The sequence below is a fragment of the Hippoglossus hippoglossus genome, chromosome 20, assembly GCF_009819705.1.
Source record: "Hippoglossus hippoglossus isolate fHipHip1 chromosome 20, fHipHip1.pri, whole genome shotgun sequence".
In the NCBI taxonomy this organism is placed as follows: Eukaryota; Metazoa; Chordata; class Actinopteri; order Pleuronectiformes; family Pleuronectidae; genus Hippoglossus; species Hippoglossus hippoglossus.
Window position 1 is genome coordinate 17,574,557 of NC_047170.1, and position 72,089 is coordinate 17,646,645.

General features: G+C 44.0%; 2 protein-coding genes across 3 annotated transcripts; both read right to left on the reverse strand.

Moving 5' to 3' along the window:
* Positions 1-625: 625 nt before the first annotated feature.
* epc1a (enhancer of polycomb homolog 1 (Drosophila) a) lies at positions 626-26,841 on the reverse strand. Of its 2 annotated transcripts, XM_034572952.1 has the most exons (15): positions 26,593-26,841; positions 25,737-25,857; positions 15,630-15,789; positions 13,858-14,003; positions 13,163-13,369; positions 12,896-13,044; positions 11,334-11,487; positions 10,022-10,180; positions 9,737-9,826; positions 9,357-9,505; positions 7,693-8,126; positions 4,575-4,696; positions 3,733-3,874; positions 2,810-3,221; positions 626-2,257 (listed from the first exon to the last, which is right to left on the reverse strand). In XM_034572952.1, the coding sequence occupies exons 3-15, from the start codon at positions 15,727-15,729 to the stop codon at positions 2,185-2,187; spliced, it is 2,337 nt and encodes a 778-aa protein (XP_034428843.1). In that variant the 5' UTR covers positions 15,730-15,789; positions 25,737-25,857; positions 26,593-26,841; the 3' UTR covers positions 626-2,184. The 2 variants fall into 2 exon arrangements, with proteins under 2 accessions (XP_034428843.1, XP_034428842.1); XM_034572951.1 differs by lacking the exons at positions 25,737-25,857; positions 26,593-26,841 and adding an exon at positions 22,922-23,427.
* A 13,796-nt stretch (positions 26,842-40,637) lies between these two features.
* On the reverse strand, positions 40,638-49,140 carry LOC117754267 (serine/threonine-protein kinase H1-like). Its single transcript, XM_034573094.1, has 3 exons — positions 48,872-49,140; positions 47,286-48,006; positions 40,638-40,910 (listed from the first exon to the last, which is right to left on the reverse strand). The coding sequence occupies exons 1-3, from the start codon at positions 49,138-49,140 to the stop codon at positions 40,638-40,640; spliced, it is 1,263 nt and encodes a 420-aa protein (XP_034428985.1).
* Between the last annotated feature and the right edge of the window lie 22,949 nt (positions 49,141-72,089).

Genomic DNA, 72,089 nt, shown 5'->3' on the forward strand with positions numbered 1-72,089 from the left:
GCCACTTGTCGTCCTGCTGACTGATCTCTTCTCCACAACATAAACAATGTGTGTGTCAGTGGAGCTGGCAGCGGCCCAGCACGGCCAGATTGAAAAACTCGGGAGTAATTTGGCCACTGATGAGAAAGTGATATCTACACAACTGAGTTGCTACAGGGAATGTGTGTTGTTTTGCTTTCTGTTGGAACACTGACGCAGGGCAAAGTGTGTGTGTGTCTGTGTGTGAGGCACGCAGCTCCAGAGTCAACCGAGCGAGAACTTATTACTCCTTCCTGTTCTCCCTGAGCTGTGAAAAAGTAACCAACATTTAATTTGTTGTCATAAGTTTCTTCGGTACAGAAAAGTTTTGGAGTGAAGGGACTTTCGAGTCTTAATAAAATCACAAATTCAACATGTTTTCGAACGGGCAGAAAAGAATTTGTTTCCCTCTGCTTCGCCTTTTTTGCAAAAAAATTCTGAGGATCACTCATGTGTTTATGCTGAATGTGTAGCTGGAGGCAGCAGCTTCACATTAACTCTATTTAAAGTTCCTGATGCTTCTGAGAGAACACACACACACAGTCACAGACACACACACACTCACAAACACACACACTTTGATAAGGAGACACCAGAGTCCAAACAATTCACATTTAATGCCCTGGGCTTTATTGTCTTATTTTAGTGAGAGTTCTGTCACATTTTTTTTAGTCTTTTCAGCCTCCAGGTGGGACAAGTAAACCTCAAGGATATATCCTGCCATTGGACTGGGCATTCAGATTCTGACAAAGACGAGAAGCACTACTAAGTAATGCTGCCTTTGTGCCTAACTCTTCACAGAAGAGAGAACATTAAATTCCCCAAAGGAAGGCACCCAATACTTGTGGTTTTTGGCCTTGCAGCCGTCTGGAGATTCTTTTTTCAAAGAAAAAAAAAAAAAAAAAAAAAGAATAAAGAAAAAGGGGAAAGAGAGGAGAGAAAATGTGTCGTTCTCTCACAGCCCCTCCGTCCCCAGTCATTAGCATTTTTTGTTTTTAAAAACTGGAATGATGAAACACGTACAGCGATCACTGCCCATTCACCTCCCTTATCACCTATGCATGAACAAGTAACAAATCAACAAATGAATGAAGTCTTTCAATAAACGAATAGCTTACAATCAAGTTTACCACAAGAACGAGAAAAAAAAAATTACAAAAATAACTCATTTTTTTGTTTTACAAAAACGTTTGTGGGATAAAACAAATAGAAAAAGGGGGAGACTCCGCTTGCATGAAAAGGACGACCCCTTTGAAAACAAAATACAAAAGCAGCATTAGGATATTTATCAAAAACCATGAACAAAAACATCACGACAAAAAAAATAGTGCTTTAATCAGAAGCAGCAAAGGCTTCTGGGAAGAGACTTCATCCCTGTTTTGTTACTTGTGGTTGGGACAATGCTGATGAAAACTCCCACAGTCACACCACCTCCTCTTCTTCTTCCTCCTGGCTCTCCTGGTCTGTATGTACGTCACCATTGATTTTCACATGATTGACAGAGAGAAGCACAGGGACCCAAAATAAGTGTGTGTGTGTGTGTGTTTGTGTGTGTGTGAAGGGGGAGGGACCTGCTTTGTGTTCACAATATACAAAAATACCCAGGAGTCCGTAGCTACCTAACATTTACTACAGCACATGAACCAACAAAGGTACAGTGTACAAATAAAAAAAACAAAAACAAACCAAAAAACAAAAAAACTGTAAACACAGCACAATAAATAGATAAAAACAGCAGGCTCCGCACCATGCACATGATGTGATAAAACTCCTCTCTATACAACTCCCACATCTCTCACACTCGCCACAAGTTACTTGGCTCGTATTTTTTTTTCCTTTAAGTTTGACTCCCAAGTGCAAAACATCACAAATGGACAGTTCTGTATTCAAGTAATATATATACAGGGGATATTACAAATATGTAGTTACTGTACAGATACTAATTTTGCCATATTCATAATTTACAGATGTCAATCTTTTACTTTTAACAGTAACAAAAAAACCAAAACAAAAAAAGGTTAAAAAGTATGAGAGATGAGAATTGCAAGCGAGCGGCCGCAGTCGCCCGTCGTCCTGTCAGTCTGCATCAGAGTCCTGCTGTCCCTTTTGCATTCCCGATGCTACGATGCACAGCACCTAAAGAGTGGACTCTTCACTGCACCGCTACTACGTCACCTCCATGGCCACTGTGTTGTCTGCTATACTGTTCAGTGCTGGCTTGTCTTCGTCGTGATTATCCCTGCGGAGGACAGGAAAAGATGGAGAGATCAACCACTTGTTTCTTCCACTGTCACAGATCTGTTCTGTGTGTAGCCACTGAAGAGCTCTGATGTCTCGATTTCAGCGTCTCTCGTGTGGATTCTCAGTCTCTGGCAGACGCTGCGTTTTAGACGAGATCCACCGGCTCCAGCTTATACTTAAACCAGGGATTGTTTTATTAATGCAACGGGGCTTTATATCTTCTGATTATCCTGACACATATTTGATATAAAAGCTAATCTGATACTGCTGCAACAACAGAAACATACAAAATGTTCCTTTCTGGGTTTGCACATTTATGTATAAACAACATTCTTGTTTTTTTTGTGTCTGAAACATCATCTGATCGCCGGAGGCTTTGAGGCTCTGCAGCTTTAGTTCTGTAGCAACATTATTTGCATTATTTCCCTGTGTTTCTTATCTTGATGCTAAGCTAATGGGATTTTGACTGTAGCGATGCAAACTAACTCTTGTAAATAAAGAAAAAGATTCCTTTAAATAACTGTAATGTGCTGCTGCAGTAGAGTCTCACCTTGAGCCCATGTCCATGGACGATGCTCCGGAGACTTTGGGCATCTGCAGGTTGGTGGCGGCGGACAGCTTTAAGGCAGAGGGCGGCACGTTGCCGAGGGTCCGGGGGATGTGGCGTCCGGCCAGGCTGGCGGCCGACGGCACGCTCAGACAGATGTTGTTCCCGATGAGGACCTGAGTGGTGGCGGGGGTGGCGTTGGCAGCGCTGCATCCCAGGAGCCCGAGCGCCGCCGCTGCGTGGGCGCTGGGGGTGGAGGTGAGGGAGGTGGGGACGGCGTTGGCTGGCGAGGGCGTGGCCGAGTTAGCAGAGGGCTGGAGGAAAGTCGGGGCTGCGGAGGTGGCGCTGTGTGTCGACTGGTTGGTCTGGTGAAGGGCTGCAGTTGTGCTGGAGAGGTGCAAGCCTTTGAAAACGCCTGTTTGAACAGAGAAAAGAGCTTTTGAGTGCAAATGGAAAAACAGACGGGACGCCACAGGAATCTGAATGAAGCACAACAGATTTCACGAGACACCGCTGCACAGTCTAATGCAATCTATCACAACATGCTGCAACAAACGCTGCCTCTGTGAAACTGATAATGATCCGTTTTTGTTGACATTGCTTGAGTGATGATGATGATGAAACTCTCTGGTAATTTTCCGAGCTGTTGTAATGGGCTGCATTATATTGTTAAGTGCTTTCAATGGTTTTCCCACCTTGGTTCACACACAAGGGGAAGAGACAAGTGATCTCGGGGCAATAACTGCTTCAAAAAGTCAAGTTTTTACATTAACCACTTAAATACAGTTTTCACCAATTATTCCCTTTGAGGTTGTAATGGTTCCCAACCTTTAAGGTTTCAATCAATCAAGTTTTATTAAATTTTTTGTATTTAAAGTCTCCGGTATAAGTTAAATGAAATCAATAATAGAATAAGCGTCTCTCACCTGCGCCTGCCAGGACACCGTTGACTCCACTCGCCAGCACCAGCTCCTCTTTGGACTTGAAGGCCAGCAGCTGGTCCGTGGTGACGAGGGCTGAAGCAGCGAACTGGGCGCTGGCCTGGTCTAACGTCTTGGACACAAGTGCCTGGATGGAAACCGGGGAGGGAGAAAAACATGTGGGTCTGTGCCAGAGACTTTGGCCGCTCTGTTTAAAATGTATCAAACTGCTGAGCTCTGCATTTCTGCTGGCAAACAGGAACCACCAGTGGTATGAATACTGCTCGTGGGAATGAGGATGTCTCCTGTTTCCTTAAGGATGGGTGAACTGACCTTCAACTCTAAAATTATTTCCATATCTGGGAGAACTCTGGCTTGTGAGCCACTATTCAGGACTCAGGAAACGACCCGGTCAATAAACGTAGGTACATAAAAATCAGATGCTGACCCGTGTAAAGATATCGACACCTGGGAGTTTTATCTTTTTGCTTCCTCCCCTTACAACCCTTTCACGCCTGTAATGGCTGCTTCCTTTTGTTTTTAAAGGAGAAATATGATGCTTTTTCAGTGTTTGTTTTCTCTAGTCTGTTATATAGGGTTTTTGTGAATGTACTGTGAAAGTTCTGCACAGTTAGAAAGCAGAAAGTCTGTGGTAAATAAAGCTCCTCTCCCCCACAGAAAATGTGGCAAACCTTCACCTCCTGTTCTATTCCAACCTGTGCAGGCAATCGCAGCAAATCGTGACTTTGCATGAACCTGAACATGAGCAGAATCTCTCCTTTAATTAAAAGATGTTTTACTTCAGATGTGCAGCACAGGCTCTGGGCTGCGTGTGAATCCTCACTAACCTGTGTCTTGGTGGCTGTTGCAGGGTTGTTGGCTTGTTGCTGCTTTTGACTCTGCTCCAGCTGCTGTTTCTGCATGAGGGCCAGCTGCTCCTGGTGCTGCTGGTACTGCTCAGCCGTGAACACTGTGGACAGGAAGGAGAAGACGCTCCAGTCTGAGGCAGGATTTGGGAAAGTTGTGCATGTTGTGGCTTTCAACTGAAACTTTAGTCCAGATTTTCAGACACATTTACAAACTTGACGGGTCTGTTTGGACTTGCATGCTTTTGAAGGCCAGTTCAAGAAGCTGTTATACATGAGCTTGCTTTGATTTACATATCATCACGTTTAACACTCTTTCTCGGGTCAGGATGGAAAAGCACAGGTCAATAAAACATTGACTGAACTGATGAAAACTACATATTTTAAAGCTACACAAGGGGACCTTTCCCTTTTATTCAGTGATGTGGAACAATGAGCATTTAGCCTTTAAAACATAAAGTAAAAATGATTATTCACATTCTAAAGCAACATCATCCAACAGTGCTTTTAAATGGAAATAGCAGACATTGGCACATACTGATTTACAGTAAGTCTGTACAAAAGCAAAGCTCCTCTGGGAGCGTTCAGAGAGCAGGAGCATTGTGGCATGACAACACACTGATCTATTGGGTGTGGGAGTGTTGCTCCGGGGTTCAAGGCAAGAAAGTCCGGTTTAACGGCAACAACAAAGTCAGTTAAAATGGTTTATACTCCTGAGACCTGACTCTCCCGCTTTAATACAAGGTATTCAACCTGCGGTGCACGTACTAGAGCGGTCAAGAGATTTCTATTCATTGTGTCAGAAGAAGAATCAAGCCGGAACCAAACAGGGCTGCAAATATAGATTATTCTTCCTTTATCTGCTCCGTCAATTTGCCTATAAACAAACAGTTTCTGACAGTTCAAATCTTTACATTTAGTTGTTTTATTTTACAAGCCAGACGCTCAGTTTACTGTCACACATGAAAAAAGACACGGATCAAACACTCATGAGAAACCGGAGCCAGAGAATGTTTGGGATTTTTTGCTGAAAATCTATTCAGGTATCAAAGCAGCCGGTTTTAACAGTTTTCTATCAATAGACTCATCGACTTATTGTTGCAGCACTACAGACTGTAAGGTGCACACGTCTTCATATGACGATGGTAAAACTGAACGGCTTAGAATAAACAATAAGAAACTGATTAAATGTTCACATCTGCACTAAATGAGATTCGAGTTGTTTCAAAACTGTCAAGAGCACTGTGGTATTCAAATATCTTGTCAGATTAATGGTGAGGTTTATTCTTTATAAAAATACTGAGCTCATGAATCTGAGATATTTTTAATTTTCTAGAAAAGCAGCCAAACAAAGCAACACTCACTACATCACTCAAAGCTTTGGTGAAACTCAACAAATTATCACATTTCATATATGTTCCTTCAATTTCATGTTTAATGAATGAATGAACCCTCAGGGTGGAATGTATTTATTCTTTTTTTTCAAATTAAAGCATTCATCACAAAGATTAAAAACCTCAGGCCTTTGCAAATCATTTCTCGATTCCACAGGCACAAATTCCAAAACCAGAAACCTTCACCAAGATTGGTCAGTATCTACTGTCACACAGCGGTGACCACAAAGTAAAACAGTAGGTTCGAAGCAACACAAACAAATGTTTATTTAATTCAAATTACGTTTTCATAGAGTCAGACTCCTAAGATTAGTGTAGAATATCCAGAGTAACGGCCTAATGCTGACATCCACACTTTTTTCATCCTTAGAGTATCCACACTCGGGACGTTTGGAGAACAGATATATGACCAAACCTAAATCCAGCATAATTTGCTTGGCATTTCACCAAATAGCTTATTTTCAAATATCCCCCACCTTGTGCTCTCTCTAGCTCTGTCACACCTCTCTCTCATCTATTTATACAACAGCATTTCTGATCGACTCCCCCAAGTCACAGGAGCAGTAACTCGTTTAACATGATGTGGAACGAGGGTCTGAAAGCAGAGAGTTCCTGTGATTCCGCAGCAGCAGCACGGAGCGGAGCAATCTACCTTTGAGCCACCTCATCAAAAAGTGTTGCCCGAGAGAAGCAGCAAGCCTCGAACCAAACGCCACTCAGCTCAGTCGTGTGGCTTTAAAACCAAAACTTTCCCTTTTTCTCCTCATCACTCGAGATGTACATCCACAGTATTAGTGTTAGTTTAGAAACACATCACTCTGGCTACAAGTACGCTTCATGTCCATGCTCAGAGTTTTCAAGCATCTACAAATTCCAGGGCAGTGAAGGCAACACGTTGTGAACACTTCTAGCCCCACCTCAGTGTTTCTCCGAGAAAAGTAATTAATTGTCTTTTTAATACTATTGTTGTTTCTCATTTGTAGTTTTTTCTACAAGTGAACAACCAGCTGCGAAGTACACAATCTACTTCCTGTTTACACCAGCACACACATCCCCAGACGTCTGTTATTAATGATAAATAAAAATTACATATACCAAAACAATGGTCAGGAATCTTTCAGGAGTAATGGGATCTGTATTGGCGGCAATAACGCATTAATACCGAGCAGCAGAAAATAGATGATACAGAATGCAGTGTTACCAGATCAGAATGTGAATTACTGGCCAGGATTGTGAATTAAAACATTAATAAAAACAACAAGATAACCTGAGAGCAGGCTGAAACCAAAAAGTGACACTGAAGACTTCAGACAACACTCCCACAAAAAGAAAAAGGTCTTCAGTTCGTTGAAGACGGATGTTGACTTCAGATAACAGTTGCGAAATGAACTGAAGGAAAATTGTTTTTCTGACTGATGTTCGGCCTGAATTCAGATCCTTCTTTAATTACAGCAGCGAGCGCACAAAGGACAATTGGGCTTTTGTTGAATTTACTCCAAGAAATTACTGCCAGAAACGCTAACCTCGTAGAATGACATCTCAACTATATTAAATGAGCTCCTTGTGATTCCAAGAAATGCAATAAAGCAATAAAATGAACTGTTCTGGACCAATAAAAATATTTAGCTGTGAAACTTTTACACGTACAAAACCAAAGACGTATAAGAAAACACCAAGCTGCACAAAAGAGGAAACTACTGACTCACCATTGACTGGGGTAGGGGCAGAGCCGGTGCGGTTCTGGGAGCTGGATCCTCCAGACAAGGTCCTGGTTAGTCCTGACACTGTCCGGCTACAATCCCTAAATCCTCTGCGAGACAAGTCTCCTCCACCCAAGGGGTGATGGGATAGCGTCCGTGGTCTGAAGTGCCTCCAGCGGCTAGATTTAATGTTCAAAAGAATCTGGCTGAGGTCCATTGGTGTTGATGATGATGATGATAACGGAGACGTCCGGGACGATGAAGAGGTGGGAAGGTGGGAGGAGCTGGCTGGGTCCGAGGTATTGGTTTCTGAGGTACTGGCGTTAGAGTTGCGGAGCGGAGAGCTTGGAAGTGGTGAGGTGAGTGGTTCTGGCTCCGGGTCAGAGTCCAGGCTCTGACAGATGTTGTCTAGATCTGTGTGCGCTCTGTCCAACAAAACCCTGAAACACAAACCAGCAATAAGCACAACACATCCTCAACAGTGACCACAAGTCATTTGAGGTCTGATGAAATGTAAAACATTTTGTAGCCTTCATCAGTGCGTTACAACATCAACATCCTTCAGTTATGTCTGGCCCAACGCACAAGTCTGGCTATTCCACGCATACCCGCCGTGTAATTAAAACGCCCAGTGGGCCAGTACCAAATATAGCATGGTATGACAAACGCATGCAATTTTATCAAGAGCAGAGAACTTCTGTAATGGAACATGACTCTAAGTTCACAGCCACGTGACGCTGTAATGTTTGTTAAAACCCAGAAAAGACTCTAGACTTTCCATTAGTAGGGCAATCTATTTTAGTTTGGTCTAAGGCTGGTGCTAGCAGAAAGGCCACGTTATAACCAGAGCCTGATCAACTTATACTGATCTTATTTCATTGGGCGACAAAAAATCTGCCAATCTGAAACATTTCATTGTTATTTCCTTCATTCAAGTTCTATATATTTGGTTGTATTTGCATTCACTTTACATTTATAGTCATTTAAAGTTTATGGTTAAAGTGTAAAAATTGGCCCTGTGGAAGCCTCTGGCCGACTCCTCCAGTCACTGTGCTTTGCTCAATCGTCTGTGTAATTACTGAGGAGATAGCAGACAAAGCTGCGGGACACGCCGCTGTTTAAACTCAGCGGAGGCTAAGTTTTCTAAATTGTCTACAGGCCATTGTGGCAGGTGAATCCCAAACTGAAAGAGCCGTGTTCATCACTTTACCAGCCAGCTTGGTTATTTATCATAGAATGTGCCCGCCAAATGATCTCTGGGAAACTGCCAAAGAGCTGCTATGGTAAACAACCTCGGCAGCTACAGCCAACACTTGGCTGACTTTCCCCGGCTCAGTATTGATATTGGCAGCATTTCTACACATTTAATTTCATACTTCTAGTTTTTCTCAGACCTCCATTTCTTGACTTAATTTATAGACTTAGGTATAACACAGATAATTAATGTAAATAGCACATGAGCAGCTACTTAGTCTTTTACCTATCAAATGTCAGAAGATGTGAAATTATGTTTTAAAAGCTTCACAAAACATGTTCACTGGTTTTTAAATTTAGTTTGTTTAGGACCTGGAAACAATCCACTTTCATTTCGCCTGTGTACTTTCAGAAGGATCCAAGTTTCACTGATCATATCAAGTATGAGGTAAACCATTCAGCCAGACTGAACTCACCTGCCCCCTCTGCCCACGCGGCGCCGCGCCGCACCTATGCAGCGCCGCGGCGTGTTCAGCGACGTCAGACAGAAGCGGAAGCGTGGGTCGCCGATCCCGCCCTCTGACGGGCTTACCCAGGGCCAGTTGCCGCTCTGGGTTGGACGAGACTGGAGGAAGATGGAGAGGAGAGGCAGAGAAAGAAAAAAAGAGGGAAACAGACATCAGATATTAAAGTTAACCGAGCAGATAAAAAAAAAAGAAAAAGAAAAAGGGGAGCCTTTATTATTGGATTGTGTTGTCCAGCAGAGAGTGGAAGACTAACAGCCAGGGCAGCCAGACTGGTCAGCCTGCTGTTGGCACTATAAATAGAAGCATGGGAGTCACAGGAGGGCACTCACAGCGTAGTACTGACAGCCGGCCTTCCTCCTGAACGCGTAGCAGCCATCTGGGTCATTCTCCTCTTCTGCCTCCGAGGAACCTGAATGGATCTGCACAATAAAAACAACTTCAGTAAATCAAGAGCATAACGTTCTTTGAAACACTAGATATGATCAGAACAGTCAATATTGTCTGGGTGATAAACAGCTTATTTCCTTTTGTTTTGAATCTATATAAATATTGTAATAACCACATCACAAGCATAGATGAATCATTCACATACGTCTGAAACGAAATCGCGTTACCTGTGAGAATGGTTCTTCGTCTGAGCTGGGGAAATCGTACTGATTGAGGTCCTTGGGATTGAACACAGAGGGCCCTGAATGTTGCGGTGTTGAAAGAGGAGGGATCTTGGGTTTCTTTTCATATTTCCTTTTGGTTCGCACGGCCTCTGTCTTCTCCGGCTGTGAAGATGGGAGGGAGACAGTGATGAAATGTTTGCGCTGCAGACTGCATAATTAAAAAGGCATTTCAAGTTGCTACGACATTCTGTTGGTGGTGGTCCAGTGTTGGTGGTCTACGCACGGCTGCGGAGTGTGTAGAAACAACAGCGAGTAAAAGAGGCATTGATATGCAGATGGCAGCACGTGCCAGATGCCGCCGCCTAGCCAGATGGCTGCCCCCCCCCCCTCAATCCACCGTTGACCCTAACTTCCCCAGTGGGACGACCCCTCCCTGCCTGAACAGACTCCAACTCCACTAGGATTAGTCTGATTCTATTCAGTCCCTAGACGCAGGGGACAAAGCAAACAGAGAGGCAAGGGACTGCGGTGTCAAATCAATGGAAGAAATGAGGGCTAGAGTAATGAAGGGGGGGCAGAGTTAAACTAAAAATGAGCGTCTGTAAACAAAAGGGAAAAGTCAACCAGCTGGTAGAGGGGAAAATGTAAAGAGGAAAGGGGGTGGGGGAATAGTTGCCTCCTGGCCGGGCAGGGGGAGGGTTGTTGGACATTGAAGCTAATGAAGTTATAATGAGAGGAGGTGACACAGAGTTCACTGTAGTGCTGTGTAATGAAGTAGGATAAGGTGGAAGCATGTGACAAAGCAGCCGTACATTAAATGTGTTTGAGTTTGATGGAGTCAGCACATTAACTGGGTACCCTACCCCCTAAATGACATAACCCTGATTAACAGACATGAACAGCGTGGTAGACAAATGAACAACCAGAGCATGGTAGAAGTACTTCCTCTGATACGCATGTACAATCACAGGATTTAAAAAAAAAAACCATTAAGCATTGTTTTTCCTTACTTGAAAAATAGATCATCAGTAACTCAACCACAAAATCAACCACTTTTTCCAACAGTAAAACAGCCAAGAATCATTGAGTCTGAGCTCAATGTGAGATACACACTGCATAATACAGCTCATCATTTCAGCCAATGTCAGTACAGCAGTGTGTGAATTGACTCAGGAGAAGGACAAATGCAAAGTCAATAACATCTCCCATACTTGTGTAGACATTCTGTTCCAACACCCACAACGAGAGGCTGGATTCATTCTCCATACTGTTCCTCGCAGTAGGACAGTGTGTTATGGACAACGTGTGACCTTACCTTCTTGTAGTCCTTCATGTCCAAGTGGTCCTGATGTCTGTACTGGTTACTGTTGGACAGAGGAATGATGGGGATGGTGTAGACAGGCTTCACGAGAGCCCGCTGCGCCAGAGCCTCTGCCATCACCTCACTGCCATAGTCTGGCATGACATTCCTGACAGACAGAGAGAAGGAGGTGAGTATTTTAGTAGCTGCACGACAGTGAAAAATATTCACTTCATAGTCGAGCCCGACTGATTGTATTTTTAATCTTTATTATAAATCACTATATATTAAAACGACAACCAAATACATAAAACTTGTAATAAGAAAGTACATTATAAATTAAATGTCAACATAAATGCTATTTCTTCTGCATTGTTTACTCTGTAATGTTATCATTTTCACATCTGAGCACATCGCCAAACAATAGCGCAGACACTGATGTCTGTGAAAGGCAATTTTTAAATCAGATAACTGATAAATCCGTCAGGCTCTACTGTAAAGTCTGAAATATGGAGAAACCTGTTTATATTATATTGTAATTTAAACTTGAATATTCAGCTGTATGACTGCACAGCTGTGGCCAACAGAACCACAACGTCTGTGCATCACACAGGCCAAAACACACAATTGTGGGACGCGTGGCAATTGTGACCTGGATCACTCTACACCCGCATGAGATCATGTAGTGGTCTAGAGAAGCTATCTACCGAGAATAGAATGGACCAATCTGCGAGTGAACACTGGCAGTGATGCGCAGGCAAAAACCAGGCTGGGGATAACAAGAGGAAATTGAAATGTCACTACAAATCAAAAGCACTTCAAGGAGAAGGGTCCAATTTAAGCTCGCACTGACAGCTACTTTCAGAGGAAATTCATTCCATTCGGATGTCATGTTTAGATGGATCACTAAGGCTCCACGGAGGAGGAAAAACAGGAACAATTCAAAGTGGAAGTCGGTAGAGGAAAAAAAATCCATCCAATACACAAAATAAGACAAACATATAGTTCACTGTAGTGCCTAACAGACTGCGGGGGGAAATGAAAAGACTATAACAGCAACAGGAGTCCATGAGCTAATTTGTTTCTGACACCACTGAATAAATAGGGTGAGTTTTAAATTAATTATATATGCAAAACGGTGTAATAACTGTGGCCCCAATTAACACGAGCAGCGAAGCTTGACTTATCAGAAAATGTGGTCGACCCTTTACACGATCAATCTTGAGGACACAAGCTTGGGGTTTCAACTTGATGAGTAAACAAAAATCTTATCAAACATGGAAGTTAACCACATAATCCATCCACAACACCACGTGTAGCAAAGGCCTGACACCGTGACGATCTCATTTTCAAGAGGACAAACATGTTGAGTTGTTCAAACCTATCAAAAATTATTCCTTACACAACTTTGGAAGAAGAGAACGAGGGCACAGCTGCACAATTTCCTCATATTCCAAATCCACATGAAAAAATAATAGCATCCAGTTGCCTAACATGGTAGTTGATGTAATGCAGACAACTTTAACAACCGCTGCCAAACTCTCTCCCGGCCAGTTTCACACGCTGCTCTTTCTTACCTCTTCTCCACAATCTCCAGCGTGAGGTGCAGCAGTTCCCTCTTGCTCTTCTCTCGCCTCTTGATCATCTCCAGGATGGTGACAGCTCGGCTCAGGTCCCGGCGCAGCTTCAGCATCTTCTCGTACGACGCCTCGTCATTCTTTCGGTTCTAAAAATGCAACCAAACGGCAACATATCCAATTACTAGTGCGCAGAGACACCAAAATTTGCGTGCAACAAGTACAACAGCATTTGTCTTCTTCATTATCCGGGCCACAGGCTCGTACCTTTCGGGTCTGCATCTTCTCCGTGCGTCGGCGGAAGGCCACATAGGGGTCGCTGGTGCTAGAGCCATCCCTCTTCTCCTGTTTGACATTGGGGATAAGGGAGCCACCCTTGCAGACTTTCCTCTTGCGGCTCCAGTAGTCAAAAACCTCCTTGATCAGCTCGTCATCCTCTTTCAGCAGTAGTTTGGCTTCCTGCAGGGTTACGAGCTGCGGAGCAACGCAGGAGTGACCAAGTTAGTGCAGGGTTACGCATCTCGGCAACCTAACAAGTATTCAGGTGCCCCGAGTATAATAAAAAAGTAATAAAATAGAGAAACCTGGTGTTTTAAACAAGCCATTTAAATTCTGGAAAAGAAAACAGAAGTTGCGCCCCAGGCATACCCCATAAACTCATACCTACTAAGGTTTACAGGTGTATTAATTTAAGAAAATTTATTTAAATCAAATATTACAATAGCTCGTGAAAACCATTAGCTTTCAGTAACTATTAAAGAAACTAAGGTCTTAAGCGATAACCTGCCTATTGAATTACTAAAATACAGTGTAAGAGAACCAGGATTTATTCAGTACAGAGGCAAGCACAGTGTGAAACCTTGGGTTCATGTATTCTGTGTAAAACAAAGCCATTAAGGTGTTTGTGCAACTACCATGCAAACTAGTGAACTTGCACACAAAGCACACATTGGACAAAGTACCTGTTGTCCACTGCCTTTCTCTAGCCGGTCAATCATTTCTTCAAACTGCAGGGCGGTGATTTCCATCTTCTTCTTCAGCTTATTCACAAACGTCTCATCCTCTGAATCTAGGTCGTAGTCTGGCTGCTCTGTATCCAAACTGAAAGCTGCGAGAGGGAGAAGAGTTGGTCACCGGAGAGCCAGACATAGGAAAAGGACTGTCTCAGCTAAACACAGCTCCACTTGTGTAAACACGACTACAGGAGGCTGCACCATGCAGAATACTACCATACCAAATGACTGAATAATCATTTCACATTTAATTTTATCTTCCACAGGCAAACTCACATTTTGAATAAATTATGTGGCTACTGTTGAACCAAGATAAAAATGTCATAAATGCCATGTCATGATTTTATGATGCAGTCATTTGTATTTAGCAGCGGTACATTTCAATCAGAGTCAATAAACGCAGTTTAACCATAAATAATAGAAAACACACACAAAACAAATAAGAAAAAAAAATTTGGGAACAAATGCATTTCTGCACAGTGAAAATCTTCATATCAGACAAACACTGAAATGTCTATGAAAGAATATTGATGGATTTTTATTGAGCAACCTAACTCCTGCCAACTGTGAAAAAAACCCGAAATTAAACCATTTTATCATGACTAACTGTGCTTGTGTTTGCTTCTGTGCTTCACCACCTCAATAAAGCAGTGCTGCAGGACAAACACGAGCACCCGGGCTGGAAACTTTACCAGCCGCTCGCTCATAAATATTCCCTGTGACTTTATTTTCATTTTGCCCTACCAGTCTGGCCAGAATCTCCAGCAGCGGACTGGAAATTCTCCAGACAATAACATATTAGTCTAGTAAAACTGGGCAAGTGGCTGTCTGCTGTAATCCATCAGTTACTGTGACCCCTGGATGAGCGAAAGAAGTAGGTTCACTGCACTGTCAGAGCACCACTATAATCAGCACATTAACCTGTCAAAACCTGAAGCATTTGGAAAGTATGCAGCATTCCCCCTCACAGCCCCATATTTAAACTGTTGGGTAATAGAAAAATAGAGCTGCAGGGTTCTGGTGAAAGATTCTGCTCCAGTGGTCTCTCAGGTTTCCCTGTTAATTCAAACAGCACATCTAACAGCGGCAGTCCAAACTGAGAAATACTTCTTTATAAGATTTTTTTGTTTAGCTAAGGAGTCAAAGTTTCAGACGGCAACAGACATTGTTGTCCAGATGCTGGCCCCAGTGTATTTGGGTGCCTGTAAAATATTTGCAGAGGGGGGATGCGTGACGTTTTAGACAATAACACTGGTTACAATTAACACTTGGGTTGCAAACCTGTCATTTCGCCTGTACAAATGTGCCAAATTCAGTTTTAAACAGAGCACACTGCCAGGACAATCATCTTTTCTTTCTCCATCAATAACCAATCCCTAATTTGTATCACCCATGGAGACGGCTCAACTCTTTCACATCGCACATCTGCTGTCAGAGAAACTACAGCCAACAACCATCTTACTCACAGCTTTTCAAGAAAGACAGTATTAAGAAACATGTCTAAATGAAACTCGTGGCCAGTTGTGCTCTCATTCATGGAAGCATCCGCCGCAAACAGAACTGTTCTTTAAAACCGGAAACTCAAACACGCAAGTCTCTCAAACATCAGCCTAAACCCTCCGAACACATCTGGCGCATCCAAACAGCAACATCACCACGTGCTCGCCAACCACGAACACAGCTAAGAAGTTAATCCCTGTTGCGAGTGGCCTGCTACTCACGCTGTATGTGAATAAGCTGCTTTGGCATCTTGAACTCCCCGGGGTAGAGGGACTCGTAGTGCGTGATGTTGCACTCTGCCTCTGGGACGGGGATAACCATGTTGTCCCGCTTCTCGCCGTACACCTGCTGCGCCGAGATGGCCCGCTGGAGATGGTGCTCCTGGAAGACAGAGAGAAAAGAGCCATTTAAAATACAAGGTCTACAATTTGAGGAGGTCTGCAGACTTTCTTCAGAAATTATTTTATTGATTTAGTTGTTTACATCCAAGAGACATGTTCACGCAGCAAAGTGTCCATCAGGACATATTGGTAGACAAGGCGATTATTCATAAAAATGACCTCATTACATGGATATGCACAGATAAATGATTACAGTCCAGAGTTCTCACTGGACTCGCAGTATGATTTATTTGCACAATAAGCTGTGTGGTGGGAAAAGCTGAAAAGTGTTGCGAAATGTTAAATCCAAAATACGCAACAGATGGAAACGACTCCCCGTTTTGTTGTCTTTATTTAGTATTAGAGCTGAACCATGATGGGGAAATTAATAGCAGGCCCATTTAAATTAGTCCAAGACATGATGGCAAAAACTGTATTTCAAAACAGGATAGTGCTGCCAGTCCCATATCCTCCCAAATTCGTTTAGCTGAATATCTTCCACAGTTAGTTTTTTCTTTTTTCAACCTTATCTCTAATAATTTGCTGAACTTGTCGAAGCAGGCAGAAAAGTATTTTTGCAATAGGATGCTATGCAAATAGAAACAGTCACAGTTCTCGCTGCTGTGTCGGAGAGAAATGTGTCATCGGTAGAAGGGTGTTATATGATTTGGTGCCTTGAATGGGGCATGAGACACAGAGTATTGCTAAGCATAGTGACAATCCACTGCGAGTGAGGTGAGCGTCACAGTCAGTGAGGTTGTGCTTCAAAGCCAGAGCCTCCTGGCAAACATGTCAGTTTAAACCCTGCACACAAACATACCATCACAGCAGTGACTCACTGTTTCTCATTTGCAACATCTCTTGTTCGAGGAAGTAACAAAGTTAGTTGGAAAGACAATCTGTCTGACGGGTTTAGAGAAAAAGCTGTTGCACAATCTGAGAGTTAAGATGAAACACCTGCGAGTTTCTCCAGAAACAAATCTTGGACTTTAACTAACTTGGCAGAACAAGCAAATGAGTCAGTTTGACTCTTGAACTCTGCAAGCACAGAATGTTTTCTCATTATATAATCTGATGTTGTATAACATACCAACATTATTTTTATGCTGGGCGAAGGCTAAATTAATTTTAAAATGTTCTATGATAAAGTTTTCCTAGTGTTTGTTCATGACACATATTTTAACACATTGAAAAAAAGTCTAACGTTTTGTGAGCACTCCATCCCACCTGCCACAAAACACAAGAAGCGCACAGCCAGGACATCAGGGTTAGAGTGACCAGAACGATGCAGAAATTAATTGCTGATTAATTGTAATCGAGTTCAAAGTTTGAAATAATCATGATATTGATTTAAAGTCGCCAGCCGTACTGCTGATATACGCCTGAAAAACATAGTACTGCCACCAAAGATCTTAAGTGTTGACTTTTTTCAGTAGTTGATGCAACAGATGGTCAATCCAGTCAAAGTGACTAAGGCCAATCTTTCTCTAAAAACTACTTTAACAGGACGCCTACTCGTTTTGCACATTACACACATTTCTCTAACCACGGGTTTCTTGGGTAGATTTTGAGACATGGGTCAATGTTCCATGACCTACCAAATGTGGCTGGCAAACAGAACGATCAACGAAAGCAAATCTGTGTGTAGCTGATTTGCCACTACCCGAAAATGATTCAATTTTGGACACTTCGTCATTTGTGTGGGAGTTTTAAGTGGTTAGGGCCTTAAGTATAATCCAAAGCCGTGAGGAGCTCTGCGTGGAGTAACAGGAGAACCGATTGAGAGCTGTGAGCTGGCATGAAAGGACACAGCATGTGTCCTAAGATAACCCATCTGCCCCTGGAAAGCCTTTCAACAAGCCCCTTGTTGTACTTTCTCTACAACCAATACACAAACAGAACAACTTAATGTGTCAACTGGACTATAGTAAATTTAACCTTGAGGATCCTGGGACTATGCCTGTCCAGGTGAACCTCTCGCTCAGTTACAGCTGGAACCCTCAAAGGACAAGTGGTATAAATAATGGAGGGATGGACCCTGGGACTGAAGCAAAAGTGTCCAAGTCTCCCACTGACGCCCAGCCTGGTCGCTGATGGCTCTAAATGAGTGTGGGATGTAAAAATACTGCCATCTATTCCCAAATGACTGGTAATTTGTCAGAAAATTAAGCTGGTCCAAAAACAAATGTTCACACATGCAAATGGTCCATTTTGTTTTTCATTGTTCCAGTGTTTTCAGACCGCCTGGCCAAACTGAATTCTGCACCGCCTTTTACCCACAAATACACAATCGCATGCAAATAGCCAACAGTTTCATGTAATCATACATTTAACTATCCCTTGCTTTGCTTGGTTCTCCAGCCCTGGACCATGCAACTTTAACTTGAAAATAGTAAGCTTTGAATGCAGTTAGGTTGCAGAAGCACACTTGAAATCGTTTCTCGATGCATCATGGCGCGGACGTGGACGACTCTGCATCGATGCAGAGACACAGCGTAATAGATTTTTTAGCAATGTCCCGCTGCTGCATAATTATAACCACTGCTGCTTCATGATCAGGACAGACGCACATAAAAGGTCCGGTGGTCTTTTACCGCATCAGAGTCTCCTGAGTGTCCTCCCTCCACTCTCCCGCTGACCTGCTCTCACTTAAAACTTAAACAATAAACACTAACACTATTTAGAAGTTAGAGTTAATGACGCACGTCTTTAAACACGTGCGCACCTTAGTTGATCTGCTACACACAACAAGAGACGTACACTGTCAGTACGTCAGGGTTCAATTGACCAGACGATCCAGAATCATGATCCGACACCAACGATTAATAACTAAATACATGCGGTTATCAGTTTTTGAGAGAGACCGAGACGGGCAGACACACAGGCTGCAGACAGAGGTTCTTTCCCGCAGATTATCAAACAACGCAGATATTTTTTAAAACTTCTTTGTTGCAGAAGAAGCGACGCACCTTTATCTAGGAACATATATATGAATTCAGCAGGTTTTTAAAAAAAAGATCAGCTCTAAATGTTAAAGATGAGATTAGCTGAGGAGCAGCATCTCTCGTTGACAAGTGGAGTAATGCACCTCGATGCTGCCAAAGGGGGTCAGGTGGAACAACCCTGATACAGTAAAGGCTAAAGATAAAACAGACAAGTCTAAACTGAAAGAATGTCAAATCAATGTGGAGAGGTCCGACCACTTATTAATTATTAACATATTTAGCAAACTAAAGCACACATGTAATAACCAACAGTCTAAGATACTTTTTTAAAGCACAAATCATGAGGCTAGAGAAGATGCACACCTCTAGTAGTCACACAGTGATGAAAAATGTATCATGTACAGATGCATCTGTTATCGTTTTGTAATCGAATCTTGGCCATCAGATCAAATTGTGATGTACCTAGAGATTCCCACCCCTTGTGTAATCCTGCTTACAAACATTCCCTCCTTGACAGCAATTTGCCATGCTAGTGGCAAGATGACAAACACAAAGGAGTCTCCCGCAAGTGCTGAAATGACCCAATGTTTAACGAAGCAGTGCAAGATTTGTTCTCTCATGTAATTTGTCAAACTCCTCGACCAAAACATTTGCCCTTTGAACCCCAATGTCTGACATGCTGACGAACCCTTAGTCTAGTGAGTAAAAGGAGCTGCATCAAGGGTGCGTGTAAGGAACCAATTAAGGCTGAGCCCGGGCCAGACCTGCCATTGCACACTTCTGCAGAGGATATCAGCTTGGCAGATTGCAGCCGGTATCCCTGAGCCGCCCCCTGACCTAAAGATATCCTGATCTTACGCAGCTGTGATCCTCACAACTGCGGTTCACAGGCTGGGATTTCCTCTGCTGCGGAATTGAGGGATAAAGGGCTTTTGTGAATGGCACATGGGAATGGATAAACTAGGTTATTCTAGGACGCATCACGTGAATCTCTTTTAAGTCAAAATTTTAAGTTAAAGTGTCACTACTGTACGTTTCCTTCTGGAAAAGCCTAATTATTTTAAGTCTGTTCATGCACATGACTCAGCAGTCTTTATTCTCATTCTTCCCAAATAAAAATACATGAAAAGAGGCAGCATGCGCACTTGCCTCGTGCTATCTCTTCATGAATGCACAGTGGGGACAAATTCTGAAACCCTTTGATTACAGGGTAGCTTCTAACTACACATTCCGAAACACAAAGGAACACCCATCTTTCACTTCCCTCCCTTCTACACAAAATGTTCTGGGACTGTGGAGACTTCACAGCAGCAGTGGTGCTTTGTCATGGCCACAGATGCAGATAGAGGGGATACAAATGAAAATCTATTTTCACTGCACCACGCGCTCCTTCCATTAACTGTTCCCAAGGGAAAGAAATAGTTGATTCAAATAAAAGTTGCCATGGCAACAAAGTGTGGCCTTCAGCAGGTGTTTTCTGCCCGAGCCGACAGGAGGATAGGCCAGGAAGTGTTGAGGGTGGCGATCGGCTCTGTGAGTCAAGGCATACATCCCGTTTTCAAATCCTGGAAGTGCTGCACGCATGCAATCAAAACCAACAAGCAGACCAAACAAGAAACAGCATGACGAGCTACCTCTGCATTCCAAAGAGAAGACACAAGATTTACGTTACTCCATCAATAATTCAACGGAGAATCAGTGTTCCCTTGATGAGCTACCACAAAACACCAAAATGACATACAAGCAGTAAAACACGCAACCCTGTTTGGGAGCTATGAAATTAATGTGGGTGTGTTGCATTAATTTGGCAAGTTATCATTACTGTGATTACCAAGGAGGTTTTGTTTTCATTGTTGTTTGACTAACTGTCAGCAAAGTACTCAAATTTCTCAAGAAATACAGCTGCGCTCTCGGAACACCCTTCTAATTGATTTCTTTTCAATTAATGTAATAATCCTCTTTACAAATTCCGCACTGACAATTATGATGCAAACAATGTACCGACTTGTGAGATGTTTAATTTCTTCACATGTCCTTTTCTACAATGAACACTCTTTCCTGTCATTTTCAAAAAGTCATTGTGATTCCTCACAAGCTTCACCTGCTCATCTGAGCCGGACTTTATGAATCTCTGAATATTTAACTGTGTAAATAAAATGATTGCATACTCCCTAATTATATGACGGGACAAGATGTTCCTACTATTCACCACCATGGCGATGATCCTACAAACCGCGACAGGAACAAAATGTCTGAAGACAGAACACGTAATCACGTAAGGTCTCGTTATACAGCCGCAGCAGGTGAATTGAAACGCTGCATGTAAACGTTGTGCAAACACAGATGATTAGTTAATGAAGCCCCATATCTCCAGTTCCACTGCAACCAATGATGGCACAGACATTGGTCAGTTAGATTTTTCAGTCAGGTAAGACAGCATGAAAGCCGATTCTTCACACCAGATGTTTTCAACCCTTTGCCAAACCCTGCTGCCAGCAGCAATGAAGGATTTAAAAAGAAAAGAGCATCCTCATGCATGAATATTAATGCGATCAATAGTAGCGCCGCACAAGGTGTGCTTACTTGCTTCTTTGAATCAACATAACACTTAAGCCAGCTTGTGGTCATTCAGTCGGACACAGCACCGCTCCATTGTTGCTGGACAGGATGTAGGTCAGGGAGCTAAGCCATGCACAGCCTTGTAGTAAAACTGTCCTCTTTATCTCTTCTGTCACTCTGTTATGTAATGCCGCTGTGTGCATGTGTACAGTAGGTGGGGGGAGGGCCGGAGGGGAGGCGGCGCAGGATTTCTGCTGACTTCGCGGGCCCCTGTCTGTGCTTCCCTTGTGTTTGTGTCTGCTGAGGCAACTCGGCTGCAAACAGGGGGGGGGGGCTCTCCTGCTGATGAGGTGCGGAGAGGAATTCAGTGGAGCGGGCCAGGACGAGTAATAAACACAGATAATACACTGACCCTCAATGTGCGGTCTACAACCAGCAGTAATAACCACCAATCAACTGACAATGAAAATGTATGTCCCATTAACAATCTAGTATCAAAGCAGCACAGCTACAAACCAAATGAGGAGCGTTACTTAGAAAACCTTTTCTACTTATGCTGGGAATTCTCATGCATTATCTGAGCTTTATCCAACCTGACAAGCTGTGGTCTTATAGTAATGGCTTTATATAATCTTCCCACAGGCACAGGGCAAACAAAACATTTATATAATGAATTATCTCCCTGCAAAAGCCAAGAAATAAACTACACCAGATTAGTTTAAAAACTGAAATAATAGTGAATCTTATCCAAACTATTTGCATATCAGTGCAGCTTTTAGCACCAAACTAAACGTCCATAAGATCCAAGAAGTCCTTTAATTGATTTTTAAGTATAAACTGCAAAAATTGTATTTGCAATAAACTCACAACTGTTCACAAACCACTCGCTGACAGACGCAGGCACCGATCTGCTGCAAGGTGCAAAGTTTTGCATGCACCATTAGTGCAATTAATGAATAACTAGAAACACTAAACGCGGCTGCAGCAATAACCAGATGCCGAAAACTTGAGTGAATCCGCCTTTAAAACAAACACCATCTCCATCCATAACTTATCAGACTTCCGCATTCCAGTGCTGTGCAGCCATGCAAATATATGCTACGGTTAAATAAAAAGGGGCTTGCTCGGTACACGCGGCCCCGGCTCGCGGAGCTCAGCCGGCGCTCGGCACACATGGCGGAGCCGGAGCTGTCAACAAGCAGCACCCAGCTGTCAGAGCGGCCGCGGCGGGCTCAGTGTCTCCCCCTGGCCTCCGCTCGCGGAAGCTCCGGCCGGGGCCGAGGCCTGCGCCCGCTCCTCCGCCGCCGCCACAGAGAAAGTCAACAAAATGGTGGAGCGGAGAAAAGTCACGTGACTCCTTTGTGCCGTCGAGTGCACTTTCAGGTGAAACAAGTGAACACAACCGGGCTCGCGAGTAAAATATCGAATCGTCGTGTTCTTACGACGGCGCCCGCCGGTGGAACGGGATCGGAACATTGCGTATTCGTCGAGAGCCGTCGTGTGCAGGAAAGCGCAGATATGGCGGCCATTTTGCACAAGCTTGCGCAGGCAGGCACCGCGGCGCCCGTCGACACGAAAACACGTCCAAAGAGATCCAGCAGCGGCCGGGCAGCAAATGTAAAAACATACCGATTCCTCCTCCTTCTCCATCCCGGTCGGCATCTGCGGCACCGCCCGGTTGATCGAGGCATATTCGTGCAGGTCCGGCAAATCCTCGCAGCGGAAGACGGGCAGAGGCTTGCTAGCATCCAGCGCCCGAGCCCGAAACGACAATTTACTCATTTTTATATGAAAAGACGCAGCACAAATCTACTCGATCCGCTCGGAATAACAGCAGCTCCGCCTCGAGCGCTCATGGAGGAATCTGCCGCGGTCTCTGGGAGTCAGCCGGTCGATCGAGGGCAGGCTCGGGTCCGTAGCAGCGCGAACAGAGCCGGGCAGGCCCGGGTCTCGGTCGCTCTCTGTCGGTCTCTCTTTCCCCTAGGCTCCGCTGTTCCTCCCCGGTTCAATACGCCATGGCCAACATGGCGGACATTACAAACTCATGCAGCTCTCTGCGAGCGGCCCAACCCCCTCGATCACGGCAACAGCCATTCCCACGCAGTTTCGCACGCGTGCGCGCTCGCGAGGCCCTTGGGGTAGGGGGTGAGAGAGAGAGGGAGGGAGAGAGAGGGTGAGGAGGAGAAGGAGGTGGTGGTGGGGGGGGAGAGGAGGATGCTGATGAACTTCCCAGGCTCCGGATGTTCTCATCCTGTAATAACCCGGGATGATGCTGACGTACCGGGACAATGTTTATTCTTTACGTGGAAAAATCAGAAATGAATATAAAAACACAACCGGACTGCAACACCTCACCGTTTATAATAGTGTTTCCAAGTGAACGCCCCCCCCCCTATTAAAGTCAGGAGAAGTGTGTTCATCCTAACTTTCCAAGGTCACGTTAAAGGTCAAACTTGTGTCCTGTGTTAGAATGAACATGCAATTAAATCATGAGACACGTTCCTTCATTTAGATTCAGTGGTTTTGCAAATGTCGCCATCCGGTGGTGCAGAGAGCAACCGTCATCTTGTGCTTCGCTTCCATGTTCAAGTCAAACCGGTTCAGACAAAGCTGGAACACTGTGTGAACATTCCCTCTGTAACCATCCTTTGTCTTGATGTACGCAGGGATGTTGTGTAACAAATTTAAAGTGGTATGAGGAAATTGAGCTAATTTCCTTTAACTTTAAAGCCTGCAAACTGATATGACGCTTAGTTATTTATAATAAAACAGTACAATTGGCAAGATACCAAAAGGTAAACAAATACAGCCAGAGAGAACATTCTGAAACTACCCCGCACTTTGTATTCATCAAGTCATAAACAAGAGCAAAGTCCTGGAGTAAATGACTGATGCTCTTTTGTAATTCTGTGTATGGCCATTAACAATACTTATGCTATGGAGTTCTTATAATTGACCATTAAAAAGACAAAATAGTTTACTGTTCACTTTCTTGTGATCAAGTGAACCGTCATCCCAGAGCCGCCTCGCCTTCTTGTTCGTGGACGTCATAAAATCAGCACAGTCGTCTTCTGCCGTCGCCAAAACTGTGAATCCCGAGAGATCCCACCACACATGACTGATGTAGTGAAACATTACTTTCTATTATTCTTAATAGTTCAGCCTACAACTGCTGCACATTTTTTACTTTTATCATATATTTATATTGGATTTAAATGCATCAAGTAGCCTGCAAAAAAAAATTGAGTTTTAATTTGGTTAGTGTGTGCAGAAGCCTTGACATCAACATTGGCTCCCAGACATTGAGCGGTGCACACATCATCTCACCAGGGTTCTTTTAATATTACAGCTCCATGCCTATAATTTCAGATGGAAAAGTAAGTATACGAAGTAAAAATCAATATGAAAACCATTTATATAATCTCACTCTTGCTCAACTTGCTGCCTGCAAGATGAGAGTAAGATAATTCAAAGTATTATGTCCTCAAGCACCAATGATTAGACAGACAAAAAGTTAAGATTCGCTTATCAATAAAACAAATCTGCTGGTAAAAAGTTAGCAAGCTGCCACTCAGGAAGTAGAGCGGGTCGTCCACTAACCAGGGGGTTGGTGGTTCCATCCCTGGCTCCTCCGGTATGTTTGCCAAAGTGTCATGGGGTAGACAATGAACCCCCAAATTGCCCATGTAAGCACTGCGTATTGAACTGCTGTATGAAAGTGTGGATGGGTGGATGTGACCTGTATTGTGAAGCACTTTGAGTGCACAATACACCAACACCGAATAGTCGGAGTACCAGTTATCAGCACATACAAGGTGTAAAGATAGAGATAAATATGTAGGGTTTTATTTAGTGGTTTGCCCCACTGTGCATTACAACCTCAACCTTTAGCTACCTGCTTTTTACCTCAGCAGCTGCTCTCAGACATGCACTGAACTCCGGATATTCTCCTGAAATTATCCCGAGGCATTGTATGTGAGAATGCAAATGTCAGAGTCAGTTGCTCCAGACATTGTTGGAAGTTTTTCTGCCAGACCCCTGTCAAAACTCCAGAGAATGTCTGAGTGAGCCCACAAAGAGGTGTCCTACATGTTGAAGATGTCAGCTTGGACAACGAGATTCAAGAGCTTTTGGTGATACAGGCCAACGCTGATGTTGTAAGCGGAAATGTGATTTTTGCAGTGGAATATACATGTCGTGTCCTGTCTCCTGCATGTTTTCCTAGACTCCACCCCTCACCTGAATGTTTTGGACATCTTCCTGTTTTTGTGAAAGTACCTGACCCAGAAAAATCTCCCTATGACATTATTCACATGTGAAAGTCAGGAGAAAGTCCAGACCCAGTTGTCCGGACATTTTCTTGTGGTGACAAACGGGAGCTCAACATATGTAAATAATACATATCCTAGTATTTTATCAGAGTGGAACAGGAAATTCAAATAACCTGCAGGGCCGGGTGAGGGTTCCCGTCGGCATGAGTGACTGATCCAGGCGTCGCCGGCTGGCGTGATAATCATCATCCATTCGGGAGCAATAGGCTCACAACTGAAGACCATAATGGAGGCCTGTGAAACAGAGCAGTAAGAGATACAGACTAATATCAAAGAAATATTGTTAATCAGGTCAAAATACATTATAATATGATTTATCAGAACCACAGATGAGAAATATCCCAGCATTTCTTGTAATATTTTCCTTTAGTTACAGTAGTAAAAGGAATACAGAGCTGAAGATTTGACAATCTACTCCAAAATACATTCAGTCAAGATCACATTTAATTATTTAGCAGTTTAAATGTCCATTTGAATGAATTCACACGCCCCTGCCTCCACACTGTGTTTAATCATGTAGAACAAGTTTAGTTGCTACGAGTGCACATTAGTACAAACCCACATATGGAGGAGCAGAGAGGGGGTAAAAAAAAAAAAAAAAAGAGGATCAAGACATGGCAGAAAAACCCAGCGGATCCCGGAATCATCTGGAGGTGGACGTGGACGTCGAGCCCGCATCGCCACGGAGCCGATTACAGAGCAGCTTTCCGCGGGGTTATAATTCCCGTGGAGCCCAGAGATCAGACACAGCTGTTTGCTCAGCGACACCGAGGCTAGCCCTGGGTGCTAACGCTAGCTTAGCCCACTTACCCTGACCCTGCGCCATTTACAGTTCGCAGACACGCTGCCGACAGTTAACTCGCCGCCAACTTGTGCGCGATCACACGCGCGTCACTTTCGAGCCCCGCGCAGAAAACGCGAGCGAGCGATGAATTAGCAGGAGCCGAGAGTTTTTTTTTTTTAACTTACCTGCTGCTAGCGAAGCCACAGGGGAGGAGGAGGAGGAGGATGGCAGCTCTTCCTCTGGTTGTCATGCTAGCGCGATGCTAACGCTCGGTAGCTCCCTTCGGGTCGCCTCAGAGGAGGAGGATGCACGTTTCCTCCTCGTGTTGTCACAGCAGATCGATGGAGCCGGTGGGGGGTGAAGCTGAGGAAGAGGAGGACGCGTCCTGACGATGAAGGTAAAACTTAGACACTTCGATAAAAAAACACACCAAACTGACCACAAGACACTCTGCAGGACAATTCTGATTGGACGGCGAGAGCCACCAATCACCTGTGGAGAGCTCCGGGAGGCGATGAGCTCATTGGTCCCCCACCCCGCCCACCCAGGAATAATAATAATAATAATAATAATGATAATAATAATAACCACCATCATAACAACAACAATAAGAAGAATAACATTATTGTTATTAATAATAATAACCTTAATAACAACAACAATCATAATAATAATGTTATTAATAATAAGTAAAATAATTTTAATAATAACAATAGAAAGAACAATCATATGCATTAACAATAAGAAAAAACTAGGCTACAAATATCAACATACTTGCATTTAAATACACAGGAAGTCATTGAGAAAATGTGAGTGAATAATAACACTTGCAATACTACTATTGGTACCATGACCATACTTCTACTTCCAATAGTACTACTACTACTACTACTACTACTACTACAATTAATGACAATAAAAAATTATTACAATAACAACACCAATAATAATACATACATACAATATTACTTGTATTACAGTTCAGTGTTTAACATGCATTCAAAGATAGAAGAGCAATGGTTAAAAATAAAAAAAATAAACTAGTTATTAAAATACATAGGAAGCCATTGAGAAGTGACTGAATAATAAAGATACTAATATTACTCCTCCTCATCATCATCATCATCACCGTCATCATTATTATTATTATATTGCAGTTCAGTGCTAAAATGTTGCATTTAAATGTAGGAAAGCAAACAGCTACATATAAATATATATTTGCATATAATTCCATAGGAAAATGAGACTTGTTTATGATTTATTTATGCCACTCACAGACGTGTGATGTAACAGCTGCAGTGCCTTCTCCAAAAATGATTATTGTGTTATGTAACTGTCTCCAGGGCTGGTGGTGGTCACCTCCCTCCGCCCCTCCAGACACCCTCCCTCCCTCCCTCCCTCACCCTCCTCTCCTCCTTTTCTCCCTCACCATCTCTGTCCCCCTCACACGAGTCTTGTCGCAGCACAGCCTTCGCCGCCTCCTCTGACGCTTTTATTTTTCTGCAACGTGCATTTCTCATGATCAGACACGGATGAAAGAGAATGCTGCATGGTGGAAGCATATGGAGTCATTTTCTCTGATGCTGCTCCCCCACCACCACCACCACCACCTAGTGAGTGCCTGCCCAGTGACTCTGGGAGTGGAGGAGGCATCGCTATGATTAATATCGCTTTGCTAGTCTCCCAGCAAGGTCATCAGCAGCCATCTGTAGGCAGTGGAAAACCCCTAATCTCCATTTAGATGTGAGCATTCCATTGTTTCTCTGTGCTAACACGATTCAGCCCAGTGCACTGGCAAAGTGGCTGGCACATACACTTGCAGATTTTTTTTTTGTTGCACTGTATATTGCACAATATAAGACCTGCGGTGCTCACGTTGATGGATTCACAGGTGTCTCAAGGTATAGCGCAGAAGAGTCTGCGTTTCATGCCGCTGTCAAAAATAGCATCTTCTATGACTGTGGTGAATTGTAAATGAATGGGAAGTTGCCTCATCATTACCAGCAGTGTGTCACTTTCCTCTGGTCTCATCTAGAGGGCAGTGGAGACCCACGTAAAGACCCGAGACCCTGCTGGCGTTACAGTGCAGAACGCTCACCTCACCATCTCCTGCCTTCTGAGACCCATGTGACACCACTGAGCGCAACATTGTCAGCATGTACGGCAGAATATTCCTTGCATACGTCTTGCAGAATATTACACTATGTGCAATTAGCTTTCATGGATTTTAATAATGTGGGAGCATTAAAAAGAACAAGTGTGGAGAAGCAGTGTGTGTGTGTGGGGGGGGATGCTGCTGTTTGAATTTGTTTGTGTGCAGTGCTCGAGGGAACGGTTAGAGCCCGGCGGTCCGGGGTTGAGATCAAAAGGAGCAACTCAGACATCAACACCACCAGCAGCCCCCCCACTCCCCAAACAAGTTGGACCAACAGCTGAGATGAAGGATGCTGTTGTATCTCTGCACTACAGGACATGGATCTACACGACATGGATCCAAATCCCAATCGGGGCTCTCACTGTTCTCTGTATTTTGGTCTGACAGTTGTCGTGATGGCTCTTTTGTAGCTGGGGCTTGTCCGTCTGCACGAAAGTGGAAATGAGTCCTTATACTGGGCAGTTTTTTAGATACTTATTTAGTGTCACATTGCTGGTAAATCAAAGGCTAGTAGTGATCAAGCATGACTTTTGAATTTTCTTGGCATATGATTTAGCAAACAACGCCACATGTAAGAATTCGTTCATCCTCTGCTCTCACTTTTTTTTCCTCCTGTTGCCTCTGTGCCATATTTACAGTCTGATCTTGTTCCACCGTGTTAGTTGTCAGAATGTCCCCGCGCCAGTGTCACCGAGACAAATTCCTGCGTTTTACTACACAGCCGTCTGACTGACAGACAGGAGAGGAGGATGTGTTTGGACAGGTCTCACCCTGTTTCCAGCGTCTCTCTGGAAGCGGGCGAACTCCCTGCGGTCATGGATGCTGGTGAGCAGTTTCCATAGCAGCAACACAGCCACACCCAGCAGCACCACGACAGAGGCTGATAGCACTGCGGTAATCAGCGTCACGTCTGGACCTGATGGGCATTCTTGAGAGACACGGGGGAAGCCATAGCTCTTCATCAGAAACAGACTGTCGAGATTGATTACAAAAATGTGTTTCGGCGCGAGCAGCACTAAGTGGATTACAATACACAGACCACTTAAAGTAATATTAGAGCGCCGCACATGATAAACTACGTTGTCAATTTGTGTGGGTACAGAGGGGGCCGCATGCAAAAAGAGAACATTTAAGGAATTTAATCTCACAGACAAGTTTCTGTGCTTAAGCCGCACTTTGTGTTTAAGTATCATGAAATATAGACGATGAATTTGTCGCAATAAAGAAAACCCCCCTAGAGCTGCCTTAACTGACACAAGTTACTGAATTGCTCTATCGTTCAGGAGCTAGGCATGGATGGAGACGTCTTTTTGTCCAGGTCTCAGCAGGAAGTGCACTCTGCAGCCATCCACCTCCACACGAGGGCCTGAAGAGGGGGTTACTGTTGCTAAGACACCAGCCGGACCCACCAGAGTGAGGCTCAGGTGGGCACACCTCGTCTCACACTCCCTAGGATTCAAGCCTCGTGAGAAGGCCCTGCACATGATGCGTGCTCTGTGGAAAAGAAGCATCAGCGTGGAAACAGTATGAGAGAGTCAATGAGGACAGAGAAGTCAGGATCCAGTAAATACAACATGTTGAGTTTTTAATAAAACTGTCACATTTGTTTTGACGGCTGTGCTTTTAAAATTAAGTCAACTAGTTAAGTTTACTAGTGGGCTCAACCACAACTCTTATCACCTATCAAGGCAACATATACTCATATATATATATATATATATATATATCCCTACCCACATCCCCTCATCATCCATTCATCACCCTTTCCTCATCCGCACCTGGATCCCTATATCATCCTTCCCTCATCCCTATCCACATTCATTCATGCGTTTTCCCCTCATCCTTCCCTCATCGCTACCCGCATCTCCTCATCATCCTTCCCTCATCCGTTTATCATCCTTCCCTCATCCTTACCTGGATCCCTTTATCCTCCTTTCCTTACCCCTACATCCCTTCATCCTCTCGTTCCTCTTCCCTTCTTATTCAATTTGGTGCATTCCTCTCGCATGTCTCGTTCCAGGTACTTGGGGTCACCAGTGGTCACCAGTTCATTCTGCATACATCAATTTCCATTCAAACCTTTAAATCACATATTGTTGGGGTGCGGTCCTGGTCACCTAGTCATTGTACCTGTGCAGGGTGCAGACGTTGGGGCAGGAGGGACAAGGATCTCAAGTTTGGCCTGCAGTGCTGCAGTGACAGTCCCCTCTGCACAGATCTGTCCGCCCTGAGACAGACAAGATCCAGGCTGAGGGGACATTCAAAAGCTTGACCAGAGAATGAGACACATACACACCCTGCAGACACACTTGTCGTTCCCTGGCAGCAAAACACGATAGAGGACATGAGATATGAGCACCTCTTGGAACATGTGACACATACTGAACAGTGTGTTACCTCCTCCCTGCAGTCCTTGGTATTGATCACAGCTGAAATCTCTGCATTCACACAACTGCCCATAGTAAGCGTGGCTCCTCTGACAAACACACACTCAGCCTACGTCTCATGTGTTGTCATGTCCCCTCTCTCCCCTCTCTACGCCTGCAACAGAGACACAAGCATCTGCTGTTGCGTCCACCTTGAATGACTTGAAATCAGACTCGTTATCGATGCCGTCGAGCTTCACCTACTTGCTTGCGCCGCACTCCAGAGTGCCGTTGCCATGGCTACACGAAGGGCTGTGTGGGACCACGTCCTTTTGACATGAGTGCTGGCATATGGGTCTCAGCAGGACCTCAACCTCTTCACTATAGCCTTGGGGTTTAATAATAACATAGGACGGCCTTTGTGAAGCAGTCACGCACAGGGGGGGCTGTAATGCTTACATTAAAGCTCACCTAGAGGGGAGGTAAGAATTCCCCGAGCACAATTATAATGCTCGACTAATGAGGTAATCATAATTAACGTTACCATCGCTTCCACTGCGAATGGCCTCATGGTTACAGCAGCACTTACACTTTACCACACACAGAGCCAGGTGCACGCCTCGTCACCTATGGAGATGTAGGAGCACCTCCTGCCTCCTAGGCCTCGGCCTACGGTCCTTACACTGTGAAGTGTAGCAGTGAAACTCTTCAGGATGAAATGATGTCCGCAGCCTACACACATGTGACTAATGACCTTTGGAAGAAGGGAGTTTCTGCCTCACTTATATTGAACTCATAGAATATTATCTGCAGGATGTTGTGGGAGTTGTGGCGTTCTGTCTGTACGTTTTGGGAAGATGCTTCTTAGGCCCTGTAGCATAGCAACAGTGTCCCATGATAATTATATACAGTATATATAATGAATACACAGTTTGTGCTTATTGACACTTGGCCAGCTACTCTTTCTAACAACTGAACATCTCAGATTCACTCGTTCAGATGCTTGACCTCCACAGGATGCACGTGAATTATATTTGATACAGTTAACAAATAAAAAACCAAACCAACAATGAAATGATCATAACAAATACTATTTGTATTGTCAGAGACAGATATTAAGGGTCATTTAAAGGGGAATAAATAGCTTAGATTTCAAGAATAAAGTTGTAATGTTATAACTAAAATACGTCTGTGCACATCAGCAGCACAATGTCATAAGTATGAGGATTTTGAAAAGATAAGGACTTGGAGGAAGTTGCCTCTTTTGTGGAGGAGTTTTGTTCTAATCGACTGCATCTTTATTTTTGTAATATTACAACTTTATTCTCATAATTCTCATGAATTATGCAATATTATGCAGCAAATACAAATTAATCCACCACTAAAAAATAGTCCCAAACCAATGCTGTATTTACTCCTGATAGAGGAATGTTGCCAAGAACTACAGAACCCAGTAATTGTGAGGAATTATTCTGCCCTAATAAAGGAAGAGTATTGTGCTTTTAGTGTGTCTCCTGAGAGTAATAAAAGTACAGAATAGCAGCAGCCTTAACCTTGGATTTCATGGCAGAGAGGGTTGTGTATTTATCAGGCGTCTCAGGTAAAAGCTCCACGAGTGGCTATATAACGTGAAACCCTTTCTATTCACTGCTATGAAATTACTATGGGTTTACAACTGCGGTGTCACCACAGTGACTGAAGAGCAACTCACCATACAGCACAACGTATATATGCATTAAAGAAACGGCAATAAAACACACTGATGAATAATGAATGAACAGAGATGGCCTCCGATGTACCTCGTGCAAGCGGGAGACATTTTCTGTGACAGCGACGATGATCTGGATGTTCTTCTGTCTCAATGTCTCCGCGACGTGAGTCACCGAAGGATAGTCCTGACAGAGTGGGAGTCGGGGCAGAGGCAAAACACGATGCATAACACTCAAGCCAGAATAAATATGTGTAATCAGTAGCTAAGCACGCTCTCCCTCTATCGCCGTCCTCCCATCTAACAATTCCCTCCATCACTCATTTCATTCACTCTCCTTGACAGACTTTCCATTTCCTCCAAATAGATAAATAAAGTACCATTCAGCAAGGAGCGATGCACGCATCTCGCACATCCATTTTCAGCTTTGGGTGGCCATTTCTCAGACAAAAATAGATTAATAATATCTATATTCACTCCACCTGTCAGCGGCCGAGACGGCAATGAGGTCAAGACACATAACACTCTTATCAACTTCATCAGAGGGCGATATGGATGTTTACAATGCAGGGACAAAGAGATACTGGTGAATAGACACACTTGGACATTCAAACACCGTCACACACAAACACAGTGAGATTAAGAGATGAAAGCTTTGGTTTGGATTACTCCACAAACACTCCAGCTGTTTTCCCATCAGGGCGTTTCTGTCAGCATCGTCTTTACCCAGGGAACTGTGCTGTGGATTCTGACCTTTAAATCACTCGTCTTTGACTCCTGGAGCTGCCTGGACCTCGATCCCACCGCGAGGATTGCAGACGGGAATCAATTTGCCACGTGCAGCAATATCTGGTCCATAGGATAAACATCGTACGCTCCTTGGGGCCGTGGCTATCCATAGCGTGCACACACACACACACACACACACCCACACACAGCTGTCTTGTTCTGCTGAACTAAAGCTTTGGTTTTTGACTTGAATAAAGATATGTCACAAAGCTGCATTAATGTGTCTTTTTATACCCGACGGGGGATGAACTTGAAAACATACTGACCACCTTTGAAAATACAACTTGAGTTATACCTGCTTACATCAGAGACAAGGAGCAACATCATAATATCATTAAAATGTATTTCTGTCTACTAAATGAATATATATATAACATTTACTCTAATTTTAGCTCCCCCTCAACAGGATTACAAAAACTACTGAATGGATTCACACAAAACTTTAGTGAGAGAAAGATCTTTGGGGCGTTTCTTTACATTTTCACCAGTTTACTTGGGAATAATTCATGGATCAAGGAAATAAAATGAAGCATATTTAGAGGACTGATATCTATGAGTGTTTGCAATTTGGTGCAGCTTAATTAAATATAATGGGACTATTGGGTTATTGCTCTCTATCATTCCAGTTTAACTTTGTTTCTAAAGGGTTTTATAGAAAATTACCCACAGGGTATCAAAAGTAAACCGAGTATCTTATTGGATTTAGAATAAAATAAATGAAACTCTAGTCTGCCGTAGAACAGAAATAGGCCTGATGTTTTTTTTTCAGTGTTTATCTCCACAAAATGGCTGCATTCACTTAACACAAAAAGCCATTTGATTAAGTGTTAAAACACGCTGCTGAATGAGGTTTCCCTCGATGCAGAACCTGTGTTTTTACTTGGCTGTTCACATTTTTATGCATCTGACACTTTCCATCGTTGGGAAGCACGAAGCTGCACAGCTTCAGCAGAAAACACCAGCAGACGAGTCACATTCCTCCAGACCTGCTCCTGCAAGTGAAGAACATCACACGGTCAATAAAGTGCCAATTTGCAGTAAATGCAGCACCTTCACTGACATAAGTGATTCTGATCGGCCTTTGGAAAGAAATACCTTCCTGCTTTTGTGTTTAATCAAATGACTGTGGATGAGAAATACTTTGTCTTCATGCTCTTAAATCTAAAACCTGTCATTATGGAATTATTCATGTTAAACTTTTAATTATGAGTTTAAAATACAAAACGGACATGGTGCAGTTTCCCTTAGGAAGCTCAGCGTTCTGCGATGTGCCTCTCATCTCTCGTCTGCAGTCTCTCCACTTCCTCCTCACATCGCCCACCCGAACAAGAACAACAATCTGTGTACTGCAGCCCTGCACCCCCCCGCTGGGCATCCTCATATTACCTCGCACTCAGCGGCTTGCATCAGGGCATCCAGCCCCCCCCCCCCCCCCGTCTGGTAAATCCAGGTCACAGGAGATCCACTGCTCCACCACAAGCTCAGTGCAGAGGCTCCTGTTAGCGGCGAGGCTCAGGACGTGGCAGTAGGTGAAATTAGGGGCACAAGGCCACGGCTCGGCCCTCTTACAGGGATTCCTACGCAGTGCTGATGTACAACATCGCTGACTTCTCCACAAACGCACCAAAACCTTTCAGAGAGGGGATGAATCCAGGGGAGTGAGGAGGAGCGGTGAGTTTTTGGATGTGATTTTGTGGCTGAAGGAAAGTGAATAACGAACGCTCCCTCTTCTTTCAGCAGTTACCAGTTGTCCTTGAGCAAAGCACTTAATCCCCAATCGCTCCAGTGGTGCTGCTCAGTGGCCAATAGTAAGATTATGAGTGTACCGGGCAGCTCTCAGGAGTGTGACTGTGTGAATGTGACACAAGGGTATTCCATAAAAAGGAGAACAGAGGTATGAAAAGTTAAGAAGAAAGTATGTTGGCCTACATTTCAGGTGAGGATGAGAATGAAATCGAGGCGGTCGGACTCATTCTGAAGTCTCGGGTGTTATTCATCATCTCGTCCATGAGGTCAGAGCCCAGCTTCTTGGTATCGATCAGATCGTCCTCCATGGAGATGGACAGGTCCATCATGTTGTCCGAGCTATATAACAGCTAATAAGCTTATTATTTTGGAAACATAACACAGCATAATATGTTCCATATGTCCTGTGGATTTGGGGGTGTTACAGATTTGAGGAGGGGGTTTCCACAATCACATAAATCACATTTTTAATTGTTTTTTTCATTTCCTTTTCTAACTGATGTATTTGTGCTCGAGTTTCTCCAGAACTCTGTGAGCTCAATGAAACAAAGATGAAAATGCACGACAGCTTCTTAGTGAAATTTAAATAAGAAAAACTTTGCTTGACCCATCTCTGCCGTCGTCAGTGTGTTTACTCTTTAGGATGGAAGGTGATCTCTAGGTTCCTCAGAGGGTCAGTGGCCCCTCTGGGGTCCTCCAGGCAGCCGACAGGACGGCCTCTGTTCAGCAGCTCCCTGGCTGTGTCACAACGTTCCCACATGTGCTGGCCCACTTCTGGAAAATTCTTAAAACAGGCAAAGTCCTAATACAAACCCTCCGCCTGAAAAATGATACGGTATTACTAAATGATAATATACTGTATATTTATGTTAGGACAACATATGTTCTTCATACCCTCTTCTAATATCTCCCTCATACCTATTGTCTACTTTGAATCCTACGATGTCATTTATATGGTCGAAGGAATTACAGATTGGGCCGTTGAACAAAGATCTCTCAATAAGCACCACTGCACTAAAGGAAGGGAATCGAACTACTGAGAAATTTCTTCATGGTCCCAAACAGTACACAGGGTTGCATTAACAGTGAAGAAGGCAGAGCGAGTTTCCGAGGCCTCTCACCTCCTCAGTAACACCAGACACCGTGTGGCCCCCGCTGCCAGACACTCTCTCCACAGTGCCCGACCCCCTGACTTTGGCGTCCGTGATCTGAATGGACTGTAGGTGCAACAGAAAGGTGTGTTTCCCCACTGCATGAAAGCACCGCATCACAGAGGAGAAGATTTTCCTTTGGTTCACTTCGGAAGCCTCATGTTTTTTTGTTCCTTACTCTTGAGATTTAGATGAAAAATAGAAATCAATGATTCAAATCATCAGTCGTCATCGTCGGTCACTTAGCAACGGTTGTGTTCTCTCGACTGAAACTGGAAAACCACACACATCTTGAGTGCGTGACTTTCCATATCAAAACTACAACCTCACAAATAATTCCATTTGAAGGCAGCATGTGATCTGAATCATGCAGTCGAGGCCAAACAGCCAAACTGGACATCTACACACACTGGACATCTACACACATCTACACACATCTACACACATCTACACACACTGGACATCTACACACATCTACACACATCTACACACACCAACTTCACATGCACTGGACACTGATTTTTACAGACTGGGCTTTATCGGGGGGGGGGGGGGGGGGGGGCCTTTAAAGTGACGCGACGTAAAACTAGAAAATAAAATATGCATCGATACAGCCAGCAGCTAATTAGCATAGGTTAGCATCAAGGCAGAAAATGGGAGGAAACAGCCTGGTGATAAACTGACGCTAACAAAATTGGGCTATAAGATAAGATAAGATAAGATAAGATAAGATAAGATAATCCTTCATTAGTGCCACAAGGCTGATATTTGCAGTATTACAGCAGCAAGAGTCAAAAAGGCATCAGCAACACGCAACACTGAAGTGTGAGGAATATAAAACGTGCAGACCATAATGTTGCTGCTTGTTGTTTTTACAGTCTTAGATCTGGCAGAGGATCTGAATCTGAGTGATTGGCAAACATCTGGTCTTATGGGCTGTACGATTTAGAGTTTGTAGTTGCAAATAAACCTTAAATTTCTCTCCTTTAAATGCTGATTGTGAAAATCAGGGATACGGTGAAGATGCAATTGGGATGTATACTGTGAATTTAGCACATTTACCGGAGCAACGACTATTTCATTTGGATTCCAACCTGATTCCGTTTGTCAACACCGACGCTGGAAATGCTTCACAGATGGGAACACATGTCCACCAGCTGTCCCGTCATTCCTGAATCTCCACTGCATTTAAAAACAGCCCTGAGCCCCGCGGAGATGACGAGAGCCAATTTTGAGTGGAAAACAACTGGTGGGTTCCGGGCTACGATCTAAATGAGAATTTGTGAGTGGTAAGAATAATGAGACGGTTTACTTTTATTGCATCCTCAATGAGAAAAGTATTGACCCACCTCCTGTTCCTGTGGCGTCGTACCCACAGCATAATAACAGGACACCAGCAAACAGCAGGTTCATCTGGAGAAAAGTGGGGGAAGAAGAAAGAAAGCAATTTACTGAGTGAAAATGTGAACCATTCTTTCCTTTCAAATCACGGAGGTGGAGAGCAGTTGTAATTGTTGTTTAAGGAAAATAATCTCGACACAGAGCAGCTCACAGAAGAGCCTGATATTTGCTCCACTGGGTGTTTAGTCCACACATTGGAAATAAGAGGCACTTACCGTGAAGGATTTAAACAAACATGTGGGCGTCCTCCCCCTGGTGGATGGAGCAGATGCTTCCTGTGCAGGACATGAGCTTTTAGGACTCCACCACCATCACCACTACTCCCCCCCCCCCCTGTTATCCTCTTCCTTACAGCAGCCACAAGTGGATCTGCCGGCTTATGTCTCAGGGTCCTGAGCAGCAAATGATCTCCTCAAGTAAGGCCAGAGATAAAGAGAATAAGTCCTTGGTTTTCTGCTGAGAGAAGCCGAGGGAAGGGGAAAAAAACACTTTTCTGTCATACTTCCCCTTGTACGGCGCGGGGCTGGTGTTAGAGATCAAACGCTATATCTCTCGCAATCTTTGCTCCGCTCGGCTTTTCTCGATTGTTTGGCCTTGCTGACCACGGTATGAGACTAAAGCCTGTGCGGAAAGATATTGACCTGGCTTCACACCGGCTAAATTAGTTTTGAGGACACGTTTCTGGCTTAAAAATCCCTGCTGGAGAGAATCGGGAGGTTCCTTCTTGCACGAGCAGAACATTTGAACGTCTGCGGTTATATCCAGCCCTGCTGCAGAAGGGGGAACAGAGCTGATGCTCAGGTAATTGCAGAGTGATTTGCATCCAGCAGCTTATCCCACAGAGGAGTACTTCCCAGGGCTGTGTGTAAACCAAACTGTGATCACATAGCATCATGGACTAAAATAGTAGGATGATGTGCAGGACGCTATTGAAGATGGGGAGTAAATAGGCAGTGAATTTCCTTGAGATGGAGCCAGTTTCTCTCTAAACCCACTGCAACTGCAGGAGACAATGGAATTAGCCAGTGTGCAGAAATGAGACGGACAAAGCATTGAAGCGGCAGCTGGTCGGTTATTCCCCTTTGAAAGATAAAGGCACTGAGAATGGAGGAAGGGAGCGGAGGGAAAAAAAGACCACTTTCCATTATTGCTGACTCCCATTTGGTTTAATTCAATTCACATTTCTTTATCAGCCCATGAGTGGAGCTTTTGTTTGCAGACAGATTTTAAAATAAAAATGCATAACAAATGGCCTCTCCCTCGACCGGCAGTCAAACACCATTTGATGACAGCAGATATGGAGTCGGCTGCGTCGCACACAGTGCAAACAATTCAGGGGAAATACAGAACGTTTTCCATCGGGCACATGAGGCCGTATTATTCTGTGTGGAGGAAAATAAGTTTGAAAGAAAATACACCACACTGACCAAAGCATAAAGGAAGAGCAGGAACTGTTTGCTGCAGCTAGTTAAGGAGATTACCTCGTTGCCCACTGACGTCCTACTTCGTCTGTCCTGCTGCTCGCTGCCAAAATACGCCCTGCACTTCTCGTCTTCTTCGCAAAGTGACATTGATCTCACGTCACTGCTCTGGGCAGCAACTTAAAGGCATTAACCACTTTCAGATGCTCCCTGCAGAAGGAACAACGCATCAGCCTCCTCCCAATGACATAATCAACATTTAGCGATGCACTAAGTAAAGCCTTGTTGACAAAACCATGTTTTATCTCGTGTTTTTCAAAGGAGTCATTTCTTTAGATTCTTGATCGCACAAAACATTAAATACAATTATTCATATAAAGAGGAGAAGGTCATGTGGCATGTTTGAATTCCAGGTTCCAAAGGGTCTTTATATCTTTTGTCCATCTGTGCAGCTCCGGCTCCAACACGCACACGACTTATCCAAAAACATTAATCGTGAATGATTAAAACAGAAATGGGAAGAATCCCCAATAGTATTATTATGTGTGATATTACTAAACAAGATTAAACTTCGCTGGTATGGCATCTAACTTGCACTTTAATGTACTATCAGGACCCCCCCACCCCCTCTCGCTTTAATTTCAAAGTTCTCACAGGAAAGCAGAGGTTTATTTGGAGGATTGTTTACAGCTTACGTTTGGGGAGAGCTCAGCGCTTCAGTTTGAACTTGATAGAGCTCAGTCACCAAATATCTGGATTGTGCTTTCAGGGGGTTTCTGTGATGTAGGAGGACGGGCAACAAAAGGAAAGACTTTAAGGCGTTTGCTTTGCTTTTTTTTTATTTGTGTCATTTGTGTCTTTGGTTGTTGGGATTCAAATTCTATTATTACAAGTGTAAAAGGATCAGAGAGGAAGACACAGGGTTTCTTCTTCTTTCTTCCACAATCCTTTGCTAATGTTCAGTCCCATTCCTCAACTGATGAATTTCTCATTATTTGGAATGGACATCTTCACAGGAAAGTATATTGTGGTGACTCATAATGGCCCCGATGAGACCCTGGGCCCATTAGTCTGAGCTGTGTGAATAACCAGGGGCTGGAGACCTTGTGGAGGTGGACAGCTCAGTACAAGCCTGGCTCTCACAACTGAAGGATAATCACCAACAGCTTAACTCGACCACAATGGAAGATGGAGCTGAGCCTTTAGGGGAACCTGGGTTATTAGAGAAGCCTGGTTGAAGTCCAGAGAAGGGAGAGAGAAACTTTTTTTTTTGTCTTAATACCCGTCCCAGGCACTTTGGCTCCCTGTCTGGAGCTCTGAGGTTTGGGATGGCCGAACACACCGAGCTGTGGCAGCTGGTCCCATCCCGTCATTAGCCTTCCCATGAATCTGATGTTCTCGTCGGATGGCTCTGATGCTCCTGCAGCCCCCTGGCCAGATGTTGTACAGCTCTCTGCGGCTGAATCTGTGCTCGGCCTTGACGCTGCTTCTGTTTACTTTCCAGAAACATTAGCTTTCCCCGGCTCCGCGCTGCCGGCGTCGCAGGAGCTCGCGGTGCTGCTCGGGCACCGGGAGGAGCTGCGTGAAGCTCGCTGCCGGAGGTTCTGGGAAATGGATCGATGGAGGTTCCTTGTGGAGGAGCCGGCTGCCATGGTGACCACCCAGGAGTGACGGGTGGCTTGGTCAGCGGTCAGGCGGGTGGCCGCGTCCAACGCCAGCAGGCGCTGGATGAAGTCCTTTGCCAGGTTGGACACTGAGGGCCAAGGCTGTGGAGAAGAAAACGCAGCACAGAGTAATTACCATCAGGGTGAAAATAAAAGCTCTCGCCCCCAAGGACGTCAACTGAGCCGACACACACAGACACTCGGGGGAACTCCTTTAAAAACTTTCTGCTAGGTCTCAAGACGAGATGCCTGCACAGATTCAAAGCCTCTTCAAAGTCAGATGCATGATTTCATTCATAAAAAAAAGCAATAAATCTATGATCCCTGTGCTCTGCAGGCCTAACAAGCAGAACTAAACTCAAAAGAAAGCTAAATGTCACTGGACAAAGTGAAGCTGCAGTCTTGGCTGAATGAATGTGAAGCCTGGGAGGAAGCACGGCCCTGCAGTGTGTGTGGGATTTGGGCACATGTTTGTCTTTATTCAGCGTTAGTTTCACAATAAAAGCACCACAGACGAAGCTCATCGGGATATTTAGCTCTTTGCAAATGATTATTCTAGTTATGACCCAAACTGACAGAAGAATATCTTGAAATCTACCGAGTCATCTTTCCATCGGGAGACGAGACACAACAATCCTTGATAGAGAATCATTAAATTATTCATCATGCCTTTGGTTCTTTGTCGTCCTACTTTAAATAATATATTACTGATATAGACATTAGATTAAACTGAATTATCATCTGCTTGTTGCGTATCTTATTTGTTTGTCCTAAGATGGAAGAATATTTGCATATATTTGTATATAAGTCACCCAACAATCACTTCAGATGTTTCTATACAAACGTCTGGCTGGTGAGAATAGAAGCTAAACACAGTGAAATCTGAGTGTGAAGAATTCTCTCATTTCCCCGCTCAACCTCGCTCGGACTACATCTCACTCTTTAGGGAGTTCTCGCTCTCCATTTTAATCCTGAAATGCATTTCTCTCTCCCCCTTTTTTTGTCTCTCGACAAGTAATGACAATTAATCAAGCATGAAATTGACAATCGCGAGACTGTTGCCAGTGAGAGGAATTCAAAGAAGCAGGGTCTCGCTCATTCTCACAGTGCACTGACTGGAGAGGAGAGTGTGCGGCGCCGGGCGCTGAGCCGCCTGCCGAACGAGCCATAAAAATGCTTCTCGCTCAGGCTTTCTTCTCGCTGTGTTGTCATTTCACACCTGAGAAGCAGGCAGAGTGACACTCGGTTTCTCCGGGAACAAGAGAAAGTGTTTGATTGAGCTCCCTCGACTAACAAGTCTGACTTTCCTCTTCATCTAGCACCGGTGTTGATTTGGCGAGACTCCTCATCACCGTGCCACGAAACACACATCTGATAGCAGCCGTGGTTAGCATTTCTTTCTGGCCTCGTTGCAATCCTGGCTATGCTCGAGGAATGGTGACGCTTTTCCTCGACAAGAATGATGCAGGGAAATATCTTTGAGTGCACAGCAGAAGTTCCTCCTGACATCAACAAGGTGAACATAAAGAAGAAGAGATTTAGCTTTGTTGTCCTCCTGGAACCAAGCCACCTGCAAGAAGTTTATCCCCTTTTCTTATTTCCAACATTTTTCACGTCAAAATACATAAAGGCTTTATTGTGTTTGGAGGGAGGGGGAGTTATACATCACTGTTGAGCAGAGGGCTGGGAGGAGGGAGAGCGGGGAGACAGGTGCTGTGCAGATATGGCAGGAGAAACCTACAGGGCTCGGCTTATTGAGCAACATCTTGTTAGAGTGAATGAGAAGCTCCGCCGACTCGGTTTGCGGCGTGCTACATCTTTACCTGACAAAGCCGTAATTGCACCAAATGAAGAAAACGCTAGAAGGTCGGATTAACATGATCACGAAGGATAATGCACTTCTGAGTAATGAACTGCTCCACACAAAGAGCCGCCGCCGCCGCGTTTACCTTCCACAGTTTATTTCCTGAGTGAGAAAGCCGAGTTTAAATATGCCTCATCATAATGAGTCCAAATGGGGGAAGGTGGCCTGTTGCTAATTCGGGTGAAAGTCGCAGCCATAGCCGCAGTAATCAAAATATCGATAGCCGGATGCAGGCGAGATTGGGCTGTCATGTACAATACACTGTGGACAAGTGGAGGGTGGCTTGTGTTCACGTGGCGCTCACTAGGGGGCAGACTGGGCTTGCTGTTACCCAGGTTGCACTGCTGCTCAGAGATGCAGATGTTTAGGGTTGGGTCAGGAAAAAGAGTGGCGTCAATAAACACAGCAGCAGAATGCAGGAGGGGGGGGGGGGTGAGCAGGGCGCTGTCTGGTCCGAGCTAACGCCAGGATATGTGCTTTACATGCAGGAGTGTGCCACAACACACACACACACACACACACACACACACACACACACACACACACACACACAGACAGACAGACAGACAGACAGACAGACAGACAGACAGACAGACAGACAGACAGACAGACAGACAGACAGACAGACACACACACACACACACAGACACACACAGACCTAAACACTCTCTGAATTCCACTCACACACACCAGATGCGATGCCCTGATTCTGTGTGAGGGAAACGCTCCGTCCTACATGCAGCCGTGATGAGGTGAGTGATAAGGTGCCAAAATCCCCCAAGGCTACACACATTTCTCCCCCCACCCCACCCTCCCACCATCTAGCCTCCCCCTCCTCCCTCCCCCACTGTCGAGTGAACACCTCAGTGTGAGTCTGCACTACAGGTCTTCAGGCCAAGGGCTGTCCCACCTGTGGGGGGGAATGTATGCATGGCAGGTGTGTGTGTGTGTGGTTGTGTGTATGTGTGTGTGTGTGTGTGTGGTTGTGTGTGTGTGTGTGTGTGTTGCAAGGGGCGGAGAATACCGGGGACAGAGGGACCCATTTCGTAGGCAGGTGCCAGCGGCTGTTTGCATTTGTGAGTGATGCTACACCACCTCCAACACACACACACACACACACACACACACACCTTTCTATAGTTGTGAGGCCACTCATTGACCTAAGACATTCCCTATAGTCTCTCGTCTTAACCATCACACTTAAATGCTTAATCCCACTTTACCCTTATCTTAACCCGATGCCTGTATGTGTTGATGTATGTGCGTATGTGCATAAGCATGTGTGTGGGTGCATGTATGTGTTTGTATGCTCCCATACATATATTCATATATATTTATAGCCTTTGTACTTGTTGCAAAATACCTTCAGGAGGAACTTGTGCCATTGTGCTAAATATCCTCACAATACCAAAATGTCCTCACAATGTTTAAATGTCCTTACAATGTTTAAATGTCCTCACGTCAAAATGTCCTCACAATATCAAGCTGTCCTCATAATGTCAAAATGTCCTCACATCATTTGTCCTATAGAAAACTATAGAAAGACAAGTCCTCACCCCCTGCACGTCCCTGCTCTGTTTCCACAAACACAACAGGTTACTGATTCTTTTACACAGACTGTTTGTAATTGCAGCCCTCGTGAATTAATGTGCATGTGAGAAAGAAGACCTTTCTAAATCTCTATTTGTCCACCTGGAAAAATGTAGGCGCCTGAAGTTAATCCCCATTTTCTCTGCACTGCTTACGTTGAATATATTTATTTTAATTTCCATTTCTTACAGTGACGTTCTATGTTAATGACCATCAAACCCACGTGTTGCATAACTCATATTTAACTACACAGTGAGAAGAAAGACACATGAGACACAGGTGCAAATTGTGCACTGTCCCCAAACACTAGCCCGTGTGTTATTTGGCAGCACGGTGGCCCAGTGGTTGGCACGGCGGGTTTGAATCCAGCAGCAGGTTAAAGGTGCGGTCACAGTCGTCTCCCATTTAAGTCAACTGTCCTGCACTCTGCACCAAATGCTATGTCATGCTTCCTGTGTGGGCAATAAATCAATACTGAGCACAGCGATACTGCAGTTTGCAGTGTGACATACTGAACAGGGGGAGGATTCATTGTTAAAAAATGATACTGTCTGTCGGCCGATGTGCACGATCGTGTGCACGTGTGTGGCTGTGACACCGAAACAGTTTGGTTTGCTTGAAGAGGGAGATCAGACACCTCGTAGAAAAGGTCTGTTTGCTTTAGTCTGGTAATAGAAACCCTTCAATCCAACCTCTCAACTAATATATACGAGGACAGGCTGAAGTCATTTTCTCCAGCGCCATCTTGGTTCTATGACGTCGCCCTCTGCTGGTTAATTGACATTGAAATCGAGGTTTCAGGCACCTCCACTGGAGTCTACGTCCATTTTTAATAATACAGTTTATGGATTGGCCTCAGCAACACAAATAATGTCAAAATGAAACATAAAAATACAACATAAATATAAATCATTATCATTAGCGATTAAATACTCTTCTACTGTCAATCTCAATATTAGTTTAAAATGTTTACGATGCTGAAAGTACATTATGCTGCGGATTCTTTGAAGCACCAATGATCCCGTCAGTGTTATCTTCACAATTAATTCTATGAAAGACACTGTGGGCATTTTGCACATCTCTCTGTCAGCTCGTTCCATTGCTGGACAGCTCATTTCACATGAAACTCTTCAAGTCCAGTTTAATATGTGAGGGGAATTGCTCAGGCTGCCGTAACTGGTCTCGTCCCAAAGAGAAGCACCCTTCAGAATGACATGAGAACACTTGTGGTACTTTATGGATACTTGTGAACCTTTGTCAGACATTACAACATTATTATCACAGTGTGTGTGTCTGTGTGTGTGTGTGTCTGTGTGTGTGTGTCTGCTGCTGTCAGTCTCCTTGAGAGCAGAGTAGCTTGCGAATGACAGAGAATAAGTGTCTTGTCAACGCAGAAATGTGATTGATGGCTGATCCATCAAGCCCTGGACCTCTACTCAGCCATGTATGATGTCTTCATATTGTCATCATACAGTACGAACTTACACGTCGATGTCTTTACCGCATCGCACTGCGGCGCATGAGATTCTATATGTGAGCGTAATTGTATTTGTTCCCCAGGATTTCTCTCCACCGGTGTGGCTGTGTGGAAAAAGCCACCGTGAAGAACGTGAAACAAGCCGGCGCATAAACTCCAGAAGGATTTTTGCACCATTGTTCAGATGGTGGTCAGTGCAGCGGTAAACACAGGGATAATAGTCCAGGGTCTATGTAAGGGGAGCCTCTTGTATGCCAGAGTAAAATGTCAAACTGCATCCCTGAGAATCTCCGTGCAGGCTGAAAGCCCAGAGAATAATCCAGTAAGTGTAATCAGCGTGAGAGAACAAACCCAAAGTCAACACTGAGGCAGTTAAAAATACCCACGTTAGTCATGTGACGGAGGAAAAGGGGTAAAAAAAGATGGGCAGGGTCCCTTTACCCCTGAGTCAAAGCCTTTTCCAAGCCGAGATGCCAACGCTCTCACACCTTGTTGAATTTGATCTATTTATACCAGGCAGGGATAGAACAGCTATTTCTGTGAGGTGTAATACGGTAATGATTAAAGTGTGAATCGCTCGTGTGCAGCGTGTGATTCAACACGATCAGACTGCATTGTGGGTAAAAGGCCGCATGTCAGAATGATGAATCAACCGTCACATGGTCAAATAATAACAGTGCGGCTGACTTTCCAGGCTAAACTCTTGTGTCTTCTCCTCAGCTCCTGGTTAGCATCCACAAAACAAAACCAAAAAATAAGTTTACCGTTTGCACAAGACAGCTGAGTGCTGCGGAAGACTGTCATAGGACTGTCAATCTCCTTATTCTCTTTGAGCCGAGCACTGGTGAAATACAACTTCTTGCTTCACTATAGAAGCACAAGTCAAGTCAACATAATGCGAAGGCGTCCGCGAGCATTAGGAGAACGACAACTTCTGGCTGTCAGTGAGGGAATATCTCCGAATAACAGCTTCTGTCGGGCTGCATGAGCTGTGGTTCAGTTATTGAGCTGGCTGCTTATTTTCTCCACCAAACCCTAATGCTTCTATAGGGGCAGCTGTGGCTCAGGGAGTAGAGCGGATTGTCCACTAGCCAGAGAGTTGGAGGTTTGATCCCAGGTGCCCGAAGGCTGTGCTGGCAGTGTCTGAGTGATGTATGATATAGAGAAAGTGCTGCACATAGATGCTCTGTATGAAACTCTTTGTGTGGAAGAGCCCCATAATGATACTGGACCATAAAGGCTGGGATGAAGCTCCAACACAACAGTGAAAGGCTGAATAACTTTTGGGCCAAATGCAGATCCCAGGTCAGATAAATCACACAATGAAATGAAAAGCTGCTTAGGGTATTTGTGTCACTTTCTATTGTAACTATATAAAGCTTGCACCAAACTTTTGTGTTTATCGAACCATTGAGTTGAATGTGTTTCATGTCCATACATCACTGTGACTTGTGACATATAGAGTCCTTTGATTTTGGGTGCAGATAATAACATTATTTCTGCTTCTGTTTGCCACCATATAGCATTTAAATCAAAGTAAACTTACATCTCCGTGGAAGCTGTACTTTCCCCTCAGTATGGATCTATAGAGTCGTGTGCGACTGTCGTCCTCAAACGGCATCGATCCACTCAGCACGATGTAGGCGATCACCCCCAGGGCCCACATGTCCACTGCACACGAATAGGGTCTCCTCAACAACACCTCAGGGGCCAAGTACTCCGGTGTCCCACAAGTGGTCCTCAGGGACCATGAGCGCCCGACGCTGGTCCGATCTCCCTCGTCGCTTGTGTGGTTGTCAGAAAGCTCTGGCCCTGTGCCACCAAAAGTAGCCAGTCCGAAGTCAGTGACCAGCAGCCGGGAGTCGGCTCCGGGGTGGTAGTACAGAAGATTCTCAGGCTTCAGGTCTCTGTGGGTGATGCCCAGGTTGTGCAGGTATCCCACCCCGGCCAGCGCCATCCGCAGGGCCTGGGTGGCGTCCCGCTCGGTGAAGTGGCCCCTGCTGACGACGCGGTCCAACAGCTCCCCGCCGGTCGCCAGCTCCAGCACCATGTAGACCCGCTGCGGAAACTGAAACACCTCGATCAGCTGGATCACATTAGCGTGGCTCACCCGCTGCAGCACCGCCAGCTCCGAGGCGCACACCTCGCGACCCTCGGGGGCCTCCACCTCCATCATTTTTATGGCGAACGGCTGGCGAGTTGCCCTGTGCTCCACTCGCACGACGCGGCTGAAGCTTCCACGACCGATCAGAGCTTTGATGTCATATCTGACGGGGCAGAGGGGGGGGAAGATGACTCATTACAGCGTAACTATCTCATGATACAAGGTTGAAACGCAGGTGCAGCGGTGATGTATGGAAAGGGATCTGCATGCAGTGACGGCTACTAGCAGGAAAACTCACATATACACACAAGGATTTAGATCACCGGAGAACACGGCCATATTTTAAATAAGCCGTGACTAATCAGATGTGGAGGGAGACGTGCACTTCTCTTAAACGACATCAGTTTCCCTGCTTCTCGTTGTTTTCTAGCTTTCAACCGAGTACAGTGAGGCGGTAGTGTGAAGGCAGGACAAGACCCAGGCTTCTAAAATCAATGTCTGCTATTACTGCTAATAAATTGTATTGCACAAAGGTTGGTGGTGGAGAATGAGAAAGCTGCTGACAGCGAAAAGGCTCCCATGAATAATTGCAAGGCTCTTAAGACGTTTCACCTTGCATTGTGTTGCAAATTATCTAGTTTGGAATGGATTTTTAAAAGTGGCTGCTCACCGCGTGGAGATAATATCACTTGTTTACTTCTCTTGTTTCTTTCTTCGTCCCCCTTCTTTTTAAAAAAAAAAAGTACTTGAAATTGAAAATACAAAATCAGGTCACTCCTCCAATACCAAGTTTGAATAAAACATGGATTTTGTTTTTAAGTAGAAATCTTATTTGATATTTTAACATAACTGCTGTTGGCAAAAAATAAAATGATCAGTTTAACTGCACAAATAAGCAGTTTAATACTCTTTTGCTCTATTTCAGAAAATCCTACATAAACATGAAGAAATAGAAGATTTTTATTCAAAACTATTTTACTTTAAAATCATGTTTTAACAGTATATATAAGTTTATATTTAAAAATGACCTTGCTGTGACGCGTGGATCAAACTTGTCCTTATACTTGGCAGCTTTGTCCTGTTGTCGTCCATCCCTGAGTATCAGCTGCTGGCTGTTTGACGGCGGCTCACGATTCTTGACCCCGGTGGAAAACCAGGGCCCTCTTCGTTTCTCCAAACATTTCTTTGGCTCATCGCTGTCATTGTGCGCTTTGCTGAAGGCCACGAGCGACTGCACCACACCGACGTAGCCCTTCTTGGACGCCTCAAGTGGCACCTTGCTGTTCCCACAGCCCATCACTCAGAAGGAACCAACCATCAGCATGGAGGGAATAACAGAAATCCTACTGCTGCTGTAGCCTGGAGTTGAATCCGACATGGTGGCAGCTTGTTTCTGCTGGATTGTACTATGAGCGTGGGGGTCAGGTGTTGCCGCAGCAGTAGCACGGACTCCTCCCCAGAGGCGGCAGGTGTGTGAACCCACTCTCTCACTCAGTTGTGATAAAGGGGTCAAGTAAACAGAAGTTGTTTTGAAGCCATTGTCATGGAGCAGATTACCTCAGTGGCAACAGAGAGTGTTTGGTGGACGAGGGACCCCCAACAAAGCCAAGACTCCAATCACATACCTGGAACAGTGCAACACAGTCCATACTAGCATAATATATATTTTTAAAGATGCCTTTCAAATGCAGTTTGATCAGTTACATCATCAAAATAAGCTACAATTTGAGATTGTTCACCACAGTCAATATGAAACATGTAACGCTAGCATGACTCTTTAAATCAGATCAATCACGGTTAAAGAGAAACCAAATGACCTCGGACCTGCTCACAATTCTTGGTTTTGCTTTTCACCCTGAGACAAAGCTGCTGACAGCCTCAGTAACGTTTCTATTTACTGTAGAAAACACTGACGTACAAACCACCACCATCACATAATTGACTTCAGCATTTCTAACAGATTGCAGATTGTGCCTCATTGTGTCAGGAACCAATGCAGGAGACACGTGTGTTCAATGTGTGCTTTGTATTGTTGAGCACATGCCGTGTGCATGTAAAGGTTTTGACTATATAGCACGACTTTTTTTCTATTTTCTGCATTGTGTGGTGCTGCTGTCATCATGTGTCCACAGTGTTCAGAGAACGCAACAGGAGGAGGAGAGAACAACGCGCAGCAGCCTCGTCTCCTCGCCTGCATCGGCCCCGCTCATTGTTTAAAAGAGCTAAAGCTTGCAGAAACTGAAAACATGCACATATTTATTCATACGCGGCTGCGGCGAGGAAGCAGGGTATCAAAAAGAGGTGAGCAGCACCTTTTTAAACACAAGTAGAGTGTTGCACACCGAGTTGAAATTATTCTTTTTCACTCGAGCATTGCTGAAATAATGTGGTTATATGAGGTTCGCATAATGAGTTCATGTTTATGAATAAATTGTGTACTTGGGGAGGTTTTCGCTTCCAAAACAAGTCATGCTATATTTGAAAAAGTGATACCTACAGACTTGCAATGCTGCTTCTGTGACGTGTTTTAATCGGAGCTTGTGTTGCTGTTGTGATCACGCACTCCTGCTTATAATAACCTATTTACTTCCATATCTTTCTACAAATACGCTGCTGTTGCTGCACGAGGAAACTACACAATCTCCTGGCTCATACAAAAGACCGACCAGACCCAGCAAACGAAAAATCTTTCATGAAATGAGCAGAGGTTTAATCGCTATTGTGTTATATCCCCTGGCAGAGCGGGAAACGTTTATTCACATCAAAATGTCATTGATGCTTTTATACACCGTCTTTTCAAAAGGCGTAAATTGTGTTGTCACAGGACAGAGGAGGAGGCTGCGTGATCAGTAGCTCGTCTTCTCCAGAGAAACCAAAGGTGATGCTGCGCCTGTTCTGCTGTCACACACACACACACACACACACACACACACACACACACACACACACACACACACACACACACACACCACACACATATGTTTATACACACAGAAAGCAAGAGAACCCCATCACCTCATATACGCAGACACGCAGAGCCAACAGAGGATAGACATCACATCAGCACCGAGGTGGTAAATCGCCCTTCAGAAGCCTTCCTCGGGGGAGTCAGCAGTTCAGCGTTTATCGAACCACTATCTGATTACTAAAAGGCTGTCCTCGGTTATAAATGAACCTGCAACATGTGTGTGGTATTGGTAACGCCGGGGCCTTGGGAGTTGAAGCCATTATGGGCTGCTGTGAATCCGTTTAGGCCAGAGGGGGGTTGGTCAGAGAGCAGCTGCCACTTACCAATCAGTTCATTACGGTTGTTATTGTAGTCTGAGGATGTGGTACCTGTGTGTGAGGGCGGTGGACTGCAGCCAGAGCAAACTCAAAGATCTGGACTCGAGTGGCTCACAAGCACCAGATGCCACGGAGCTTTTGTTTCTAGGTTAAATGTGCAAAATTAAGTTGGGTTAGAAAAAATGAAAAATAACTCAATGAACACTTGAACTATGAAAATGTAAGCATTAGTCGGGGGAGGCGGAATGGAGCCGATTTCTAATGTGCACTTAACTTTATAACTAGCAGGGATGATTGGCAAATATATATTATAGAATAAAAAAGCTGCACCTGCATAATCCATCAGCAGTTTCCTGTTCTACCAAGCTGGGACTAATACTCAGTATTAACTGCACACTCAAAGCTTTCGGTCCCGGCTTGGCACCTGATATTTCAGACGATAGTGTTCTTCCAATTATCTGGCAGCAGTTTGGGTTTGGTCCTTTCCCATTCCAACATGATGATGCCCCCTGGTCCCTGGAGAAATTCTTGCCTTAACAGCCCTGACTCCCCCCCCCCCCCCCCCCCCATTCAACACCGCTCCTATAAAGTGGAACTACCACTGGGAGTCAGGTGTTATCACTCAGCATCAGAGCCTAACCTTGATGATCCTTTAGTGTTTAGCCGATCCCTGCATCCAGGTTCCAGCATTTTAATGCTTATGATTTTAACATGTTACACCAGCAGATAAGGATGTAATGGTTTGGTCATACAGCATTAACCTGGAAACATTTTATTTTACAAAGTTGGACAGCTTATTCAGAGGCCACAGATATAGAATGAGAATAATAATAATTAGAATACAATAGGACCTAGAATAATGCCTTGTGGTACTCCACAGCTGACAGATGCAGAGTAAGTCCTCACTTTCAAAGTGAATTTTCACCCTGTATTACGTATTAATGTGGACTGACAGTTTCAAATCAACTCAACTTGAATTTGTCAAGAATGGTAGGTAAACAATTGTGGCGATATTCTTTCCATGTGAGATCTAATAGGTGAGTTAATCAGCTTGAATATAATATGTCACTATAGGCAGATAATATATTGAAATACTTTTGACAAACCTGTCTGTGGATTTTCACTAGTGGTCTTCTCAATGCCCCTAAAGTCCTGTGCACACCAGATAGTGTAATTACACCCAGAGAGCATGTGAGGGCTGGTAAACTCACACTGCTGCTGTTGATCAGTCTCTGAGATTTGCTCACCCATCCACGACGGGCCCAGCTCCCTCATGACCCCTTTCATTTGCACATTTGTCCACATGCAGCATTACCCGGCTGATTGATTCAAGCCATACATGATTTATCAACGGACCACTGGCCTGTAGTTGTTGTTTTGTGCAGTGCTGGACACAAGAACTATGTTTGCTTATTACGAGCCGTTGAACGTGGGAGGAATCGATGCTCGAGGAGAAAACGTGCTTTCTTCTTTTTGATGTCGGGCCATGTAAAGCCAGCCTACTTTAATACAACACTGTGGAAGGAGTCCCGGCTGCACACAGCTAGGCAGCAATAAAGCAGGGCTGCTGAGCACAATGGCAGCGAAACAAAACTAATTACAGTGACAAGTGAGGCAGGCACCAGGTCTGTCAACAGAAGGGGAGGATGCTACATCTCCCAAAGGCAGGACCCTTAGGGATGGCTGACGGATACTTTAATTTTCTTTTCTGTGAAGAGCTCGGAGGTGGCCGAGGGATGAGGCGCGCCAGACAAATTGTCTGTGACGTCTTGATTGAACAAATCATGAACGTCGTGCGAGTGGGTAAAATTGGATTCACTTGACAGATACAGTCAGCTGCCCAGGCAGCGCTATGATGTGGGGCCCACGGACTCACATGTGTAATTAATGAGCAGCTCCGCTAATTACTCTTCAGCAGACAGCAGCATAGAGAAAACAACCGAGGGAGGGTCAGCAGGTCTAATAAGAGCCACTGTGCCGTGGCTTGTACAGGGAGACGCTTCCTGAGTAATCCCTGGAGATTCGGTTGAGCTTTGTAAATTAAAAACATGTATCCTCTCAAATTTACTGTCTGACCTGTGAGAAATAGAAAAAGTGAATCTCAATGACACTGAGTTTCTTACTATTACACTTTTAAAGTCACTTGGTTGCAAGGACCCAGTTAAGGATGGTTCTATAACATAATATACATAAACACATCAGATATAGTCCCTGAAGGAGGCTTGTTTAATGTTTTTACCTGCTAAATTCCCAGAAACCCCATGGGTCTAATTTGTGTGTGTTTACATCTCGTGTGAAATCTCCCGTTTTAAAAAAAGGTTTATTCATAATTTCAGATGAGAAAACAATCTCACCATGACGTCCTTTCAGAAGCTGCTCAGCTGTTCTGCAGCACATTTCACGCTTGTCATGGATTTGAGGAGTTTTGATGTTTTCAAACTGGCTCCGAAGTTTAACTTTAAAGTTCATTCTTGAGAAAGGAATCGGTCGCAGAGGCGTCAACGACTCAATGACAACTCGTCGAGCCCATCTGCCGATGAAGTTCATGTGATGTGATGGAAAACTCACAGATATTTCACATGTTTAATAAGCGATCAGTTAACATGGAAATGGAAAATAAACAACATTATTTTAACAGTACATTATATCATCTGAATAATGGTAAACGTTTGACAAATTGCAGGGTAAGACATCTGACAATTTAAAAGTATGAAATCGTAATGATATACAATTTAAAAGTTTATCATAACATGTCTCAGAAGAAAATGGACACATACTTTGAGGAAATAATTGCCGGTGTGGAAGTGAGTCATTTCTACGGCCTCTGCTTACAGAACAGTTCTGCTGCCGTGAACGGACTCATCCCTACTTTTGAAATATTGACTGATAAATTCGAGGAAGCAACATTTTTTCTCAAGCAGATATATTGCGTTTTTATGGTCTTCAATTATTCAGTCACCCAGTGGCAGAAACTTCAGAGTTTGAAGTGATGGAAATCTAATATCTGTATCACCTCCATCGAGCCCAGAGGGAAGTTATTCAAACGGTGGATTTGCTTCCGAGAGGCGAGCGCACACACACACACACACACACACACACACACACACACACACACACACTCCACTCACCATGAACACCGAGATTTAATTTGAAAATGGGCAGCAGGATTATTCCCATTATCCTGCTCCCAGACTCTCATTTTTGAATGACGGACAGAAATATGCGAGCTTCTAATTATACCGCAAACCGCAAAACAGGTTTTACCTCTACCCCCGTCCATCCATTAATCACACTGCTGGTGGTTTGTAGTGGCTGCGTGATGATTTAATCAATCAGGTATTCATTTTCATATCAACACCTCGGAGTAACACAAACAGGATTCGGATTCTGTGTTGATTATTGGTGCGATTATCTTGTTTTACGACAAATTTTGAACAGCAGCAGCAGCAGCAGTGTATTGTATTATTTGTGATCGCATCTGGACGTACGTACATACATTGAAATGTAGGTAGCGAAGTCGTGAAATCGTTCAGGATGTTCCTTTAAAAGCAGAAATACATTTACGTTGTTATTTGTACAGGTTGTGAAATGTACTCACACATGAAACATCACATCTTGCAGTACAATTTCACTTGTAACGACTTCGGCATTATTTAACATCTTAGACTTATATATAACACTTTGTTAAGTTGAGGGAAAGAGGCTCAGGCTATTACCTGGATTGACATATACCATTAGGAACAGATGTTGATGCTACACAGAGGAGGAATACTGATGAACTTGGTAATCCTCCTTGATTAATTGACGACAATTTTTAAAAGCTCATTCATTGTTCCACTGACGGCTTTGGTGATCCCCTGATTCTACTTCGAGTGCCACCAACAGGTAAACATCTTTCCACATTTAATGGATGGATTTCCATTAAATCTGGTGTCGACAATCATGCAAACCTCCTCAGGATGAAATGTTAAATCTTTTATAATCCCTTCACTTATCATCTAGCACCACCCTCAGTTTAAAAATGTCTTCTATATTTTAGTTTACGACAACAACAAAATTTCCATCAGCCTCAGCAGTACTTTGTGTTTACGGCTCAAATGTTATACAATGTTAATTTTACTTTATCATGATTGATGAGTAAAATCTTAGCCAAACTGAGGGATACTTGCAAAAACTTCTTACACCCTCAGTAAAAGTGCAGCCAAAAGTTATTTTGCTTAATCACTTATAGCTGTATGGGGATCGTAAAAACTCTTTTCTGCTGCTTCATTGCTTTGTGTCGTGTTTGTGTACAATATAATTTCCGGTGCATCGAATTCTCAAGGTTATACACAAGGAAGAAATAGGACGAAGGCACCATTGGGATTCTAATAAAGCAGCTGCAGCAGTTCTGCCACCAAGGACCGACTTGACAACAAAGTCTGTCTGGTTCTAAATTTGAACATTGTGGACATCAGTTAAAAACATTGTGAAGGAAGGAAAACAATGAGTCACACGCTGCTGCCTGAGACTGTGATTCTTATTATTTTCATAAGTTCGGCCTCCTTTGCCCGAATAAAAGAGCATTTGAACTTTGCGTATGTGCGGTTGGACATATGACATCACTGAGCTGAAGCATGCATACATCACAAGCTGTGATAATAGGACAATACCTGACTGTCCCTGTCCCCTCACAGCATTGCTGTCAAACCCACAATCATAGTAATGAATGCCCTCTCTGGTGCTATAACACGTCCGTAGCAAAAGCTGCTATCTCTCTATGGTCTTATCATCTCCCAGCAGCTCTAGCGTGGAATATTCGCCTCCGGGGGTGAGAAAATGGAGTCATGCAGTCAGACGACTTATTATCAAGTGAAATCATTGCCGCCCACTCGGTGAGCGCGAGGTGTCAATACAGAGTCTGGAGGAAACATCCGTCTTGATGGAGTGACGCTGCATGTGAGCTGCCTGGTTTCGGTGGGGGTCTAATGTAAGGTAAAGCAGTCAGCGTGCGAGTACAGCTCCGGGTAATGTTCGGATTAATCATCTTCTGTAAAGCAGTGATTGTAAATAGGTGCAGCCACTGCAGCAGGAGAGGAAATCTAAATAGGAGCCAAAGTGTTGATAGTGTAATCAAGGCAGACTCATTCTTTAGGTAAGAAGTGCTGGAGCGGAGGATGTCTCAGGATACAGGACCGCTGGTGATGCAGCGTTGCCGATAGCAACCTGTGACCCTTTCAAACAAAGCCATGTCCCCCTATTAACAGACCGTGTCAGTTGTCCACTTTCAACCGCAGAGCGTTTTCTATCTGATGGATTTCTCTATGGGCTGTAATTGTCAGTATGTCCATAACCAGCCAGCCGACCATCAAAACGTCTGACAGCTGACCCTCCACCTTCCCCGTGATACAGCTTCAAATCCTTTAAAAAAAAAAAAACGAGCTGTCACATCCTTCAGTGTTTGTTCTGTGCAGAGACGGACTCAGTTGTCTGAAAGTACGACGGTTTAATCAGGTTGAGTCATAATTGCGGTTCATTGATTGATAATCGTTTTTGATTGACGAGCAGCGAGACACTAATTGGGAGCTTCTGGAAATTAGCGATTGTCCTTTTTTCTCCTCCTCCTACTTCAGACTTTGATCATTATGGCGCTTGACATATTGATTGATGGACAGATGAATAGAGTCTGCCAATCTAACTCGAGTGCGTCAGAACAGAATGATACACGTGCACTCGTTGAACTCACGCACGCTTCCACGGTCTCTGAAATACAAGTGGTGACAGTTCAATTCTAAAAGTGTGTATAACAATAATTGCAACACCTATTTTTTCAATCTTATAATACCTGGATTGGTTTGTACTCGATTTTAAATCTAAGCTTGGGTTTGAAAAACGTCCGAGAGCCAGTTTCGAACTTTGGTTTACATTTAGTTTTATTAGTTATTAGAAAACATCTGTAGCAGGAAAATAACTTGAAAAACTCAATGTATATAATTTAATAAAATATATGATTAAGCTAAGCTAACAGGAATTAACACGTTTAGTCACATTATTGGAATAACATACACACACACACATAAACACAAGCTTCGCCCACTCGGCTGCAGATCGAGGGCCACAGCCTTTCTGAAGCCGCTGCACAATTCATTTGATCCATGGTTCCATGAGTCAAAGGGCGAACACTAACCTTTCACTATGACACGACCACGGGAGGAATCACGACATGGACGGCGGATCATCGCCGGGTTAAAGACACAAAGTGAAGGGAGAGCCGTCCTGATCTTATCTCAGACTATACTGCCGTCCTATTTGTCTTTTAAAGGATCACAAATATCTCAGATTAGATATGAACATTTTAATTCTCTGGGAACTTTGCCACAACAGTTACTTTTTAATATGCAGTAAATGTAACGTGGAAACCCAAAGTTTGTGGCTCATCAAAGGCCAATTGTCGAACCGAATTGTTTTCTTACTGTTTAATTCCCTCCTTTAAACAGCTACATCAGATTTATTAAGTACAGTTTGCACCACGCGATAATAAACAACGCTATTAGCACACAAGTCATCTGCACTTAAGCAGTTTATGAGTAATGAGTGGATGAGCATTATTCAAAGTTTAAATACAGAAGTTAAAGCTCATTCTCTTTGCTGTAGGAGAGTTTATTTTGTTTTGCCTGAACCAGTCGAGGGTCTGTGCTGATTTGAGAGTTGTGATTTCACCCATTATCCTGTTTACCTGCATCGATCTGATCCACAGGTTCAGAGGCGGTTTTTCTGTCAGTATTTTTCAGATGTAGCTGTTGTTCTGGCTCTGGCACTTAAATAAAGCTGCGATTGATTGGTTGTTGTTGTCGGGGATCTCGGCTCCAGACCGATTGGGGGAAAACAAAATTGAGATGTGAGAAGTCAGCTGCGACCGGGCCGGACCTGCCTCACATCAAAACACAGTGATTCAAGCACACGTGACGCAGCAGCTGTTTAAACCTCGAAGGGAGGAGAACTATTAAAAAGGCTTGCAAATCACAGAATCGATGCTTGAAGTCGGGTCGTTCCAAAGCAAAACACTTCAGACGGCACAGTCGGATTCTTCATCAATATTTTTCTCACTTTAAACGTATATTTCTGGTAGATACAAGTTTTATATTTCCTCGGATGGAAACTAACATTCGGGCGAACACGCAACATTTTCTCTCATCTTTATTTTGCCCGTCTAGATGCCTACTCTACTCTTCTTCCTTACGGTGGACATTACACTTGTGGCCGTCTATCGCCTGTTTTAGCGAGTATACACGTGTTTTTAAAAAAAGCCTGTGTCTTCCTGCTATTTGTGGTATAAAAGAAACTATTCACCCTTGAGTGGATATACTGTGAATTTTATTCATATCTATGATTTGAGATTAATTTGGCTCTTACAGAATCAATGTCTGTCTGTGGTTGAAATCCAAGGAATTTCTGGGAGTGACACTGTTGAGCAACAAAACACTGGAAGATGGAGCACTAAAAATAATTTTGAGATAAATTGATATTCCAGGCTGTGAAGGTCATAAACTCCTGGGATTAAATGCACACCACCATGTTTTTGTTGATTGATTTTTGGTTGGGGCTATTTTTCTTTTCACGGGCACTGACGTACTGTGCATTAAAAAAACACACACACACACACACACACACACACACACACACACACACACACACACACACACACACACACACTCGCCAGAGGAAATGGTAGTTTTAACAGTCAGAGAAAGAAAATCGTTTTCAGATGCGGTTGCGTTCTGAGGGTTCGAGGCTCACGTACCTGAGGGCACGTGTATAAACGTAAAATGCTGAATGTGATGAAGATGTGTTGTAAAGTTGCTTTGCAAACATTTCCTCAATATATGACGCATATCGTCAATATGTACGAAGTCCTTGATACGTTTCCACTTGCGGCTTAAAGCTGTAATCTTCTACATCCTGCTCTCAGCAGTTTATAGTTCTGCAGTATTTCAGTTTCTTTTCGTATTGGATTGTACTCTACTATGTTTTCTTTAGGAACATTTTTATTTGCAGTCAGTTAGGCTACCTACAATTATTTTCTTTAGCTAAGCTATTAGCTATATAAGTTACTTAATAGAAAACATATTGCCAATTTTTATTAGCTGTAGGTAGCAGCTAACTATAACTAACTATTTGTTAGTTAACAGAGTATATTATTAAACTTGTGTTAGCAAGTTGATTATATAGAAAGTACTAGTATTGATTGTCAGAACATCGAGGATATGTTACAATCTAGCTAGCAGCTAACTATTAGCTATATAAGTTAGTTAACAGAAAGGATATTGCTAACTTATATTAGCTAGAGGCTACAAGTCAGTAAATAGAAAGTAGTAGTACTGATACTAAACTAATATACTAGTTAAGTTTGAGTAGCCTACCAGTACTATACAGCTGCAGGGGGAGGAAGTTGTTGAGACGTGTCGTCCATCTTGGTCTAGGATCATAACTGGGAAAGATATCGTCATAAATCTTTGTGTCGCTGAGATGAAGGCAGGAGTTGGACGATAACTGATCTGAGCCACAAGCCGCCTCCTGAATAATCTCCTCCTCCAAAGAGGCATCAACAAAACTCTCCTTTGCTTCTCGGACTCAACGACTGAAGTCCTGTTTTTCCTTTAGAGCAGCTGAGCAACACGTTGATGTGTAGAACTCACAAACACAGATTCACTTGACGGATAAGGTCCAGGACAATAAGCCTCAGTGATTATTCCCATGACCTGGTTTTTACACGCAGCTCTGAGACGTCCGTGTGGAACTCTTTACGTTTTCTACATATAACGTCATAGTTTGGAGAACGCTGATAAAAATGCTATCCTTCATGTTTGCTCCACCTAAGCAAATCAATCATGTACTTTCCAATTACAACTCTACAGCCACCCGCCCATTCACACCCACCCGAGCGGAGACAAACAAGAAGATTAGAAATAAATGATATGACACACAATCACATCTCTAACCAGACCATGACAGAACTAACCAACACGGGTCTACTCTTCACAAGAAAGACGGGAAAATGGAAATCTCCTTCGGGAACAATCGGGGGGCAAAGTGAACGAAGAAGCAGAAAGATTTGCGGTGACCACAGAAGTTGTTGTGATTGATTACATGTGATGTCGCACAATTAAAAGAAATTAACAATTTGCATTTTAATAACATTATTATCATCAGTTAAATGAATTCATTAGTCTTGATTAGTTTGGTATCAGTATGACAAGTGCAGCTCAATAGAGCGTGATGACACTAATAGAAGGCAAAGGAACGCCACAGAGCCGAGGCAGACAGGGGAGACGGAAGGGGGGGGGGGGGTGTTGGTGATGAGGGAGGAGCAGGGAAAGGGGTGAGGACGGGGGGGGGGGGGGAGACAGACAGCAAAGCAGTCAATAAAAACTGTAATTAAAAAGACGTGTTTTGGTTCAATCTTGCATCGTTTTTTGTCCGGGATGTCGAGCTTACAAATGACACACAGGGAAATTGGGCTTCAAAGATTTCTGCATACGTTAAGGGTGTCATCATTAGTGCGACTGCAATTATCCAGATTAAATGATTGATTAGTTTTTTAAGAGATAAAAACATCTGAAAACATCAAAATAAAAACCCACCCTGCGGCTGATAGGAGAAAACATAGACTACACTGTATTTAGAGATGGACGATGCATCTGCACTTAAACCATCAAGTATCAAGAATTCTGCCATATTGTGCTTTTGACATAATTTGGCTCACGTTTAGTTCGACCTTTTAGTTTGGTCCATGTCCCATTTGTTTACATGAAGGAGGTGGGGCTTAACAGCTATACTGCAGCCAGCCACCAGGGGGGTAACAGAGATAGTTTGGCTTCACTTTTAGAGAACTAGTCTGTGGGACAAACATTAATTGATGGATGTATCTGTAGCGTGTAATGTGGAGAGTCGTCAACCACCATTTTATTTTACTGCACATTATTAATTGGTGTGTGTTTTAAAACCTTTATATTGTCCATTTCGAAATTCAATTTTTAATATCTGACCAGGAAATGAATAAAAATCAGCATTTTCTCCACACGAGATTATTGATGTGTACAATGAATAATTTAAATCCTCTTGAACATGTGGATGAACGGTGAATTAACAGCTGATATTTTGCTCTTTGTGCAAAGAAAGAGCTGTTTTCTCCTAAATCCAATGTGTCCCATCTGCACTCCATAATTAGAACAATTACCACGGCTCTTACATGTTCACATATTCACTGTATGGCTCATTACTTCTTATTTCCCATCCTCCATTTCTCAACTTCCTCTCCGTCCCCATCCGACCAGAGAATTTCAACCCTGCCACGGCTCTGACAGCAGCTCTCCAGCCGAGGACAAACATTTATCTCTGTGAAGCTCCGAGTGTTACTTGGGTGTTTCCCCATGTGCCCTAGGTAATTAATTAAGTCACAAGGAAGGCTACTCTAATTCTCTTTACTGATTATCATCAATTAATTAATGGTTACATGCTGAGATAAGACAACAGTAGCCTCTGTAGCACAGAGTAATAGCCCAACAATTATTCAGCCAATGTCTGGAACAGCCTGAAATACTGTTTCTACTCCTGGGAGCTGCATAAACAGTGCAATTTGTCCGGACTGCAGCACGGGGTGTGGCGACTGTGTGAGCGATACTGTGTGTGTGTGTGTGTGTGTGTGTGTGTGTGTGTGTGTGTGTGTGTGTGTGTGTGTGTGTGTGTGTGTGTGTGTGTGCGCGCGTGTGTGTGTGTGTGTGCGTATAGGTTCTGTTACTGCCCAAACAAGTTTAGTTTGAACATTCATCAAGCTCAGCAGAAACTTGTCTGTATTTGTTATTATATTATAACTCAAGTAGTTCCCAGTTAACAAAGTTAGTAAAGTTGTGAAGGTCTATGGAGTGAAGTAGGCAAAGCTGCTGTCTGCGTCAAGTGGGCTTCACGTGTTACATTCATAGACTGTGTGTAAAAATGGACGTAGAATTCAGGTCTGGAAAGTGAAGCCAACATGGAAGTGCCTGAAATCTGTAGTCTCTCTAATGACCAGCAGAGGGCGACTCCACAGGTTGCAAAAAGAAGTCAGTTTCTAAAAGTCTGGGACAGCAAATATTGTTTTTCATTTAAACTACGTACTCAAATTAATGAACATAACATTCTGAAAAGGACGTGAAATTAAAAAAAGCCAGGATGAAAACAAATTAGATTTTCAAGTGTCTTAAAAAAATGCTTTTGATGAAACTCTGGAAAGCACTCTCAGTCGTTTCACACTTTGGAGATGGTCCCTAACTTCGGCTCGTGATGTCCCATCTTCTTAAGGGCATAATCCCCCCCCCGCTTCTAGGTCACTAAAATTTCTCCAAGCACAATCTTTGGTCTGTCAAGCTGCCAAAATACCGAGAGGAGTGGAGTGAAGATAGATGTTGATGAAAAACACTGATGCTCCTCCGGGTCGCTTTCAAGTATTAGAGTGCGTTCAAAGCAGCCGGGCTTCACAAGTCGCAGGCAGTGATAAAGAGACGTTTTACCCTGGCTTTCACCTGTCAGGCTACAAAGAAGCTTCTCCACCTTCTGATAGGTGAGTGTTGCCCCCCCTCAAACCCCTCCACCCCACCTTATTTTCTATGCCCCCACCCCTCACTTCTATAAAAGCATGCTCGCTGAAAGTCAAGGGACGACTTTTTGAGAACTGTAGAAAAAGGCCAGAACACTCTCTCCCTCGAGAGACGCCCGACCAATCAGTGTCAAGAGTCAGCGCGTCGAGCCCTCTCGCTCCCAAATGGTTTCACTGTCCCTCTGCATGACGACCACTGATCAGTAGTTTGGCGCCTCCCCTGCCATTAGCCTCGTTTCCCCCTCGGGATATTTGTTCAAGTGCCAAACCTGAATTGACCTCGTTCTTTTAAAAAATACATCCCAGTATGGATTCATGCATTTTTCTTTTTGACATTTCTTTCTACTATAGGCTGGCTGATCTGACACTGATTAAAGCTGAAGAGTCACTGCACAGGACTGCTTGAACGCACTGGACATGAACTCGGTTGTCCTGTGTTTGAAGCAGCCGGAGATACATCCCCATGTCTCGTATTGTAACGGTGAAACCTGTGTGAAACTGTGGGCTGCAGTCACGTCCTTCATTGCCTGTGAAAGCATGTATGTGTGGGTGCTTTCCGGCTCACATCTGCTGTTGGCCGTGTGGGTGGATGGATGGATGATGTGTATCAGTAGTGACTGTCTGTGCAGAGAGGTCTTCCTCTAAAAGGCTCGCCTGCACAGGAAGGAGCACAAGACTGGGAATACCTTTCCTCCAAGATCAATAAACAGCTTAACCAAGTATTTCACAGTGTGCTCCGGGGGGAGCCTGGTCTACTGCAAACATTCAGAAAACCGCCGCTGCACGAAGCAGGTGCTTTGAAATTCCCCCTTATTTCCTCCTAAGTAGCAGAATTGATATACAGCAGCCAGATCTCCATTTATTTGCAGGGTCATATATGTCATTATTGCCATTATGGTGCTCGGCGAGGGTGGAAGCAAACACTGCGGAGTAAAAGGATTTCGCAGGCTTGAGGAAATTAAATGGGTATATTTAATGAAATGTTTGTGACAGGAGGAAACATCAGTCCAAATTGAGCTAAAATATCCTCTGGGGCTTTGTGGTGTTTGGGCCACAGACTCCGTCTCCACCTTCTGCCACTCTCCAGATTTGAAGCTATTACACTGGCTCCAAATATGCAGTGTGCGCATTAGCATGATAAGATTTAGACAAAATGACCGAAACCATCTTTGTGAAACATTTATTCAATGTGCACTTTGACTCTTTAGTTTTGCCCCATCCACTTACACGGAGGAGGCAGGATTTATGACCTATACTTACGACCATGAGAACATTTCAATACCCTTTGGTTTAACACGTGTACCGTTGGCTGTTTAGTTGAGTTGAAGCCTGATACTTAAGCATCAGATGTTTTGACGTTTGCCGGCGCCATCACCTCTGACAGTTTGGCCCGAGAGGGATCCATGAATAGAAGGATGCTGCTTTTGAAGCGCAATGCATCCTGGGATAGTTGCCCCCGAAACCGAGACACAGTTCATGGTTTGGACTGGTTGCACCGAGTAGAAAAAGTTTGGTGTCAAACAACGAACAAATCTGACATCCACCAAAGTATTTTAATGCGTTATGATTATATGACACCTACCACTGCTAATCCAGCTGCGTGAGTCAGAGCTGAAGCTCGCAGATCAGCAGAAAGAGGCTTGTTTTATAGTAGCAGGTAATAATTTGGAAGAGCGAATTAGACCCAGGAGCTGACAGGTGCTCTTAATGCATCGCTAATGGCGAAGCAGAGTGCCAGTTTGCAATTTTCTCCCCCCCCCCCGACGTCTGACTGCATTCCTCTCCCCGGCTGACTGTCCTCAGGTATTCCAAGCGATGATGTTTTATTTTTTATTTTTTTTCCAGAGCTACTTATAAACAAACCAGAGGAGGAGTGGGAGGCTTCTGTTCGTGACACATGTTGGAATCCTCCGTGTCTAAATGCACCTTTAATGAGATCTTACCTTGACAGCCCCACCTCCAATAATCAGGTTATTTCAAACTGAACCTTCCACACACACAGCAAATTAAAGAGCTCTCCTTTTTCAGCCATATTCAGCCGTCTGTCAAACACAACTCACCGGCTACCTGGAGACACTCAAGGTGTTCAGTGGAATCCAAAAATAGATTATGACACATCTATAATTGATGATTACACTCTGATAGACTTTCATTACCTTGTGGATTGAGCTGTTTTTAATAATGCCTCAGTATGCGGTGTCCTTCAAGGGAATTCCCACAAAGATTCAATAAGAGCATAATAATCATGATGAATGGCGTGTTAACTGGGTTTGACTTGATTTGTCCACCCTTGGGAGGACGCAAAGCGAGCACAGGGGGGAGAAAGTGCGAGCGGAGACAGTGACAAAGGACGGAATAGGAAGAAGAGGAAAAAGTTGAAAAACAAAACACTTCACAGCCTCTGGAAGCACAAAGTGATTTCTCCACTCCTAATCCATAAATGACCGGCTTGGCCAATTAGGCGATGCTTTGAAAAGGAGTGACCCCTCGACCCGGAAGACACTCCATAATCACTACAAAATCATTAAGGGAGCGTGAAGCAAGGCACAAAGATAACAAGCTCTGATTCCGCTCCCATTACAGCTGGCCCGAGTCCCAGCAGCGGCGCCACTGGCGGAGGGAGGGATGCTTCAAAAGGCGTCGGAGGCCGAGGGTGACTTTGAACGAGTGCTCGACGGAGTCTTTGTCTTTGCATGCGGGGGAGCGCGCGCCTCTTTCGGGTTGTGCACCAAAACCGCAATTTATAATCTGTCTGACAACTTCCCCCCCAGCCGGGTGCAAAAAAGCATCACTCACAGCGGCCGCGCTCTGCATATTGCAAGTCAAAAGCATTTAATGGTGAGATGTAACTTCCCTCTCTTCCCATTGATCATGTGGCAGGCTGCGACTCCCATGAGCCGTGCGCATTAAGGCCGGTGACAAGCGGAAAACATTACAAATGAGCTTTAGCAAATTTGCAAGGCAGTGTCACCTCTTTGATGTATAGATAAGTGGATGCCGGCTTCTTCCTCTCCCTCCGTTAGTCCGCTTCACTCCCTCCAGTTAGTGCCCCTGGTTTCCATCCATCTCTACCTCCCTGTCTGCCGACCGTCTTCCTCACCCCTCCTCCTCCTCTTCCTCCTCTCCTTGCGAAACGGATTAAACAAAACCGATGCCTGTGAAAAGCCCCTGTGATGAACGTGTCGTCGTTCTGATGATGCCGAGGGCGAGCGTGTCGTAAATCATGCCCTCCAGAGCGAGGCGGTGGGGGGGGGGGGGGGGGGGGGGGGAGGGGGAATTGTACTATGATAAATATTGAGGGGTGGAATGAGCAATAGTTTTGTCACAATGCGGAGGTGCCCGCATCCCCCCCCTCACCGTGAAATGTGGCTTTGTGATTGGGCAGCGGCTGAGCAGAGAGCTGTAATTCAGGCAGCGATGCCCAAGGATGCTGTTTTGAAGCCACGTGCACCCTTGATACACAAAGCGTCTGATAAATTGTCCTCCGAGCTGCAGATCTTTGCTTTTTTCGCCGCTCTGCCAGACTTGGGAGACACGTAATTGAGAGAGAACATGCAAACAAAGCTAATGATTTTCCTCCCACTGTTACATTCCTCTCCCTCAGGCTCGTGTCTGTTGAGTCATTCTCATACATCTTTTACTAAGTACAGCTCAGTGTCTTGTCCCCCCCCCCCCCCCCCCCCCCCCCCCCCAACAAACCACGAGTTAAAATGTCGACTTCTCCAGAAGACAGTGTCTCCTCGTCTGATGATCTCACTCTTGTCTGGGACCTTCTCTCGCGTGTGGATGAGTTCAGTGCTGTGAACGGCTGGCGGCTCTTCTCTGCTCCAGATAGAAGTATATTTACAGTTGGCGAGAAAACAAAACATTCATGTAAAAAAATAAGTGAAGTGAGTAAACTGTGGGGTCACGAGAGATTCTGCACATCAAACGTCTGGCTTTGAAACACAGGATCCTGCAATATGATATAATTACAACTATAGTTTGCACAAAAGAGAAGGATTTGTATATTTTATTTCACATTAACACTCAAGATTTATCAAGTGGACAACGATAGTTTGCTGGTTTCTGTTTCCTATAGCTTCTCTCTAACCTATAGGCTGTGTATCTGCAGGATCCCCTTGATGCATAGTGCAGGTTTTTCCACACCTCTTTAAATAACGCTTGTCTCTGCAAGGCCAAACAAGGAGAGTGTGAGTAGGCAACACACAAGTCAGAAATATGCACTGCAGGTTTTCTTTCTAACAGCCATAAATCCTCAGATTTTCTCACTCGCTGATGTACAACAACGTCAATAAAACCCGGCGGAGATGCCAACACATACAAAAGGGCAGTGTATGTTTTTTCTGTTATGGGAAAGACAGAGAGCTGCACGCCCACCTGTCCAGATACAAAACTTCAATTATAAACAAACCAAATATTTAAGATTTAAATTTACTGGTGATTTGTACCTATATGAGGTGCACATGGACACACTCAATTTATTGTATTAATAAAGAAAAGTTCCACCCTTGTTCTCACAAAGTGCACAATCACTCATTGCATTGCCACACAACTTTTTCTACAAACTGGTAACTTAATTAATCGACTGAGCCCAACACTGGGCTGAAATTAATGTTTTTTTGAACACACAAACACAAACAGGGCCTGGTGAAAAGGCACTGAAGCGAGGAACATGAAGCTGCACCACACTGTTACCTCTTCATCTCCAGATATCTCCTCTGTTCTACTCTCTGTGCAGCGTGAAGGGCTTTTAGCTGTTTGGGATAAAGTGGGACTTAAAATCAGCTGCAAATCAGTTGCAAGTAGGACAGTGAAGCCACAGACTCTGCCCCATATCCAGCGAATCTCATTCAAATCATATTTCATTACCAGCAACCCGGTGAATACCATTAGCCTCATTGGGCCGATTTACTTTTGACACTAACATATTTCTCTGATTAAAGCAGGAGTTCTCTTGTATTTTTGAACATTGCATTGGATGGTTGAGCAGCTTGAAACAGACACAACTAACAACCAGAGGAAAAACAGCATCCAGCAATGTAAACATGCATTAAGCTGTCAGGCAGTTGAGCTTGTCCTTATAATACCAGAGCAATGTTTTCATGTGGCGTCCAACAACCAACCGTCTGCACATCAGGATGTCATGTATCACCTCCCGCTACACACATCCAGCCATGTTCAGAGCTTCTCAGTCCATCCTGTGGTCTCAGTGTTGACTGGAGAATCCGGGTCAATAATTCATTTTCTCAGCTCTTTATCAACCCTCAGTGTGTCAGTTATCTTTCAGTTCCCAGTCCGTCAATTAAACGCTGAGCAATCGGCCGTAATCTCACAACCTCATGTTTTGTCTTATTGTCTGCCGGCTTCAATCATCCACCCGAGGCAGGAGAAGTGCGTCTGCTCGGAAACGTGCATCTCACATTTTTAAAAACATCTCTGGGAATTGATTCAGAGTGATAGGTAATAAAAAAATACGATGATTTGATTATTGTTCTTCCCACAAAACTAATCGACCTAACAAATCCAAAGCCCAAAAGCAAATTCAGCTACAATAAAATTATCTATTTTCATTCATCCAGTAATGTGTTTTTTTAATAAACTTTTCATTTCAGTGGTCAAATTGTTTTAAGTGCCCGTCATTAGCTGCACAAACACATAACATGCTGCTGACTTGTTTCTTTGAGTCAAATGGATTTAATGTGCTCATGTAATAAGTTAATTACGTTGAGGAACAAAATCGAACGGTATCAAATGTCATTAAGCTGCGTGCACTCGTTTCCTTTGGATTCAAAGTGTCACGTTAATGAAGGGTTGTGCTCGTCTCCTTTAATTCCAGTGTTTCGTTTCATTCCATGTGCTCCTCTCATCTCACACGGCACATACATGTCTTGCTGTGTGTTCTCTGGTGGAAACGTCTCTGTGCATCGGTGCACGGTCTCAAACGCACCTGTCGAACATGTCAACATCTCCACACGTGCACAGGCATACATGCGTGTCTCTTCATCAGTAATTAAAGGCATGTCAGTGTGAGATCACCGGTATTTACACTCGTGTCCTGCCGCCGCCGTAAAGCCAAGTCAAGTGTGTGCAATACAAATTCTCGCCGTAAATTTTAACCATATTTAACAGGATGGAAAGCAGTTGCACTGGGGCTGAATTAAACTATAATGACCACTGAGGCAAAAGGAGGACATCGTCAAGGATACTTCTAATAACGACTTAACGACCTGTTTTGACTGTAACGAGCATATTTTCTTAACAGGAATGGGTTCACCTCAGGAGGGCAGATAGCTGGACGAGTCCTCCCAGTGACGGCCACATGCACATCTCCCGAGCGCAGCACTTACACCAGTCTTTAACTTGGCACTGCAGCAATCACACAGCCTGACGTGCTGGATTTGACCTGACAAAGGAGTCTTATTACCCTTCCATAATTGGAAATGCCTCACATGGAAGAGGCGTGGGGGAGGGGGGGAGAGGGGGGAGGGGAGGGCGCAACATCATGATTCCATTTACAATATTTACAACTCAATAAACATTTCGTTTCATCCTCTGTCCTTCATGCCTGTGAATTCCAGATAACACAAAGGTTAAAGAGAACACTAAATATAAATTGGCTCAAAGCAGAGCATATGGAGGCGAGGACTGAAGGATCCCTTTGAGACCGCCACTGCTTTACCTTCGCATTACCGCCAAATGATACCGGGTGTGAGGCTCGAATTAGAGCTGAAATCAGCCGTGAGATACAATCAGGCTTCGGAGGGTCTCCGAGCTGCTGTGGACTTGTTGGGATGTGTGCGGACGCAGAAATGACTTGAACGCGGGCCGAGAGCGTAATGCGTGTTATCCTACAAGGGTACAGGCCGAGCATGTCGTACTTTGAGAGTTCGCCAAAGGGAAAATTCAACTTGAATTCAACACTCTTAACGCCGTGAAGCTGAAAAATATATAACTGGTGTATTTGTGTGTCCACAGAACTGAATAAACAGCGACTGCATATTTTACATTAATGGTGGATACAAGTTATTAGATTTAGTGTGAAATATGCTGCTCATAGTGATCTGACTCTGCAGCTCCAGACTCACAACTTATCTCTTATCATCCATATCCACGTTTTTATCCTAAAGTTCTGACCAAACATACTTGCAAAGCATCAAGCAGAAGAAACACATCGACTATAATATCATTTTAATTCACTGCAATCTCCTCTGGAGCTGGTGGAGCCCAAAGTGGAGCTAAAATGAGGATGAATATCGGCCGGAAACATGAATCAAAATAAATATTACTGCATTTTTGATCAGGTTAAAGTATCACAACATAAAATAAAATAAAAATACAGAACAACTTGCAAGCCCAAAAAGTAAGAGTACAGAAAGATTGAGGGCAAATTTGTACAATTACAACTTAGTATGCAGATGAGTATATGTCTGATTATACTACATTTGATTATTAGTACTGATAGTACCACGTTTACTTGTAAGGACACTTTTACTGCTGTAACTGATATTTTATTCACAAGTCTTTGTTTTTTAAATTATATGAAAAGTAACTTGCTGTGAAATCATAATAGTGCAGATAATTATATATTCACAGTTATAAAGTAACATCAAATTGAAAATACTCAAGTACAAATCCCTTTTAATTGTATTTAGCTACTTTGCGCTGCCGGCAGCTGCAGAACATATTATTGTTATGACAACTGTGCATCAATGCAAATACAGAAGAATAAATGCAATGGGAAAATACAAAATTCCCCCCCTCCCCTCATAACCACTGATTGACCAGAATGCAACAAAGCAAAACAATTCCATCATGGTGCTTCCCAGTGTTCAGGAAGCTGAGATCCATTGTCTCTGTGATCACTTTGAACTGTCATTCACTGCTTGGTATGAAAGGCTTTATATAAGATTGGTTAAGTATCACTGGTTGGCATTTCTCTTTGTTCCACTTGTGTTCACGTGAGCTTGTTCAGAACATGTGAATGCGTCAGTGTGTTTGCCAACTTCTTCATTATGCAGCTTCTTTACGAGCCTCTCCGGTTTTCTTATGCCAGCTGTGCACTTCGTTATTACCGTTATGTAACTGTATCAGATCTTTTTTTAATGTTCGCACCAAGAAGGAATGAGAATAATTGCAGATGTGAAACAGGACAGATGCAAATATATCAGCTCTTCTGAACTCTATATAATATTTTAACGTTATATCACTTCTTGGATGACGGACGACATATCGTAGAGTGAAAAGATCAGATTTGATCTATAACTATCTTTTTCCTGCTAAGGTATCAACCCAACGTTGAAAGATCAAATTGAGATGAATGCCTACTGGGCTTAATGGGATGACAGATCCGCTCCGACACTAAAGGTTCACGGTGAACTCCCAGCGAGGACCCGGAGCTGTGCAAACAGACCTGCAGCTCAGAGCTACAGTGTATTAGCCCTGATGAGGATGCAGCGGTGTGTGGAAACCAGGGGCTCCTGCCGTGGAGGTTGTACACTACATTAGCATCTGCCGGGCCATACGATAGGAGATAAATCTGCAACAGGCGTGATGCATCTTCATTAAAGTCACCACTTACCACCTCGCAGACAAACTGCCAAACTGTCTCTGTAGCCAGATGCTACGTTTAAGCTTTTGTTTTTCCGTCGGGGTTTTTTTTTTAGGCGGCCGAGGGGGGGAAAAACGAGGTCTGACATGGACGAGCGAGGAAAGGCTCCATTTGGGAAAGTGCTTCGTGCCACTACCGGATAAATTTAGACATCAATCTTGGTTAAACAATTACATGCTAAGATGGTAATTTACACAAAGCTTAATGGCAGCGGTGAGCCACGTGAGGGGGGGCTTCCTCTCCTGCAGCTGTGAGGCATTAACGCTCAGTTTGGACAATTCGACTGCGTCAAAAATAAATTAGGACTAATTGCCGTGTGGATGGCAGATCATTCTTTGGAGGGATGTGAGAACAAAGTAGGGATTTTGTGACGACAGTTTTTAAACGAAGGTGTTTAATTACAGAAGTTTAAGAAGGTGTGACAACTTGTTGGATGTCACCATTTGGTTTCACTGGTTTGACCGTGGTTTACAGTGATGAGCATCGCTTTGTACTTCTTGCCGTTCTTGTTTTGACGCAACAACAAAAGTGCTCGGCCCGTTTAGATCAATAGCTCCTACTTCTGGTACTTGGAAATCTAGCTCCGGGAAATTCTCCACAAGACGTGATTGTTATAAAATGGTATTTTCCCTGATAGAATACAAAGACGGGTCTTTTTGTATCCTTCTGAATAGTCTATAGCTCCACATGTGCCTTTCATGAGGCTACACAGCACTCGCTGTACAGTGAAAGAGGAAAA

What these genes read in the sequence shown, in the direction of transcription:
- LOC117754267 (XM_034573094.1), bottom strand. Translation starts at nt 49,140, where the DNA reads ATGGGCTGTGGGAACAGCAAGGTGCCACTTGAGGCGTCCAAGAAGGGC. An exon ending in GATCCACGCGTCACAGCAAG is followed by an intron (nt 48,007 to 48,871) that starts GTCATTTTTAAA and finishes CTGCCCCGTCAG; the next exon opens with ATATGACATCAAAGCTCTGA. An exon ending in AGTACAGCTTCCACGGAGAT is followed by an intron (nt 40,911 to 47,285) that starts GTAAGTTTACTT and finishes TCTTCTCCACAG; the next exon opens with CCTTGGCCCTCAGTGTCCAA.
- epc1a (XM_034572951.1), bottom strand. Translation starts at nt 23,074, where the DNA reads ATGAGTAAATTGTCGTTTCGGGCTCGGGCGCTGGATGCTAGCAAGCCT. An exon ending in AGAAGATGCAGACCCGAAAG is followed by an intron (nt 13,045 to 13,162) that starts GTACGAGCCTGT and finishes TTGCATTTTTAG; the next exon opens with AACCGAAAGAATGACGAGGC. An exon ending in CTGGAGATTGTGGAGAAGAG is followed by an intron (nt 11,488 to 12,895) that starts GTAAGAAAGAGC and finishes TCTGTCTGTCAG; the next exon opens with GAATGTCATGCCAGACTATG.